Here is a 71263-nt window from a genome sequence, read left to right as displayed (position 1 = left end):
CAGATACCTTCAGCTGTGCAAAACATGGTTGGCTCCAGTCTGGAAACACGAGCCACTCTGAGAAGAGCTCTTACCCCACTAGCTGGGATCGGATAGAGCTGGTTAATCCTTTTGAAAGGGTGCTAGGCCAGCTGCCAGGCCTGCCTGTGGGGAATCCATCCAAACCTGACTCATCCCCAAGCAATTCAGATTGTTCCCTTTAGTACTTTGGAAAAGGTTATCAGTCTTCTTGCTTCAGGCCAAAGCTGGATTGATGGATGGGGGGAGAAGGCAACATGCACCACACTTGGCCTCCTTCAGAGGACTTTATCTGTGGAAGTCAGATAGAGTCGTGTGATTTGGGACTGGCTAGTCACTTGCCCTTCACAGAAATCCATTTCCCACATGTGAAATTAAGGGGTTTGCACTTCTACTGCCTCAGTAGATGACCTCAGGCTAGCCAAGCACTCAGACTCTACTCGACAGGGACCCCGTAAAAAGCAAAGCAAGTGCTGGGTCAAGCACTTGGTATGGTGCCCTTGCAGCAGCACGCTGCAGTAAATGCCCTGGCCAGAGCACAAAACCCAGTCAAAGAAACAGCTTGTCCAGTGCAAGCACAGCCTAAAACCAGGAACGTCTCCTTTCCACAGACATCCCCAAGATCATGGTGTTTTCTAGGCTCTGGAGAAATCTGTGTGATAATGCCACACATATCTTTGCTGAACCACCAAACCCAGGAGAGGAGATGATAAGCATCAAGAAACAGGTAGTCACTGTTTCCTTTCACCCTCTCATCCTCCCTTGGAGCAAGCAGGCTCCTCATCTGGACACTCTTGGATGGGTAGGATCTCCCTCACCAGTCATGCAGCCACATCAGTGTATCTTCTGCTAATGTCAGGGCTGGAGAATAACTATAGGGATATAGGGACCCTGTAGGAGGGAGAGGGGAAGAACAGCAGAGGTAGCTGGGAAGGACTGGGGTGAGCTAGTCCTGCAGCAGACCCAGCAACATGAGGGGCCAGACCTGGTTATCCCTCCAGACTGTATCCTGTTTGACTGAGCCCACATATGCCCTTGCAGACACCCTGAGGAAAGTTGTACCTCAATACCTCCTGCCTTTTGTCCCTGCTCCAGCAATCCAGCAGCTGCTCAGAGTCTGTGCATCCAGCATTTGGTCTTTCCAGCCTGGTTTCAGGTGAAGGTCTCCAGAGATTTTCCTTTCTCTGAGAAGCTTAAGCCTCACTCTGCCATGTGCCCATCCTCCTGCCCAGGGCTGGCAGAAGATGCCTCATAATTCCTATATGTCCTGTCCACCGCAGGCTGGCTGACTTTTCAGAAGAACAACAGAAATTGCACAACAAGAAGAAATTGCCCATGGTCTCTGCCCTTCAGGAGTGAAGGTGAGTTTAGATAGAGCCCACATGGATATGGTTCTACCTAGCAAGCTACCACATGCCTGTCCATCCACATCCCCACACACGTGCATACCTCTTGGATGGAATACTCATGTCTTCAGGTGGCTTTGTCTCCAGGAGCTGCCAAGGAGGCAGCTGCTTGAAGGGGATATGCTGGCTCACTTGCCAGATGCTAAACTATCACAAGCAGGGATCACAGGTGTAGTTATAGCACTTTTAAGACCAAGAATATCTTGGAAGGTGTTTTAGAAGTCCTTTTGACTGAGTAATAAACTAAAACTGAGAATAAAGGCGATCAGAACATCACTTGCAAATACAGACTCTTTCCAAATAATATGGTGTCAGAAGAGTCCTAATTAGATCAGAGAAGACATAAAAAGCAGGTCATAGCAAATATAATCTAAATGGGAGGGCATGCTTATGTCATTGTGTCCCACCCAAAGTGGTCAGAAGTAACTTTGGAAAACCTCAGAACCTGAGGCTATTTCCTATAACAGAAGAGAATGGCCACACAACCCACATTTGTTCATCAACACTTGATATGGCTTTGCCTCGGAGCTGTGCTGGCAGCCAAAGATAATTAGCAACACCACTTTCCTGCTAATCTGTGGCCCACACCGCCATTGGCTGCATGGAAGCAAAACAATATGTTGCTGAGATATACTTCTTTCCCCCATTTTTACATCCACTGTCCTTTGCCAAAAGATCCCAAAGCTATCAATAGGAACAAATCAATAACAGACCTGTAATCACTTCTGGGAATGAAATGTGTGCCTGTTTCTAGTAAATTCCTAAAGGAAAGACCTTGGCCTCATTGCTCAAGCACACAGAAAATTTTCGTAGAGTGCAAATTAACAAGCTATAAAATATACTAATGGATTAGCTATTCCTTAAACATTTTACTGCTTCCTTTTGTGTTAATACATCTTCTCAATGGGCTTGAGGCTGAAGCCAGTTTGATGGATACCACCAGCTATGTAAGTAGATGGAGGGAGCTTGGCACTTTCTCTTTAGCACCCATCTGCCAAGCTCACACAATACAGCCCCTCCAACAGGGTGGAACAACGGCACAGATGGTGATGTTAGAGGTCAAGTGCACATCAGAAAAGCATTTTCTGAGCTCAGAAGGGTAGTGACTTGTAAGACTGTGTCCTTACCAGCAGCTGAGTGTTGTGCTGTCCAGCCAACACTAAGTCCATGCTGTTGTAGCAAGGACCAGTCCTGCTTTACCCACCATGACATTCCTTAGCAGACATGAGCTCCCACGCTCCTTTTGTGCAAAAAGGCTGGTCGGGGAACTGGTCCAGCATGGGATTAAGAAATGTTTCATTTTTCCAAGACCCTTTAACATCACTTCTCTGAGTCAGTTCCCAGGAAGGGACTCCAGCATTTGCCCGGTGCAGATAAGGCAGGAGAAATGGGCAGCTGGGTGGGAGGGGAGGGTGCAATGACCACGGAGCTCTGAAGAAAACCAACAGTGCCTCATCCTCAAGCATGACTCCTGCTCACCCATGGACAACAGAGGCAATTTCAGAGGGTGGATGTTTGTCACCACTGTCTGCAAAGTGTTCCCACACAGCAGCCTCTCGTGGCAACCTGTGTCATCCATTTCAGTGCTAGGTCCTGCAGGTCAGCTCAAAAGCCAGTAAAAGTGGGTTCTGCCAGGTTTTCTCTGGAGGATGTGGCCTCCAGCCTGGAGAACAGTCATCTGAGAGTGGCAACGTTGGCACTACTACCAGATCCTTTTAACCTTTTCTGTTCATATCTTTCTTTGCCTCATGCCAGAGTGGACATGAAAAGAAAACTAAGAAACCTACATTTACATCCTCTTTTAGGTCCTTCACATCATCAGAGGAAACTGCATGATTCAGAATCAGAATCAAAAGTGAATTTGTCTCTAGGAACGTATCACTTGCACATAGTACATGGCATGTTAACGATTAGGCATATTCGTACAAGAGCTTGACAGACCATTTTAAATTGTAGTTCGGGGACAGCCCAGAAAGCTTCCTTTCTAAGGCAGATCACTGGCACCCCCTCATCTGCGTGTAGACAAGTCCACTCTGTAGATATGCATTAAAAGGAATGTGGCCAGCATGTCGAGGGAGGTTATCCTCCCCCTCTACTCTGCCCTAGTGAGGCCACATCTGGAGTGCTGCATCCAGTTCTGGGTCCTGCCATTTAAGAAGGACAGGGAACTTCTTGAGCAAGTCCAGCAGAGAGCTATGAAGATGATGAGGGGACTGGAACATCTCCCTGATGAGGAAAGGCTGAGAGACCTGGGTTTGTTTAGCCTGGAGAAGAGAAGGCTGAGGGGAGATCTCATCAATGCTTATAAATATCTGAAGGGCAGATGTCAGGACGATGGGACTGAACTCTTTTCAATAGTGCCCAACGACAGGCCAAGGGGTAATGGGCACAAGCTGGAACACAGGAAGTTCTACTTAAATATGAGAAAAAAACTTCTTTCCTGTGAGTGTGACAGAGCAGTGGAACAGGCTGCCCAGAGAGACTGTGGCTTCTCCTTCCCTGGAGACACTCAAACCCACCCGGATGCAGTCCTGTGCCCCCTGCTCTGGGTGTGCCTGCTCAAGCAGGAGGGTTGGACGAGATGATCTCCAGAGGCCCCTTCCAACACCTACCATTCTGTGATTCTGTGATTTGTGATATCCCTGCTCATGGGGGGAGGAGGATACGGCCATGAGCTACACAATGCTATGCAGAAGATCTATCAAAATAATCTGGGCTCCAGCTCAGGTATTGGTTGGTAGATTTTTTTCACAAATAGTTTTAGAAAACTGCTTTACCTAAAATTACTATCCTGAAGAAGCCAAGGAAAAGTTATTACATCTCATGTAAAGATACGTAAAGTCCTATGACAACTCCTGTATTCATATCACAGTATGTGATATATTGCCTTTATGTTGAAGGCCCTGCCTAGAAGCTGAAGGACCCAAAGGTAGAACTCCCACCGATTTCAACAGGAGTAGAATTACCCACAAAAGATTAACTCCTCTGACTGCATCATTAATGTTCAAATTGTTTACGTGTTACTCATCAACAAGATGAGATTGCCCAGGAGTCTACCTAATGCCAGCAGGCTGACTTTGGCCCAGCAAAGTCCTGCCTATTGCTCCTCTGGCTGAACTGCTTTACATAAAACAAGCAGTGTTATTTTCTTTACAAATTTCTCAGCTCATTCCAGCCACAAATCTTTGAGTTCACTACACCCTTAGAGCAAACTGGCCAAGGGACAGCAAGGACACACTTAATGAGAGCAGGGCAGGGCTTGAGTCAGTGAAGCTGGAAATTAGAGGGAATAGCAATTTCTCTCCACCTTTTTCTGCTCTGGGATAGATAAGTCCCTCTAATCTCAATGTTCATGTATTACCAAAGATGGTCAGCACTGATTACATGCCCACAGAGGAAAAGCATTTTACCTGTCAAACTCACATTAAGTAGACAAAATGTAAGTGCACAAATCACCAGCTTTGCACCAAACTGGCATTCCCATAGTACAGAGCTTATGCTAACTTTTGTCAAGGTTGGGAACAGCTCTGCACACCAGTCCAGCTGGTGTTGGCATTGCTGCTACGCTGTGGGGCACCCGTCCCATTGCAGTGCAAGGATGGGAGCAGGTGGTTCCCTCAAGAACCCAACCTCTTCCATCAAAGGTCAAACCATGGAAATTCCCAAGTACCAGATGATCTGCCTTTTGCAAATCAGGCAGTTAGTTATGTGTGCCCTGCTCTGACCAATTGAACTAGGACCTATATGGGTTGTCCTGTTGACTAATGGAAAGTTAAAGCTTAAGGGCTCTGAAGGTTGGGCCACTGAGCCTTAAAATCTCTGTGCTTTGCCAGTTTGTCTGAGGCGCTTTGGGCAGTACAGGACATTGTTGTTGGGTTTTTATTTATACTTTTAATCTTTATTTTAGCCAGAATGGAATAGCAAGACGATGGAAGAAATGTAGTAAGAGTATGTGAAAATGGGAATGGAATTTTACATGGGACAAAACTCCCAGAAATAGCTCCAAAAGAGACTGCTTTAAAAAAATTTAAAATAACATATTTTATTGGTGTTAGAAGGGTGTTTACTGTGGCAAGCCTAGAAGGGAGGGAACATGTATTCCTACAAAACAGAAAGCAGGAGATGTGCCATTACACAGCCAGACAGCACATGAGACCAAGCTTCTCCACCGTATATGCTGTTTAGATAGTGGCATTGCAGTCCTATATGTTCATACAGCAAAATGCTTTTGTAGACACAGATTAAAGACTCCTGGAGGTTTGCTCAGATCACAGGGTTATTGGTTTGAGGAGGGGAAGGGTAAAGGTGCGGGGCAGCTGCAATCTGTTTCTTCAGTTGGTCACTGAGAAAGGGGAAGAAAAATCCAGGTAACTGCTTCCACATGTTCATTTTGTAAGTAAACTCCTTGGATATATTTTTGCATCTCCCTGGGTCTGGTCCGATACCTAAATTTCTGCAGAAAAGGTAAGGAGGGAAAGGAAAAGCACCTAACAAACTGAGCTCAGCCCAAGTTCCCACCATCCTTACTCTGAAGCCCCTTTCACAAAGGTCTGTGAGCCGCAAAGCAAGGAGAATGCAGCCTCTGAATGCAACTTCAGCTCAGGCAAGAATGCACTGGGAGAAATAATAACCCCTGCCAGGGCCCCAAATGAACCATTCTGTCTTTATGAGCCATTGTTTCCTTTATTGATGGACCAGCTCTGATTCACAAAAATATGCTTTCACAAGACAAGAGGAAAAAACACAGTTGAAAACACAGAGAGGCTCTGCATGGTTAGAGCACCATGGGAGTGAGCTGTTATTTACCCTGGACAGCTGTACGGACAATGTTGAAACATCCTTGTGGACAAATCCACTCGCTGTCTGCTTAAGTCCCTTGCATTTGTAAACCTTGCTGTGAAGTCTTCCCTACGGGGCTAATGTTTGGGGCAGCATTGCAGCTAAAGGTCCACTCTAGCAGTTTCTCTTGCCTTTACCCCCACCACCACACACCCCACTGATCACACAGATAAGGCTTAAATGAAGTTGAAAGAGGCTGAAATGTGACCTGTTTCATCCCTCAGTTGATCAGTTGGCCAAGCGACAAGACCACTAGCCACCGGCTTGGGAGAGGGTGCTGGGGCTCAATTTGGTTGTGCGCTTGGTGGCACCTTGAGCCATTGGAGTTGTCCTTGGGCACCCAGTTACGGTCTCTGGGGAGCCCATGCAATTAAAGATTAGCAAGCAGAGGCCAGCACCTTTAAATGGCATCTGCATGTGGACAACAGACTCAAGACCTTCCTGGCTCGTGACTGATTCTCTGTCTAGACTAAGACTATCTAACTGTATTGACTAAATGTCCAGTGACTGGAGCAGGAATCTGGACATGCAGAGGACAGGGGAACACCGACATTTAGGGGTTTTCACATCAGACTGGATCCAACAGTCTGTGCTATGTCAGGGTCAGATGTCTAGTGATGTCTGAGATGCTTTAGTAAAACCTGCTCTCCTACCAGGTCTGGGACACAAGACACAGGTCCTACTGGAGACCTATGAGCTCAGTGGCTATGCTCCAGCATCTTAAATGGGACCAGACACCTTCATATAGACACCCTCAGTCCAGCCTCAAGCTTTTCTTCTTTGCTTCCTCCTCTAAGCCAAGCCATGCAGATCTGTGCCATGAAATGCACTTACGTGCAGAGCTCATGGTGACAGCCAGAGGTAGCTGCAAGCATGGAGCCAGGGGGACCAGCCATGGGGACATGACCACACGGTTCTATGTACCACAGCTGGCTTCAATGCTGTTGCCTCCCACAGTCCAGCCTGACTCCGCTTTTGCATCTTGGAGAGAGATGTCTTTTGCAAATGCTACTGTAGCAAAGAGCTCTCATCATGCACACAAGAAATGTGGGAGTGCTGTGTCCTCCAGTGCTGGGTGAGGGATTTTTCTGGGAGCATGAAATGCTGAATGCTTATTGGGATCCACTTCTGCATGTTCACTTTTGGAGAGTCCTCTGCTGTGTCCTCTGGAGTTATGCAGATTTGCCTGCCTGCAGAGGTGGTTTGGAAGGAGTTGTTGGAGCAGAGAGATCCCACTCTGCTCTCATCCTCCCCAAGATACCTTGGATGTTCGTGTCTTCAAAGTACAGAGCCATGCTTCTGCAGCTTCTAAGCACCAGCTTAGCTCCCAGCACTGGGAACTGTAGGGAATATTTTCTTCCACCCTAGAAAGATCCTCAAATATGTGCCAAGCTCGAATCTCCACTGTCCCAGCTGCTCTGTGCTCCTCTACACAGTGTGGGCCTGCCCTGGGAGAAGGGGGAAGTTGGGGAAAGGAGCATCTCGCTTGGAGCCATGAGCTGCTGAATACATCCTAACAGCAAGGAGCAGCCAAGTCTACCCTGAAGTGTCTGGAGACCTGCTGTTCAGCTTTGAAGAAGAAAATGCCCTGCAGGCTGCAGCCACCCAGCAGCGGACCTGTGGGACCCCATCCTCAGGCAGAGTTTGAGAGCCTACAGCTTCCCTACCTCCCACTTCAAGCACAGGTGTCTAAAACTGTCGTCCTAAACCTCTCCTGCACCAGCTACACTGGAGCCTGAAGTCACCAGTGTATCAAGGGCTTTTTTATCAATCTTTTTTTCACTGGAGCCTGAAGATACCTGCTCGAGCCTAGAGGCACCTAGGCTCACTTTTTTCAGATCTTGTCTCTTCACCAGACCCATCTCAGCATTGAGCCTCACTGAGATCAGTGGCAGTTCAGCCCAGGAGGCACCTCAGCACAACCAGCCCTACATAGGAACAACCAAAGGATGAAGACCTGCTTATGCAGATTTTTTTTATCCAATAGCTCAGAAACTCACTCAAAATAGGGATACAACTTTTTTTCTCACTGCGGATCTCACAGTTAAAGACCCTCCTGCATGCAGGGGCATTCAAATCCATATCATCTGACTCTAAGTTACAAAGTTAAAATATCCAGGGATGAGGGTACTCATTCCACTTTCCACTAGGACTCCCTGTACAGACAGGGCGCATTACTGTGCAACTACATAGCCAGTGTCATGGAAGAGATGCCATGGCAGTCCCCACTCTAACGAACATTAAGATATTTCAAAAAAATCTTACTCTGAATATACTCCTCTAGAGTTAACAGAGCAAGGACTGCAACACAGGTCTTCAGCAAGAGCTTCCTTTCTAGGAGGCATGATGGAGAAGAGACCCCAAATCTCTGCCATCCTTGGGGGTTATCAGCATCCACCCATCAAGGACTGCCAAGGCTTTTCATTCACATTGAGAGCTCTGAATACTTGGCTTTTAAGTTCCTTCAGCCAGGTGTCTGTGTAGTGGCTAGTAGACCTCATTCCCCAGATGTTCCTGAAAGCCCTAGCCAGGATATGCCACAATTCCTTTTCAATCGACTCCCTTCATGATTGTGGGGTCTCACTGAACAACCCTTCACACCCTCCAAAAGCTGTGAAAGACTGTAAAAATCCCTGCCAGGGAAATGAAGAGTTAATATTCCTTCTACCTGGGAGGTTATCACTAAAATGGGACTCCTGCCCAGGAATGATGTCTTATGGGCACAACTCCACTGTGACAGTTTCTTCAGAACTAGTTGGTCTGCCTTCTTCTGTTCAGGAGGTCCATTTGTAGTAAAAATCTATAAATAGTCTGATAGGTTGGGAGAATGAAAAAGGGCCACTGCTGGGTCATTTAATGTATAGACAAATACATGTTCACTTCATCTGCCATATAAACCTCAACTGTTCAAGTTTATCATTCACTGCCAAAAATGCTATTACAGCAGCTTGAGATTTCAAAGACAGTTTTATTCCTGTTTTTGACTGACCTTTGGATGGATTTTTCAACTCGGAAAAAGAAAAAAACTTTATGTGCTCTGAAATGGAGCTTAGAAGGTTTAACACATTTCTAAGTATAGGCATGGTGATTTACAAGGACCTCTTTTTCTGTTTTTTTGTAAGACTCTGTCTTTCTTCAGCCATGAACAATGTATTGGTTGTGACAAGGAGACCAGGAATCTTTGAGACTTTAGCATTATTTATGACAGAGGGTGTATGACCCAATGGCCAAGAAACTGGACTTTTGACTTGGCTTTGCCATGGACATGCTAAACAACCTAAGAGCTTTCCCTTCTTGTGTCTCTTCTTCTCTGTAGTGATGGTACACTGGGGTCAAAACCTATTTTCTCACTACTGTTTTTCAAATAAATCAGCACAGCCCAATTTGCTGGTGGTACCAGATGATGTTTCCTTGTCAATAATCCCTGCTCCCTGCAAGGCTTTATTACTACAGTTTCCAAGGGTTGACCAACCCAATTGCCTCGATAGCACCAGGTGGTTGGAGCTGTTTATGAGTGCTGGTTCCTGGATTCATACAGACTAATCTCAATGCTTGCTCCTAAGAGCTTACAATGAACTGAGAGTGACAGAGCAGGGGCACAGGCTGCCCAGGGAGGCTGTGGAGTCCCTTCACTGGCAACATTCAAACCCTGCCTGGACGCGGTCCTGTGCCCCCTGCTCTGGGTGTGCCTGCTCAAGCAGGGGGGGTTGGATGTGATGATCTCCAGAGGTCCCTTCCAACCCCTACCATTCTGTGATTCTGTGATTCTGTGAATGGTTTGCATTAGCGTATCATACAGATGGTCTGATAACAGATGACAGACCAGTTGCGTTAAGAGCTGGACAAATGCATCATAGAAAGGTGATCCATGACCCAGAGAAAGCACAAGTTTAATTGCTGTTGTACAACAGCACTGGGGCAAATTCCATATTCGCCGTTACGTGAGGCTCTAACATCTGAGTGTTCAAGTGTTTGCATCACGCTGCCTAAGTGAAAGAGTACTCATGAACCTAGTAGAAAACTGTCAGCATTTAGGGCATGAAAACCTTACGCTGGAATTCCTGGAAGTTGTTTAGCCATGCAAAAAAACCTGGCTTCACTCCCAACCAGAAAGAAGCCCTAAACATAGGTGTGATTAATCTGCTGTGGATAATTCAGCATTAATGAGCACAGTAGCAGGTTCCAGTTTCTGCTGGTGTTCTCCAAATCCCTCACAAGCACTAACCCTCTGCATGCCCCAAAAACATGTCCATGCACACATCCGCTGCCCAGTGGGTGCACAGAACTGGGGGATTAATGTACACATCACACAGCAAAAATCCCAGGATGAAATTAAAGCCTTAGCCTGACACAGCAGGGTCTCCACAGGAGACGAGTACTCTCCAACCGTACAAGGGTCCAGGGAGAGGTGAGTTATTCAGGTGCTTGAACCTGAATACTAAGTTCTACAATCTCTGTAAGCCTGTAAAAGGCTGAACCTTCTCTATATACAGGCATATTCAGGTGCACACTCATTTACAAGTGCACGGCCCATGGAACCCATGTCTTTAAGGCCTTTCTTTGTGATGGTGAATGAACACAAATTAGCATGTCCTGTTCCCTTAGAGACAGACGCTGGCCCTGGCCTGGGCACAGAGGCAGCACAACTGGGCAGCTGTGTCCATGTGGCATTGTGTAGGGCACTAGGCTTCCCTCAGGCCCTCAACGTTCCATCTCCCCTTGAACCAGCACCCAGGTGCAAACAACCACCAAATGTGGGGGAAGGCAGGGCTTGTGCTCCTGCCTGGGGCATTGGTGCAGGTGGGAAGGCAGCTCTCTGTGCAGATGTGAGGGTCAGGCCTCCAACATACCAATGTCCAGGTGATGATCTATAGCCAGGGTCAACGTGGGCTCCATAATCTCCCTTTCTTTCAGCATTATCCCCTAAAATCTCTCACTGCTGGCTGCCTACATCACAAAAACTCATCTCCAGCTCATCCTCACTCCTCTTCCTTTCCGACCCCTCCCCTTCACCCTGAAGACATCCTTTTACCAAAACGAGCTGTGGAGGCTAGAAAAGATACTGACGTCAATGTAAAAGTAAACCAAGGCGGTCTGGTTCCTGTATCATCACTGCGCCGGGCTGAGCGCTGGGGAGCGAGCGCTCGGTTGCTCACGGTTGCTCGGTCGAGGAATCTGGGAGCGAGCTCAGGGACCAGCAGCTGAGCTTTCTCATTCAGGCTGCGTAAGTACCGGCTGCAGCATGCTTCAAGCTGGGAGAGGCGGGCAGGCAGCGAGGGGGGAGAGGGAGGAAGCTGCACCAGCTGCAGCTCAGGAAGGCATCGTGCTCTGGTCCTGGCTGGGCTGAGAGTTTGGAGGCATGCAGGCAGGGATGGGAGTCCTTGCAAGCCGGGTCAAGAGCAAAGCACATGGGTTTGGATGCCTTTTGGCTCCACACAGGTGGGAACAGCACTGGAGAGTAGCGTCCCCTGTGCTGGGTGCTGCAAGGGTAGAGGAGGGTCGGGGAGTTTAGGGCTGATGCAACGGAAGAGAACACCTCATTGAGGGAAATGTGGGTGTTTCTAGATACTGAACTGGTCCCTTTGGGTGCCAAAGTATATTTGTGCTGGTCCATTATCTCAGTCAGTGACATGCATGTGGGGACACACGCATGTCTCTACGTATCAAGCAGACTGCAGGCAGAGCTATCTGAGGAATTCTGTATGAAAAATTGACTGTTTCTGGTATACCTCCACATACTGACAACCTCTGTCAAGTCCAAGTACATATACATGTACACATCCTGCAAGTGTCCCTGTATAGGGATGCAAGGCTAGATTCAAGGGTTTTAGACTCAGGCCATGAAAAAGTGGTCTGAGTGAGCTCAAAATGAACTGTATAATATAGGGTTAGGAAGCAGAAAACTTTCCCCAGGGAAATGGTATGGAAATGCCCTTACTTTGGGCACTGTGTGGATGAGGGAAGTGGCCGGCACAGAGCTGGGGTGGGTGAGAGGCATGAATGGCCCTGCTAGCTCTTTTGGCAAGTTGCTGCCAGCTGAGACATGTCCAGCCACAGTATATCATATAGAGTATCTCCTGTCGTTTACACAAACTATACTCAGTGGTAGAGTGTGATGAATTGGCAATGTGGATCTTCGGACTCGTTTCAGCTGTGTTTTGGTAACATGAGGCGCCTTTTCTTCTAACATTTCTCACACACCAGGGCCAATTTCTCTTCTTCAGCAAAAAGCCAGCCTGTTTCCTGAAATGGCATCTCCTTCAGCAAAGCTAAAACTCCCCCCATTGAGAAATAAAAGACAGTGGGCGTACAAGTTTACTCCCTATTATGTGAACGTGACAGTCCCAGTTGAAAACCAGTGGGGCAAATGCTTCTGTCACCCATGATTAGATGCAATGCTGCATCTCAGCTCACTCTGTGAATCCCTCCCTGAGTGGAGGAAAGCTGGGCAGCCATGGAAAAAAGGAGGCAGACTTACCTACCACCTCCATGATAACATCTAGCATCTACTGGCACAAGTGAGGACAGGATCCTGCCATCGATGGGAACCTCTTTACTAAGAAACTTTTCTATCATCTCCTTTGTGCACAGAAATCTCTGCCAACCCACAACTGGAAAGCAAATTTTCTTCTGCCACCCTCCTTTCTTACAAGGACACGTAGCAAGTTAGCAATGCAATTGAGCAGTTACTTTATTAATCAATTGATTTCAGCGCATTTTGCTTAACTCTGCTCAAGCCTCATTCCCCATCTCCCGAGTGTGTTGAGATAAAATACAGACAGGGAGCCATTTCTTCCCTTCCCACAGAGCATAAAGGCTCCAAAATCACCCTACAAGTCTTCTTTCCCCCTTGAAGAAGGAGGCAAAGGCCAAGGAAGGAATTGTACATGAAACATCTTTCACAGCACGTTCTCCTGAAGGCAGAGCAAGCAGAACGGGGGAGGCTGCTGAACAGAGCAATAAATCCCTCCATGCGCACGTACAACACCACCACAGCTCTGCTCCCCCTTACATGCATCATGCCCTAGGGATGACGTGGTTCCCAGGGATACAGGCTGTCCTGCCCTTATGTCCCCTTTCAGAGGGGAAGACCGAGTCCTGCACTCCACCTTGTCAGAAGTGCTGTGGGATTTTGGCTGTCTGCATTTTAACAGGTTAGAGACACATAAACAGGGATGTTTAGCAGGCAGGTGTTCAAAACGTTCAGGGAAACCTCACCCTTTAAGGAGATGCGAGTCCTGGCATCTAAAAACAGAGATATCCAAATTCCTGAGCCCTTTTTAAAGTGGGAGCCAGAAATCCCCCATGGGAGTAATGCTCTAACAAACACACAAAGCGCACATTGTTTGGACTTTCCTTTGCACCATGGACTGTTATAGCAGGTTTCTATAAATGCCCAGTTGCTATTTTTAGGGGGATGTGAGACAATTATTACTTAAATGTGCAAATTAGCAAACCTCCTGTGACATCTAAGGTAAAGTCTACAGCCCCTTCTGAGGATTTGCTGCTTCTTAGCAAGCCTTTCTGTAAATATTGTGCTTCTTGCTCTCTCTTTTACCTCTCCTCCAGTTTTCATATTTGCATTTTAATTTGTAGCTTTTAGCTGTAGATTTTTCTTCTGCTCAAAACAACTGATTAAGGGTAGCTGAGCAAATCCTACTGACAGCTTAGCAGAGAAACACTTGCCATCCAGTAAGTCCTAGAGAGGTACAGCACAGTCCAGCTAAGAATGACAAAGTCCAGAGACAGAAATGGTTGTGCTGAGGTGAAGGGTGAATGAGGATAATAGCAAAATTAAGCCCAGGGCCAAAGCAAAATGATCAATGAAGCTGTATGGGCCAGATGGGACTAGGCTGAGCTGGCTGTGACACCCAAAGAAATTATATCACCCATCAGGATGACACTAACCAGGGATGTTACTGTTCAGACTCAGCATGATATATTACTGGGATCAATACACCATTGGTGTATAGACACAGAGGAACTGAATTTTTTATTACCCCTTATGCACAATCCATAAAAGATATGCACCTCATCTACCACAGCCTCGAAAGCACCACTTAGGACCATTATCACACAACAGAAAGGATGACTTCTTCTACATTGGTGCAAAAAGATTTACTGACGATTGTCCCATCCTCTTCATGGCTTCAGCCACTTTCTCTACAAATATCCACAAAAAAGATGGGGCTCTGGGAAATGCTCCTGAGGCTAACAAACATGGTATATGGCTCCTGGTGTGGTGGTCCAGTAGACAGCTCCCCATCCTCGCATAAACTGAGGTTACCAGCCCTCTCTATGGGACACCTGGAGAGATGGATTTGGGTCTCTCTGGGGAGCCGCCCCATAGTGAAGCCATCACAAGTAGACTTTGGCCTCGGGGATGGGGTTGGGGATGCTGTGGGTGTTGGATGAAATTCTGTTTTATCCAGAGCTACAAGAGGCTGGAAAGACCTACATTAGAGTAAATTGATCGCTGCAGGTAGGCATTAGCAAGAGGAAATGGCACCGAGCTCTGAGCACGCAGACTCGCACAGAGACCACAGCAGGCTTTTGTAACCCACCAGCGTCCTCTCGGAATGACAAATCCAGGACATAGTAAAGTGGCTACCAAGAAGGATGTTGTAAAGTGGGTACCTGGGCACAGCAGGAGAGGACACCGAGACAGGCTCAGCAGGGTGACCAACTTCTTGCATGATGCAAAAAAAGATGTTTCTAGCATTCAGGTGCAGAGGACAGGAGATTGCTGGTGGATGGCTTACATGGCAGGGTGGTGGGCACAGGCCTCTACCACGCAAAACCAGTACTGTAAAACCAGCCCCTCCACCCCGTGGGGTGTAGGAGCACTGTCTTGCTGGTCTGGCTGCTCTCCAGGAGCTGGCCGACGGGCAGTGCAAACTGAACACGCAGAGCACGCCTTCCCCTATAACCAGCCCAGCCTGACTTGTCATTACCCATCTCACCAGGGAGGCCAAAGCATTAGCAGGCTTATTAACTGGGTGTAATGTCATCCTCAGCCCGAGGGTCCTCTTCTGGAAGGATGTAGAGAGAAAGCTGTGTTGTCATGTTCAGTCTCACCTTCTTGGCACTTGCAGAGTTGAAGTCCCCCAGCAGCCAGGCTGGCTCCTTTTCCCTTAGTTGAATATGCCAAACAATAGATCTTTGAGAAAACTCCAGGCTGCCAAGCTGTGTTACAATGTCTCCAGCTACTCATTATGCAGATAAATTGATTGTCATTAGAGTGATGAAGTAACTCAACAAATAAACTCTCAGGAACAAGGCAGCCCAATTTTTCATACACCAGCCTCAAGGCTTCCTGCTGCTTTGATCAAACACAGAGAAAATTGCCTCCAGGCTGCACTGGTGTTAGAGACACAAACTTGTGAGGGCTGGAGCAGGACAGTGAGGGACAGAGATCTATAATAAACCAACAATCCCACATTTGTGCACTGTTGTGCAAGGCAGGTTGAGCAGATACTTTCCAAACAGGTCCAGGGCTGAGTTGTGGAGCTGGATTGCACAGGGCAGGATTGCACAAGGGAAACATGCCCAGGGAAACATGCTGCCCCCAAGCTACCCCTTCTCCCACCACCCACAAAAGGGTTTCACAATGGTGGGAGTAGTGCATAGGCATTTCCTACCCCTGTCTCTGCCATGCAGATTCAGGTCAGCAGCACAAAGCTGTCACATCCCACTGCTGCATGAAGCCACCATAAAGTTCACTCCAACCAGCAGCTGCCTCAGAGGATACCCAGGACTGAAATAGCCAGGGGCAGACACCAGGAATCAGAGTCACTGGCAGGAGAGGGAAAGGAAGGGGAGTTTTGCTGCCTGGCCCCTGCCTAGATTAGGTCTGTCTCATACCAGGGCTGTTCATCTCCCACTCACAACAGTATTAATTTCACCCAGAGAATCAGAGCCTCTAAGACACTAGCAGTAATAAATCCCAGTGGTATGATTCCTCATGAGCAGCTTACCTAAGAAATTGCATGATTATTTTAAATGCGCTGATTTATTAATACACTCAGGATGGCTCAAGCCACTAGTTCTTGCCCAAGGGAGTTCAGCAGTGGAGCTCAGCATCTTGACTCACAGTGTTGGGACTGATATATGACTAGCTGTGATCAGATGGCATATCTAAAAATACAGAGCCTGTGGTTTATTTTTCTTGGAAAATGGAAAGACACCCAAAGAAGCAGAGCCCAGTTTAGCAATCCCAGCAGGCTGGATTTTTGCTTTAAAGAAGCCAGCAGAATTTGCCCAAAAGAAGGTGCCATTTAGGTTGTGTTACAGACATGGGATTAACCTGTGACTCTAGCACCATGGGGGGATCCTCCAGCTGCCCCAGCTGCTGCTGTGGCTCTAACTCTGTATTACAGAGAGCACGGATGCTGATTGTACATCCTTGCCCTAGGAGACACGAGCAATGGGATTCCTCTGACTCAAAGGAGGTCTCTACACTGGGACCACCGGGAAGTGGGCTGGTCATTAAGTACACACCAGAACTAATGCACTAAGCCCTGCAAGATGAACCCGCCTTGCACCATTCCCAGGGAAGCTGCCGCAGATATCTCTGGACCTGTTATCAGGTCTGTCTTCAGTCGTCTCCTCTCTAGACTAAACAAGCCCAGTTCTGCTGGTCTCTCCGGTGGGTCATGTTTGCTGGACCTCAGCTCATTCCCACTGCTTTGGTTTGGGCCTTTTCCAAGGCAGACACACATGCCCCTTTTATTAGCCCATTTAACACTATTTATTACATCTAATAGTGCTCTTGTAGGAAAAAATCCCTCCAGACAACACAAAGGGCATGTAAAATGGCACCTTGCAGCATCTCCTGACATAACAAAGACTGAAGCTATTGGTAATAAGATGAAGCCACGGAGAGGAATGATTCAGCAGTGGCAATTTGAGCTTTTGCTCCTGATGATAAATTTGCTTTGAGGCCATAAACACAAACTGGAATAGGGCCTTGGTCTTCCCTCCATCATGCCATCCATTGCCTATACCTCAATGTGTTCAAGGCCTCCTTGATAACCAATGGAGACAATCTGTTCCTGTCCATAACCTCACAGCAGGCAGAGAAAATATTCCCCAGGGTTTCTGAACTGTTGTGTTTCCACCTGACTCGGGTCCACAGCAGGTTCCCTCTGCCCCATGTGAAAGACAAAGGGGTCCACAATCCTATAGAAAAATCGAGCACCACCATCACAAACAGTGCCTGCTGGATTCTGCTGCCCACCCATTTGTCTTCAAGAGAAAGCTGATTATTCTGGCATTGCAATTTCCAGTAGAAAACCCTTTAAATCACACATGTGAATCCTTCCTTCCCTTCCTGAAAACTTCCCAGGGCATTTCTGCATCTTGTGCTTAGAGGGGTCATTTCAACAATAGGGAAACTGAGGCACATCCCCAGAAAGTGGTTTTTTTTGTCCCAGATGAGGCCCCTCACACAGAACTTGCCATGAGAGCAGGAACCGCCTGCAGGGACAGGAGCTGTAATTCCAAACAGCTGAAAACACAAAGGAAAACACCCCCTCCAAAATAACAGGCAAAAATTCTCAGCAAATGTGCCAGCCTCTTCCAGAGGCAGCAATTTTAGGAATCACTTGTAACCAGGCAGCAGCAGCAGCGTGGTTGTGAAGGGTTTTTTCTCCCCAAATGGGGCCCTTTCTTTTCTTCCTGTTCCTATAGGGTTTTTCATCATTGTGGCATTTCCTACGATAATCCATCAGATTTATGCTGCCCTGTTCCAGATCAGAGCATCGCCGAGCTCTGTGCATGTCTAACAAAAGACAGTCCTGCCCTGAGCCATTTGAAATCTCTACGAACTAGGCGAACAAAGGGGACGGGAGAGAAGGATTAGCATGTTTGCAGAGAAAAAGCAGGGAGAGGATGTCTTTTGCTAAAGCCGTTTGAGGAGCGTGGGTCCAAAGACCAGATTTTCTGAGCTGCAGGTGTTCTTCCTCCCAGGCTAGATTGCTCATACAGCAAAGGACCCCGGCCATTGACCAGACGGCCCTGGGAGCACCACACTGCCCCTTGCCAGGTTTGTGTTCACTGCTAAGTCAGATCAGGTGGAGGTACCAGACTGGTCCCCTAAGGTCCCCACCACTTCCTTGCCATGTGTTTGTGAATGTCCCTTCTGTCCTCTGCAGCCTCATAGGGCTCAGCACACCTTGCATTCAAGGTTTTCTGGCTCAGCCCTGCCACATTGTGCTTCCCACCTCCCCAGACGCAAGAGCAGAGGACTGAGAGCTGCCTGGGAGCTCTCTCGACCACCCCCAAGCCACATCCCAGTGCAGCCATGCCAAGAGTCCTGCCAGTTCCTGCTTTGCAGCCCTCGAGCCAGAACTGGGCAAGAGCACTTCAGGGCATGGTTTAGGAGACATGGTAGTGTTGGGTTGATGGTTGGAATTGATGATCCTAGAGGTCTTTTCCAACCTTAATGATTCTATGATTCTACGCCCTGCCTCGCTCTGACCTACCCGGGGCACGTGTGCCCAAGCGATGCCAAAGCCCTGGCTGCTTGCGTAGCTTTCCCCTCCAAGCACCAGTGTCCCTATGTGCCCAGTGACAAAAAAATCCAGCAGGAAATACTTTGCTGGGAATGGGGAGAGCTCTGCGGTGAGGTTGTGACATTGGACGTTTTGTTCTTGGCAATTAGCTCCTGAAACTTTGAAAAAATATCAAGAAAAGAACAAGAGGTGGCTGCTGGCCAGAGCGGGGTTGGGGGCCCAGAAAGGTCAGAGCAGGACCCTGCAAGGGATCCCAACATGGGTTGCATCACAAGGGGCAGCTGAGACACAACATGTCTTGTTGGGTGGCCAAAGGGTATCTGTGTCCCATTTTGTTTGTGCCTTGACTGAGGAACCTTGTCAGAAACCTCACTGTTGTGAGAGCTGTGGTAAAACAGGCAGACTGGGATGGAGAGAGGGATCCTGATGCACCCCCGCAGGGACAGGGCACATCCAACTTCACACCTCTCATCATGCAAGAACCAGAGACAGGCAGGACCAATGTACTCCAAACCAGTCACCCAGAAGAGACCTCAGGGTCGCCCAGAGGAGCAGCTTGCTCTTTGTGTCCTGCAGACATCTTCATTTTTCTTCCAGCTCAGCAGGTCCATCAGCAAAAATGCCATGGCCTGAGGAGAGAAATGGAGGGGGAGGCAATGGTCAGAAAAGTCAAATCCCAAATCCTGCCCTGCAAGGGCAGGAAACTGGCCCTTGCACACTTTCTCCCCTGTGCCTGACTCACCCAACAGGAGCCATGACCACCATTTGGGAACCACTTGTCTTTTCCTGTTCCTCATCAAATGGACAGATCACAGCTGGATCCCATCAGCATAGGCCCCCATATGGCAACTGCCTGATCTCCCTCCTTGTATAAACATGCAGATGTGGAGCCTTTTCAGAGGCAGGGCCACATGCTAATGGTAGCTTCTGCAGTCCTCTGAGGACAGTGAGTGACAGCCCACCAAGCGCTGGGAAGCACCTGTGATCTCGAGCAGTTGGCAGGGGATGCCGACAGCTCTCTGCTGAGCTTATGTCAGGTAGGTGCAGCTGCCTCTGGTCCCTGCTAACATGCCATCACAGAGGCAGCTGGACCATCTTTTATGGCTCACCACAGCTTCTGTTGCCCATGCTGAGAGTCAGGCAATCAGCCCTGGGGTTGTTGAACGTGAGCAGGGTCAGTGGGCCAAGCCCTCCTTCTCCAGGAAGGAGCAGCTCATGTTTCTTTGCCTCTTTGGTGTTTCTGCCCCCAGCACTGCAGGAGAGGGATGAAGATTCTGTCTAGGGTTCAGTGCAGAGGGCTCTGATCTTTCCCTACAGCCCCTCCAGCTACCACCCTAGGCGTAGCCATCATGAATGCTGCAGGGTTCAGATCCCAAAGGAGTCTCCGTTCTCCCAGATGTCCCAGCATGGCATACCTGGATAACCATGAGAACAGCAGAGAATGACCTCTCAATAGGCCAGCAGCTGAATCCCCTCCCAGCAGGGCTGAGTGAGGGACAAGGAACAACCCCCAGCCCTGATCCCCTGTGAACTCCATCTTCCCTGTAGACCATGTTGTGGCCACCCAAGCCTCTCTCTCTGCCACAGGCTTGCTGCACCCACCTGAATTCCAGCATCCCTGCAGGGACCAATTTTGACTCCACTTGAGTTAATGGAGGGTCAAATCCAGCCCTTGAGCTCCTTCCCATGCCTTGTGGACACAAGGCCTCCCACCCTTGTGCCTCACTGGCAAGGACATTGCCACCCACAGCACGAGCAAGACTCAAGCTGGATGCAGGACAAAGAGTTAGGGGTTTTCCCTGGTCCTTTTCAGCTCCACCAAATCAGAATAGCTACAAGTTGTTCCCACTAAATATCAGCTTCTTTCCCTTCTCACTGTTGGCAGGGGGCTGTAAATATTAGGGCAGGTGATTTCATTCATCAGGCAGCACCTGCCAGATCCCTGCTCGGCTCCATTACAGTCTGCAGCAGGGCTGGGACAGAAGCCAGTGTTTTGTTCCTCATCCTTTGACAATGTTCCCATACTGCTGCCCAAGGCTTTCCTTCCAGGGAATGGCAATGTTTGTCCCACCCATTAATGATAAGGAAGTGTGATGGGATTGAAGCACAAGCCCCTTTGCGAGGGAAATTCCTACACATCTGGGGAGACTCTCAGTGTCCAAAGATTTCCCCCTAAACCAAATGCCATGTGGTGCTTTCCTGGCAGTTGTCCTCTGTAAAAGGTGACTCCTAGAAGGTGGTCCACTGCAGCAACTTCTCCACCCTTGGACCACCTGTGACAACATACCCAGTTCCCTGGGTCAGTTCTGAATCTGATTCACAGCGTCCCACGATAGCCCTGGACACTGTAGAGAACCAAATATTTAGGCCTCATGGGCAGTGCGTATCATAGGGACATACATTAATGTTTTCCAGCATTTATTAGGGCCTGGGGATCTTCTAGGGCAGATTTACTAGAAGGAAGAGTGGTTGGGGAGGGTAAAATGGATGTGGACTCTCCTTCATGCTATTAACTTTATCTGCCATGGCAAAGGGTTTACTCACCTGGCAGGGAGCAGAGTCCATCTACTGTTGTTTCTCCATCAAGCCTGTATCTACACCAGCTGTGCAACCTGCAACCTCCAATGTTTGTTGGAGGGAAAATGGAGGAATGTTCAGTGGAGGTGGCCTATGGGCATGTGAGTTCACTTTCTCTGAAGTAGCTGATAAAAAAGGTTTCCCAGACAGCTCAGTGAAGATCCTATCCTTTGGTGTCCACCGTGCTGTCATGACCATGGGTGAACACTCCTCAACTTTCTGAGCTCTGATTCCTTTGGGTTTCGGTCCAATACCTTCTGAGTAGCAGCTCTCCTCTGCCACTGAAGAAGAGAATACATTTTTGAGAATCTGTTCTGAGTAACAGAGCCTAAATTCAACTTCCCTAACAAAAAAAAAAAAAAAAAGCAGGCACATTCAGACACCAGATTCACATTTGAGTCCTTACAGAGTTGGTCAACAGAGACATCTTCAAAGATGATCCAGCCATGTGCCTTAAGTCCACCTCAGCAGTGCAATAGTTTGTTACGCTGTGCCCAATCTCAATCTCTTCCCCTGCAGCAGGGGACGAACAGACAGTCAACAGACAGACAGACAATCCCTTTTTAGGGCCACAGAAATGATCAGAGGGCTGGAGCACCTCTCCTATGAAGAAAGGCTGAAAGAAAGAGTTGGGGTTGTTCAGCCTAGAGAAAAGAAGGGTCCGGGGACACATTATTGCAACCTTTCAGTACTTAAAGGGGGCTTACAAGAAAGGTGGGACAGACTATTTAGTAGGTCCTGTTGCCATAGGACAAGGGGTAATGGTTTTAAACTAATAGATTCAGACTAGGTCTAAGGAAGAAGTTTTTTATGATGAGGGTAATGACCAGGTTGCCCAGAGAGGTGGTAGCTGCCCCATTCCTGGAAACATTCAAGGTCAGGTTGGATGGGGATCTGAGCAACCTGGTCTAGGTGAAGATGTCCATTCTCATTGCAGGAAGGTTGGATTAGATGATCTTTAAAGGTCCTTTCCAACCCAAACTATTCTATGGTTCTATGATTTCTGAACAGGTCTAGGACAGTATACCCTTCTGACAAAAACTGAGAAGACATCTCCCCAGGGTGGTGCATGGCAGACTTCTGACAACCTCCTTCAGAGCTATCTGGCCTCCTGCTTTGCTACTCTATGCCACAGAAGACTTATAAATGGAGCCCTTTCCCACCCCTATTTTACATGGCACACTTAAGGGATTGCTAGGAAATATTATGGGCCAGTAGCAACTTTCCCTGCCGTAACTATTATTCCCTCTCCTACGTGCTAATTTGGCTGAGTCAATACCTTCTTCCACCTACAATCTGAAGACGTTCACTGCAATATTTAATACTGTTGCATATTCAGCGAACAAGCTTGAAAATTTTCCACTTACTAAAGCTTCGCTTCTTTTTCTTCCTTCCCCCCTCCCTCTGGGAGGGTGATAAATGACTGAAAATCAAGAGATGATAGAAGCTCTTCATTAATCAGCTATGGTTGCAACTCCTCCTGAAGTCGAGTGTGGGAACCGCGTCTGGGACAAAGCGTGGCCCTGAGCCCGGATGTGCCTTCTCCACCTTAACAGCAGCATCTGCTTCCCAATATGGCATGCTCTGCAATGTCTCAGGCACAACTTGAAACTTTGCAGCTGTTGCCACTCCAAGTCTAGCTTTAAATCCAGCAAGGAGGGAGAGGCTGGGATAGCGGGGGAGTGCAGGGCACTCATTATCTGTGCACAGGGATGGGAACAAAGCTCACATGCATCTTGCAGAAACACAAAACCAAGCCAGTCCTCACATAGGAAGGGCTGGGCAGTCCCAGAGCAGAGAATAGGTATCAATATCTCATCCTGGAGAAAATTCTCCTCTTCCTTTCAGTCCTGCATTTGTAACTCCAGAGAGCTATTTCCTGAGTACAAAAGTTTTGTTGACAGTCTGCGGAAACTTAAGCATTTGCCACCACAGGCAATAAGAATGATAGGGTCCAAGTTCATCCACCCTGCCCAACGTTGGACTATAGGTGGTGTCTTCTCTTTTGTTCTGCCCCCTGTTCAGCTTTCAAGATGGAAGGAAGTGAAGGCAAGATTATTACCCAGACAGGACTCATGGAGGCCTTCCAATCACACTTGCTTTCCAAGTCATAGGAAGTGAAAAGCAGATGAGAGCCCAGGCACGTGCCTGAGCTGGAGGTCAGTTGTGAAAGGCTGGATGCCTGGATCAGGGGACACATAAAGTCAAGGAGGATGTTCCTGAAACTGGGGGAAGAATCTGCCCCTCAATGTGAGGAAACTCAAAATAGAAAATCAATAAAATAACCAGACAAAAAAGATCAGCTCAGTCTTCCTGGGAAAGATCCAAAGCTGAAAAACTAATTCTAGAAAATGAGGTCAACCTTCTCTAATAACCATAGCTACTGTTTGTGCTCCAGTGAGACATGCATGTGTGGAGTTTACCTCTCCTCTATTTATGGATTTGGCCTCTTGACCTGGAATTCAATGCCTCTCAGCTGATCCTGTTGTGTTGTGACGGGCCATATCTGCATGTTTATTGCATTGGCACCAGTGTTGTCTTTATCTAAAGGGTGAGGGAAAAGAGCAGTCCGGAGCTGACAATAAAATCCAGCATCCATCCTCCCTGTCCTTCTAAACAATTACATTTGATGCAACTTCTCACTTCATTTTTTTTCTGCGTTTTTTCCCAGAAGGGACATAAAGCTACTGTAAGCCCTCCTGTGCAAGCCCCACAAAATATGGCATTTTTTCATACCCAGTTTTGAGCAGGAAGTATCCCTTCATGAGGTGGGACTTTGGGGGATTTAGGAGATTTGAGTGCTTACAGCACTGGTCAGCAGAAACATCTTGGAAGCTGATCTGGCCATGTGCTTTATACCCATCTCATCAGTTGGATAGTTCATTATGCTTTGCCCTATCTCAATATCTTCTCATGCAGCCAAAGGTGAAGGGATACTTAAATCCCCACTCTGAGAGGGACCTGATACCCACAACAACTCTACCACCAGTAGGGAAGGGCTGTGTGAGGATGGAGGAACATGTTGGGGGGGCTCCTTGGTGGAACCTCAGACTCTACTTCCACCCTCAACTCACCTACACTCAGTCACTTCAGCCCAGTCCTTGGACAGATCTTACAAACCCCTCTCATAAATGACTGCAGCCAGAGTGTCTCCAAAGCGTGCAGGGTCCGGACAGCTGGGTTGGTTCAAAGCATGTCACAGGCTTTGAGGCATTCGGTCCAGCACCTTCCTGTGACTGCCAGGCATGCTTCTCTCTAATCCCGGTTCATATCAGGAAGATGAAAAGAGAGGTATTTTCCTCTTGTGTCACACGGTGGTGGCTCGGTGGCATTGTGGTGGCCTTGAGCTGGTGAGTTCTCAGCAAGGAGAGTTTGTTCCCACAGAGACACAGGAAAATCGACCTGGGGAGGGGACAAAAGCGGGACAGCAACATCAGTTTTAGTTTACTAGAGATGTTCAGGCATTAGCACCATGAGGAAGGCTGGAGCCCTCTTTAGCATTTCCAGCACTTCATAAATTTCAGAGATTTAAGGCAAGGAGCCAGATGTTTGGGGAGAAATTCTGAACGCTAAAGACAAGTGGAAATTTTTTTTTTTTTGGTAGTGTGTATTTTTTCCCATTAGTTGCAAGGCTATATTTAGAAGAGAGGGGGAGAGAGAGAGAGAGAGCGAGAGAGAGATTAGGCATTTCTTCATATTCTGTAGTCACTCCAGTTGTTCTGCTTGTAAGAACAGATGTCTCTTTCCTGGGGTGATATCATTCAGGTCCACGAGGAAATTTTCTTACCGGCAGGTCCTCTAACATAGAAAGGAGATCGGGCTAGAGGTAAGTCAGTCCATTGTGGAGGAATATACTCCAGGCACCGCTGCAGTGAATGCTTTGGGATATTGCTTAGAGAGAAGTGGGGGGGTGGGGGCATGGGATTGGAAAGGTGACAGTGTGGGGGGCAGGAGGGAATTGCTGGAAACTGGACACCAAGTCCAGAGTGGAAAGCATGGCCATTGCAGCAGGGAGCCCTGGCAGGGATGGCAGTGGAGACGGTCCTGCACCGAACACATGGAAAAGCAGCTTGGGAAGCCCCTGGCTCTGCCCCTGCGGCAGGTGTGGAAGTTCATCAGGAGGTGCCCAACCTGGAGAGCCAGGCTGCACCAGTGACTGCGAGGGGCTGTGAGGGGCTTCCTCTGCCGTGTGCTTCTCTGCTTTCGGGTTCTGGAGCAGTGCTGTATTAACTGATTGCTTCCCAAGGACATGGGGGCTGGTGTGTGAAGGTACTGGCTTTCTCCCATTGAGAAGTATTACGCCAACTCTTGTGAGGAATGGGATGATGCCTTGTTTGTATCTGTATATTCCCAAGCATAATTAAATCTGGGGGGAAGTGCATTCAGGGAGGCTTTGGAAGCCAGGAGAGGAGATGGTTCACTGCCTGGCACAGGGTCGGCTGCAACTGTGCATGTTTTACTTCTGTTTGGCCATGAAGCAGGGTGTGAGCTCAGCTTTAGGAAAGATGCTGTTTTCTTTCTCTGAATCCTCTTGCTGCATCAGTCTAAGGAGAAACAGAACCTTTCCAAGGTCTTTAACCAGGTCCCTTCAGAAATGCTCCCTCCTTTCATAGCAACACATTCATCAACAGCTCAAAGTTTTTTGCAGGTTATCCTGGTTAATCCAAAATTTGCAAAACCCTGAAGGCACTGTAGGGCCTGTCTGCACAGCAGTGTGTCATATGTGCCTAGCAAAGGTAACCAGAGATACCAGTCTCCCAAAGGGTTAAGATCTGGTTATCCAGTAGGATGCCTCAGAAAATGCTCCCTGATCAGGTCTCCCATCTTTCTGCATTCCCCAGGCCAAGCCCAGGCATAGCTCTGTGCCTTAGTTTCTCCCCACACCCCAGAAAGCAGCACAAGTCTGCTGGGCTGCAGATCTGCATCCATGGTGGGCTGGTCTGCTGCTTATGGCACACCTGACGCCTCTCCCCGGTGCATTGCCCCTTGGTCCCTACCTGCATTTGTGTCAGCTCCGTTCCCCGTGCTCCCTGGGTTGTGAGCATTGTCTCTCCTGTCCTGCATCCCTGGGCCATGCAGGACCCCAGGTATCCAGGTATATACCAGGTATATATATAAACCACAAAGCTCTGTTCACAGAATCACAGAATCACAGAATGGTAGGGGTTAGAAGGGACCTCTGGAGATCATCTTGTCCAACCCCCTGCGTGAGCAGGCACACACAGTGCAGGGGGCACATGACCGTGTCCAGGTGGGTTATGAATGTCTCCAGGGAAAGGACCCCACAACCTCCCTGCGCAGCCTGTTCCACTGCTCTGGCACCCTCGAAGCACCCTTTTGCTGCTCTTCCCCCACTGTCCTTCTCAGGCTTCTTGCCAAGGGACAGAGCAAGCAGGCAGCTGAAGGCAGAAAGAGGGAAAAGTGCTTAAAGATTGCTAAATTTGCAATTAAAACATTTCCTTTTCAAAAGCAAGCAGCAATGGACAGGCCAGAATTTGCTCAGTTTAATCTCCCGCAATGATTTTGCACTTGCCTTTTAAGTTCCTGTATGTGCCTATATGGTAATTTTCACTGCAGGGTTCTCCTTGTACACAGCCACAACAGCTTTTGTTCCAAATTGGCATTTCTAGCACTTTGTCCCAGGCACCCTTGAAATGCTAGATGGATTAGTGTAATCCCAATAACATCAAACACATTTCTCTTGTACTGTTACAACCTCCCAAGGAGACAGGCACAAATCCATCTCTCCTGGCTGGATCTACAAAACTCCAAATCCACTTGTTTCTTTCCAGATTTAGCTTTTTTTAAAAAATGTAAACCTTCTTGGAAAAAAATTTCCCTCAAAATATGTGCTTTCCCCTCACATTTTACTGGTCTACAAAGGACAGAGAGGGATACATGCAGGAAGTCATGCCCTGATTTCTCTTACAGTATCAGAGCTAGAAAGACAGCATCCACTGCAGAGATGTCACTCCATGCTCCCTCATGACAGATGGCACTTGGCCTTCTAAATGCTAACAATGTGATTTACAGAACATTCACCAAGACAATATTTCTCTCCCTCCAAGGCCAAGATCTGGTAATGCAGAAAAGAGGGACATGAAAAATACAACAGTATCAAGAAGGCATTGTGGAAGTCTAAATGTTTCAGGAGGAACTTTTCAATACAGTGTGGTATAAACAAGCAAGTGGAGGTTTAAAGCTTTTATTAGCACTTCTAAGGTAACCAGTAGTAGCAAGCCTCATCCAAGATGTGCCGAAGGACCCATGGGTGCCCACCACTGCTGGGTGCACTTTTGCAGGTCTGGAGAGGCAATGTATCTACAATCCCACTTCTTTGCTTGTAGATATACATTTGGACCCCTTCTTCCAAAGGCTGAGGCATTACTGGTGCAAACGGGCATAGAGGAGGTATAAGGTCATAAGAAATCTGTCATTGCATGTATTTCTGGCTCTCTGTATCTTTGGGAGCTTCATTCCATATTATCCATGCACACTCAGGACAGGGCTGGGGCAGGACCATGCAGATCTTTCCAGGTTTTAAATAGGTTGTCTCCAGGGTGTTCAGGACCATACAGATCTTTCCAGGTTTTAAATAGGTTGTCTCCAGGGTGTTCAGGACTGGTGATCTGTCACCTGGTTTTAAGCAGCAGATTCAAGCCTAGATGCAAAGAGTGGCCACCTGGGCCAAGCCTAGTGGCCTCCCTCTCATCTGTGTCACTTTGCTCCATGAAGAAGAGGAACGTAGTTCAGACAGTTGTGCTCTCCCTCTTCTAACTGGCAGTGATCCCTCACAGCCCAGGATGACCTGTTGGATTGATCATTGCTTGGACATCCACAGGCTGTTGCTTGTTCCACACTGAACCAGGCGGCTAGGTCTCTCACACACATAGCCTCTGATTTTGGCCTTAGGCTTGCTGGGGAGCATGGGCTCCACCCATGTGCACACATAGCATTGAACACAGCGTGGTGGGTGGAGCTCAGATCACAACTCACAGCAGTACCCATCGCCAGTCCCCAGCAGGGTCTTGGAGAGGAAAGAGCATGTAGGCTAGCTGGGCACATCAGGCAGGAGGCAAATGACTCAACAGCCCATCAGCAACACAAGCCCAACAACCAACATTTCATTAGCTTCCACACATCCTTAGGCCGTGATTGCTTAAATGGCTTCAAGGAGACAGCCCCTGGCCATGCCTGGGACTGGACATCCACAAAGTCGGTAGGGAGCTGTGAATCCCTCTTGCTGTTGTGCAAAGTGAGTTCACACCTTTCCCCTTCCGCACAAAGGCTACAATTCAGCCCATGACCATTCAAACCATTGTACAAGGTAGGAGTTGCTGGCCATCGCGCTCTTTATAGCACCCAGGCAAACATGCTGTGTCCGAACAATGCGTACACCAGGTAATCAGCTATCATCTATCCTCAGGCTGGTTCTTCATGAGGAAGATATTGTTTAGTGTAAATGTGAAATTATTTCACTTCAGGCAATGCTGTCTCTTTGCAAAGAAGCTATCCAGCCCTGTTTGCAGTGTTTCAATGCCAAAGCAATTGTGAATTTGCAGGGAATAAGACCTAAATTAAAGGATATATAGTGGAAAGTGCTAGCAAACTCCTTGCAGTTTCATATTAGAGAAAACCAGGATTGTGCTCAGTGTCTATTTATGTGTTTGTCAGCTCTGATTTTCTCCATCCTCCTAAAGTTTTTCATTTTGTTGACTAAATTCAACCAAAATTTGGCAGAAGGGAAAGATCACCTCAATTTTCAGGAAATTAGGCAGCAAAGAGAGGAGAAAGTCAAACAAGTGTCGGAGCCAAGGGAAGAGCTGGAACGTGAGTGCTCATTAAGGCAGCCAAGTGTCCACATGGGAAAAAGTTATAATAAGCATCTCAACCAGGGCAAAGCATTTATCCAGCCCTGCGAGCCACAGCAAGGCATGAAACTGTAAGAAAGCAGGTGTCATTTAATCTGACACTCACAGAACTATGTGTTTTGTGTCTCCAAAACACCTTTTATTTCCACAGCATTGGAGGGGAAAGAATAACGCAGCTCTGGACTGGGTTTGACCATTTCCAACAGTAACTCCCCAGCAGCTGAGTGTTTCACACACTCTGTCCAGCCGTCCTCAGACCTGGAGGCTTCTAGGAGACATCAATGCCTAGGAATCAAGTGAGAGCAGAGATCTGATGCCCGCAGTTATGGTATCTTCCCCACCCTGGGAATAGCCCCATTTCTGCTTCAGGGTGGGATCTTTCTCCTCCAGACATTAGTTCTTTCTCACAGCCTGAGGGTTGGATGGGCACCATCTTTTCCATTTCAGCATCTGGATTCATTCCCTTTCTCTCCCTTTCTCCCTCATTTCCCACTGTCAGCAAACCCAACCTCCTCAGGCTGAACATGAGGCATACAGAACGAGCTCTACCATGTGTAGGGCAAGGACCTCGACATGCACAAAAACACCATATTTGGCCAGTTTGAGCCAGAGTTGAGTGAGAGCTTGCCAGAAGGAGAATCATACAATTTAAACTGAAAGAGAGTGAGTTTAACCCTTCATTTATAAATACAATGATAAATCACCCAGGAAACTTTAAACACAGAAAGGCTGCAAAACTAAACACATGCCACTGCCATCCCAGGCAGCAGAGTAATACTAGCAGGCAGGACAGGGTAAGGGAGATGGGGGGATGATAGAGGAGCCAGGTTGCCATATCAGATGTTCTGATTCAGGACATGGAGATGAGAAAAGCTGAAATTGTTTATATTCAATAACACTCACTCTTCACTTGTTAATGTCCTTTTCATCTTTCTGATCCTAGAGCAGGGCTTTCTTACTCTCTGTCACTGGGCTTGCAGGCAGAGATCCTATCTGCACACACCAATAAATAACCCTTTTGGAGAGTGGTTAGAACAAAGCTCACTTGCCTGACCCACCTTTTCTTTTGTATCCTTTTACTTGAATTGTTGAGCCAGATCCAAAATTCCCCCAGGTCAAGGAAGCAAACCCCATTGACTTCAGCAAGTGGAGGGTGAGGCTTAAGGCTGACACGGACCTAAAAGTTGGATGGAAAGAAACACAGGATGGTCAAGGATATCCTCCTGGAGCAGACGTAGCACTGAGCTGCCCATGCTAAAAGAACAAGTGTGATGGCAAGCAGCAAGCGAGAGAGGGAAGAGGCTGCAGGACCTGGTTTCAGCACGGTGACCATCTGTTTCCTATTTGGCCCAAGAATGATGGAATCAGTTGTGTCACACAACAATAAGAAGGTATTTCAGAGCAAGTCCCCCTCTCCCAGTACTGAGCAGGGACATTTATCAGAACAAAGGAAATCAGGTCAACCTCCAGTCTCTGTCCTTCCCCTTATCCCATTTCTACCCAGGTGCCTGCTGTACTTTTAAGGAAATGCTACCCACAGTCTCACAGCCAGACAGACAAAAATCCAGCCTGAGAGGTATAATATAACAGCATAGGCAAACTGGCGCAGTCAGGCAGTGCTCAGAAGGATGCATGTTTACCCATCTTGGGCTTTGCAGACTGCCAGCTCCAGGAAAGAGGGATTGCATGGAAATCTAGTGGGCTGAGAGATTAATTAGGCATGAGGAAGGCTAAGCTCCAAACTCTGAAGATTTTAGTAAAGGGGCTAGCACAGGGGCTAAGCAAAGGTGATCGTGGTTCCTGTAGCTCTGCATGAGATCACGCCATAGCTGCAAGCAATAAATAGTGCAAAACATAGCAAAATAAAGGTCTGCAGAGGCTGCAAAGCTTCTCATGTATTTAACCATGACCCCCACTGACTGCTATATGCTACCACTCCATGGTGATGAGTAGCTGAACTGACTCACTTTAACACCTACATGAGTATTTCTGATGGCAGAGAGACCTGGTTGGTGTTATTTTTTGACTGGGGGAGGGTAGAATTGGAAATCTTTGGAAATATTTGCTTTTCCTCAGATGCGAGGTCATGCTGCCTTTCTGTGCCTTGTTCAGCCTGCTGCAAAATGGGGCAACGTACCTTTGTCAAGTGCTTGGAGACCCACAATGGAAAAATACTTAGTAGCTGTTAACCAGGGGTTTGGTCCAACTCCTTACCATTAAAAGCACTCAGAGGAATGCTATTTCTTTGCCAGTCCAGCTCCCCATCCCTTCTGCTTTTGATCCATGAGATGAGGGCTGTCCCACAAAGAAAGGAAAAGGCCACTCACCCCAAAATCCATCAGTAACAATTTGATTAGAGGAAGACTTTTCCCACTGCAGCCCAAGAGGCAGCTTTTCCACAGCCTGTCAGTGAGGAAATCTTCAGAAGTACTTAAATTTATTTCATGTAGATGCTTGTATTTTGAGTTCAGACAGGGCAGCGATGGAGTGGGAAGAGTCAGAAGCTCTAATTTCGCTCCTCTGATGTATGTTCAATCTGGCAAACAAAATGCTGCTTGTTTTTTAGCTGTTTACTATATCTGGAATTTATTTCACTGCCCATGGGGTTCAGTGGAAGAGATGACTATGTAAGCCATCACACCATATATGCTGATGATTTCAATTTCTGTGTATGGACAGTACTCACGGGGGTTCCTTTTCTGTTAGTTTGTAAAGTGCCCTACATACCTCAGTAGCATTGTGAGGATGAGGAACACTTGAATGCATTTTGAGTTACTGATTTCACTTTCCACAGTGTTCCTCTTGACAGCATCTGCAAAGAGAAATCTGGGAGCAGATCCAGGCATCTGCTCATTTCAGTTTGTTTTAGTAATTAAAGTGAAACAAACAGAGCAGATCAGATGGTGAGAATCATTAGAAAATGGGTCAGCATTCTGCATCCTCCCCATGCAACTTTCTCAGGTGCCAGACTTTGCAACTTCACTCCCTTCAGCCAGTCTTGGGTCCAGTTTTTCCTGTTATTCGCTGACAGCATGCTTGGCACAAAATGTAAAGAGACAAGACCCTCCCCCAGGAGTCTGCAGGCTCAATCAGACCCAGACAAAATAATGTGAACATGTTGCTACTTTGGCTGCCACCAGAGTTCAGTGCAGGGTGAGGTAATCTGGTCATTCCTATAACAGAAGATGTTCCAACATCCGGTTGCTGCTGGAGATGGCCTAAGTGCAGAAGTGGACAGAAGTTAGGATTGTTCCTCTTTGCCCGGCAGTTCTGTGGGACATTACAGGTGGTCTGACCCCAGGCTTCAGGATTTCAGTCCTGCAGCATCATCTGATAATGGGTTTGATTTCAGGAGGGCTTTATGGTTGAGTGCCAGCCATTCCAATGGACAACCCAACTACTTGGCTACCTAAACAGAAAAAAATGCCATTTGATTATAAACATCCTTCCAAGTTCAAGGATATTGAAACACATTTTCTTCTTTCACACCACTTCCATAGACTAGATGAGAGGCAAGAAGAAACTAGAGCAATCACCAGACTGTGGGTCAACAGACCTAAGCTCCATCATGATGACAAAGTCATGGAAATTCTCAAGAATTTCCAGAGGGAACTTCACACCAAGTCTTCTAAATTCTCAGTCAAGTTGCACATGAGCCAGCAATGCACCCTTGTGAGAAAGAAGGTCAACAGCCTCCTGCGTTGCCTTAGGAGGAGCACTGTCAGCAGGCCGAAGGAGGTGATCCTTCCCCTCTGCTCAGCACTAGTGAGACACATCAGGAGTGCTGTGCCCAGCAAATGCACAGAAACTTGGGAATCTTTTCTCCTAAATCTCAGTTCTCCAGCTCTTTATCCCCAGGAGCTGGAAGCTTTCTGTTTTTGTCAGGAGGTGTGCAGGTAGCTTGAGAGTTACGGCTAGCAGGGATTTGTAGGTCATTAGCCCAACAAGCAAGCTTTTAGTGGCTGGGTAGGAAAAGGTTTTGGCACTTACTAGGCAGGCTTAGAAGTGCTGTGGTGCTCTCTAGACCCAGTTAGGACTGTCCCTGCAAAACATTTGCTTTTGGCCAGCAGGAACATTCCTGAGGATCCACTTTTCACTGGAAGGCTTCTGACCTAGGTAGCTTCCTCCTCTGCCATCTACATGGCCACCAACAGCTTGGAGCATCTCACTTCAGTCCATCCTTCCAATCCTCATAAGCAGGAAAAAGGATTAGTGCAGGGGAAAATCCAGCTGCCAGAAGATGGGGTGTGCTTGGGGGAGTAGATATGCAGACCCCCTTAACTATTCAAGCCTCCCTCATTGAGACACACAACCCAGGTACACTGTAGTTCCTGTGAGCACCAGAAGATGTGTTTGCAGCTCCTTGTCTCCTAGCCCTTCCTCACTTGGCTCTTTGGTAGCACGGATTTCAAATCCTCATAACTCAAGTCTTTCAGCATCATTCTCTGCTGATTCAAGCTGATTTTTTTAACCTCAAAGTCCTGCTCAGCCACTTTGAGATATTCCAGACATTTTTCAACCATTTATTTTTATTGAAACCAGCCAAGACTCTGTATATACTGGGCTTTTTTTTTATCTTTTTAATATACAAATCAGTTTAAAATAGTGTGTAAGTCAGGAATGATTTGCAAATTAAACTGTCAAACCCTGGCAGGAGTAGCGGCTGACACCCTTGGTTTGAAATCTCCCGGCTGCTGTTGCTGTGAGTGCAGATCTCTAGAAGATGCCACACACAATCTGCTTGTGCTTTCCTGGAAAATTCAGCCATCCTTTGATTTTAGGGAAATCTTACAGTTCCTGAAAATGCTGCTACATGTAATTCTCTAATGGGATCACCTGGTCAAGGGAAGGGATGTGATATTTTAGGAAGCAGATGCTAAGGCTATGGTTGTGCCAATAGGTTGGGCAAACATCATCTGGCTGCCAGCACTATCCTGCTCCCATGGCAGGGCAGGAAGACCCTCCAGTCAGGAGGAAGCTGCTCCAGTGGAGGAAGGGCTTAAAAAATGAGCACCATATTCAGGAAACAAGACTTGGTAGGTGCTTCATATTGTCCCAACCCTCCTTGTCACAGGAAAAAATGGCCTGTGCCCTCCATGAGCATCAATGCACCCTGCCTAGACTCAGAAACCCTATCTATTTCTCTGGGCCATTTGCCATGTGGCTGGCTCAAACATGACCATGAGTAAGTCGCCCGACTTTGCCTTCTTCTTTGGTCCCCTTGGCATAGTTCACTTCTCTGTTCTTGCTCAGGCCTTAAAACCACTTTTGCACAGAGCAGAGGAAGAGAAATTTGAAGCGGAGATTGTGTGTCTTCTCCAAAACATGCATCTGTAACCACTGGAAGAGAGTAATTATAAACCCAGGTATTTTTCTAGCAATCATTGGTAATCCCATACTGACAGATGAGACACTCTGAGAGTACAGCAATATATATAACTACTGATGTACAAATATGTTGGTTAAAATGTTTTTAGGTGACAAAATTTTTAGCCGTAAGGAACACTGACGTACCCATTGATATAATTCTGTTTCTTTTCTTCCAGATAGCTGGAAAGTCAGTGACCATGCCGACCTCCTCCACACAACTCCCAGCCCTTGACTCTATCAACTCCACCCAGCAACCCAACGCCAGCACCTACTTGTTCTCCAAGTTCATCCACCCCGACAAAGAACTGTACACAGATTTTTACAGCCTGTGGATTGCCCTGCTGGTAGTCAATGCCATCATTTTCCTAGTGGGTGTTGTGCTGAACAGCTTGGCACTGTACGTCTTCTGCTTCCGTACCAAGACAAAAACCACCTCTGTTATTTACACCATTAACTTGATTGTTACTGATCTCTTGGTGGGCTTTTCCTTGCCTGTCCGGATCATCATGTTCTATAGTGCAGGGGACTGTCTGAATTGTTCCTTGGTTCATATCTTTGGCTACTTTGTCAACATGTACTGCAGCATCCTCTTCTTGACATGCATCTGTGTTGACCGCTATCTGGCAATCGTACAGGTGGAGGCCTCACGTAAATGGAGGAACCCCACCTGTGCCAAGGGGATCTGTGTCTTCATTTGGATCTTTGCCACTGTGGTGACTTTTTCCATCCTGACCATGGCAATACAGTTTGCTGCATGTTGTCTCTCCAAGATTCTGGTCCTGATGGTCTGCGAGTACTTCTTCCCCCTCATCATAATTATCTTCTTCACCACCAGGATTATGTGTGCTCTGTCCAAGCCCAGCCTCATGCACCAGAGCCGGGAGAGGAGAATGAGGGCTGTGCAACTCCTTATCACCGTCCTCATCATCTTCATGATCTGCTTCACTCCTTTTCACGTGCGACAGGTAGCAATCTCCATCAACCCAGACATGCCCCATGGTGTCAGCCTCCTTGTCTACCATGTGACAGTGACTCTGAGTAGCCTCAACAGCTGCATGGACCCCATTGTCTACTGCTTTGTCACCAATAATTTTCAGTCAACCATGAAAAGTATCTTCAGGAAAACCGAGACAGAGCAAACCAGTGTGGACATCCTGGGTATGAACAAGAACTCCAAGGGCTCCAATGCAATCATTGCCTTCTCAAACACAATAGGAAGCCCTGTGAGCTTGCCGTCACCAACCAGTGTTCAGATATAACCCACACCTGATGGGACACGCTGCAGTAAGCCAGTGTAATGATGTTGGGATATTGCTAACATGCACAGTACTATTGTCTTTGACCTCTTTGATTTTTAGGCTGAGGTTCAGAATGACAGTAGTGGAATTTATTCCTTAAAAATATGTGGTCTTTTTGGAAAAATGGAACTTGCAGTGCTGTTATTACCAATACAAAAGAGAGTCTATCAATTACTGTTCCCAACAGGGAAGTTTTCTTTGTATTTTAATACAGACATTTTGCTAGCAACAAATTCTTTACTGTGGTTTTCTTTTCACATTTGACATCATAATGCACACTCCTAGGATAACTTAGAAAGCAGGAAATCTCTATTTTCTATGAAAGCTTTTGGGCCTTGGGCATGTACTTAGGAGTGAGGGAAAAAAGGGATGTTTCCAGAGCTATCCCCTACAAAGATTTTAGATGCCAATGGAGTCGAAAGAAAGTATTCCAGCCCACCTGTTGCTAGTAACTACTCATTTGTTTCTGAAAAAGTCTTAAACTTCTCAGGGAAGAGAAGTCGAGCAGTAAAGTCTCCTCTCACTATATCAGCTATAATAAAAAGATACATGGGGGTGTATATGTTTTCATACATATTTCCTGGGCTTGGGGAGAGGTTAAGGACATGTTCCACCTTCATTTGGATCACTAAATCCCCTAAACTGCACGAGCATACAAAAAAGCTGTGAAAAAGATCATGCTTTCCGGCAAACTCTGCTGTTCTGCTCTCTATCCCTGAAGAACAGCCAAGATGAAAAGCAGAAACAGACTATGATGCTATACTACTCTCGTTTGATTTTTCTTCCTGGCATATTGTGAAATCAGGGTTTGCTGTCCTAATTCCCACTATCAGTCCATCCACTCAATCACTTAAATGCTGATGCTTCCAAGGTCAGAAAAAGAATCCATCTCAGGCATCCAAGTTAAAATTCACCCCAGTATGAAGTCACTAGGATGATTTAAGACCCATGTTTAAAAGGTATGAGAGGCTAAGAATGAAAGAAAATTCTCTCCACAATGGTGGGTATATGTTTTATATTACACTGTACCAATTAAGCAATGCAAGTACAAAAAAGTATCCTAGGAAAACAGCAAAACCTGCAGCATGAACAGCAATAACTGTTGTTACTACTCCACGTCTCCTCACTCATATGCCTATTGCCCCTCCAGCTGGAAGGCTACTATGACTTCATCAAGTCAAGTGAACAGCTTTTCCTGGTGTTACCGTTCAGAAAGGCAGGATTTGTCATTGGTCCAGACTAGGGCAACCTAGTGTACTCTTCCCTGGGGTCTGACCACAGGACAGTCATCTCCATTTCACAGGAATACAACATAACCAATGCTTCAAGCCACCTCTTGCTCTGAGTTTGCAAGAGTTTGCCTCTTGCAACACATACATGTTTCCTCTCACCTGTTTCCCTGACCAATCCAATGGTAACAAAAATTGAACAGTCAACAACACTGCAATACAGGGATCTGTCCAGAGATGAGTGTAGTTGTCCCTAGGAGCACTGGGTGTCCTAGTTTCTGTTCTGGGCAGTGGAGTCCATGGAGAGCTGTTCAGCTCATGGAAGCAGAGACCTCCCAGCTGAGTGACCCTGGCCTCCATGTTGCTTGGATCTCCAGGAATATAACAAGTCCCTAAACACCACCTGCATATGGAGATGCTTTAATGCATGCACCTTAATCCAGCACCAAACTCCCCCAAGGGAAAGACTCAGTTGCCAATAAGCCACTGCCTAACGCCATGGTAGGCATGATGGGTTGTCACCGCACCTCTAGTTCCTGCTGCACAAGACTGTGGTTGTCCTGCGAGTCCTGCACCACCCTGATGGCCCTACCGTCAGGCATCCCATAGCATTCACTTCTGCTTGGGCAGCTGAGTCCTGTGCCTGAAATAAAATTTTGTATCTGGAATCTACAAATGGGAAGTGTTCCTTCAGCTGGTGCAGGGACTTGCGGGTCTCCCCCAGACCACCAGCACAACACAACTGCAGTTGGTCCATTAACTCAGGCTCTTCATCATCTTGGGGCACAGCAGTTGCCACTGCTGGGTATGTGACCTCTCTGAGGCTTTCCCAAGCAATACAGCTGACTTAGTTCCCTTTTGCTGGGAGCTCTATTCCTTTGAAGCAGATTTTCCTTCCAAGATGTTGTGATGAGGGCCACCAACACTGTGGCACTATCCCAAGGGATGTAAGACTGTTGTCCTGGTCATTATTTCCCATTCTAGACATGGCCATGAACATATGAGCCTTCCCAGGGCCCAATTGTACTGTGTTTTCCTTCTGTCTCATCTATTTCCTTATTCATCTGCAAAACACTGACATAGGCATCTAACAGCCAATGCCACCTTCTTGGCAGCTCTTTGTTAAATGACGCATCAGCACACATGGATTAGGCTCTGACTTCTTGGCCAGGCTAGCCACTTCAACTTTCTGCCACCATTTTCCACCAACATCTCATTTGGAGAAAACATTTTATGCCTCAAAGGTCTGCACTTCCCTACAAACCCCAAAAACTCATGCCCCTCAATCCACAACATGCTGTCAGTCCCTCCCATGCCACCTAAGCTGTTTGTAATGAGAACGTGTCTCATATACAGAGCTGTTAACAGTACTGCCTTTTGCCAAGACTATTTCAGAGAAACAGGAGGAAAAATGCAGGCTCAGTGCATAGCTTATTTTAGTTTCTTTGTTCCAACAAGCTACAGCTTCACACCTCCCTTTCTTTTCCTATTGGCAGTATTTTTGCCATATACAGAAATGTCTTAACATCCTTCTCAGTGTTGTTGCTCATTTGAGGTCGGTATAAAAACTCTAAGATTCTTCACTTAGATTTTTAAGTTACTAAACAGGGTCTCAGTTGAAGCTCCCTCTTTCTGCCGTAAACTGACCTTGTAGTAATCTGAATTCTCTTTACTGTCACTATTATTCAGTCCTCATAAAAGCCACCTGAGATTGGATAAGTCTCTTTGTTTGGTAATGTCTATTGCCTTATCCAGAGCTTTCAGTGGTCCTTCTTCATTTTATACCATCTCCAAAGCAGGGTCTGGTCCCTTGTCATGGACATAGTCTCCAAAAATTGAAAAGAGGATAAATCATCCACAAACTTATCTTTTCAGTGCTTTTTTGTGCTCTTTGTTTAACCCATATTGTTTATACCTCTTACTTTTCCTCGTAGTGCAGCACTTACTAAACTTCTGTTCTATTTAAAGTCACCCATTTCTGCTCAGGGCACAATGTTAAAAATCAGTACCAAAAACTCAGCTTTCATCAGAAATACTCTTCCAAATGGCACAGTTTTGGTGGGCACCATCCATCTGCCAGTTCTCATTGCTGCTGAAGCCTCCCTCAGTTCTCTCTGTTTCTGGGGCCAGGTCTCTCACCCCTTGACCTGCACCATGCCTCTGCTCAGGGTATCTCCTTGGGTTTCTTCTTAGTGATCACCAACAGGGATTGCAATAGTCCTATTCCTACCCCAGCCTGCCTTTTCTCTGATGAGAACAGCCACACACAGCATAATAGGGAATCATCCAAGGGCAATGTGAGTAACTCGATGTATCATTAAATACACACAGAGACTGCTAAGGTAAAGCACATACAAGTCAGCTTTTGCAGGGCAGTCTTTTATGCAGACTATTTAAATATTTAGATGCCAAATTCCCAATGTTTTCAAGCAAAATTGGGCACTTAACAGCCTTTGAGGATCTGGATCATTTCAGAGGCTGAAATAGTAATATTACAGCCCAGAAAACTGTAGCGTGGCAGAGGTGTAGAATAGCCACCCCTCAGTCATACTGCAAACATATCTGGGCCCAGAAAAGATGAAAATCTCCCATTCTACATCAGAAAAGGAGCCCCTGACTCCATACGTGGGGTTATCTGCCAGACTAGCTTCCTCCTGGGCTCTGAGCAAGCTCTGCCTTCCCTCCGCAATCATCTTGATAACTGCCAGGAGGAAACAGCACAGCTAGGCACAAAGGCAATTTCTTCCTTCCTTGTCCCTCTGGGGTTTGCTGCCCCTCCGGTGTGTGCACAAGAGTCTCATTAGTCAGCCTAATCAGCATTAATAAGTACTGTTAGCAGGTGTAGGCTTCACCTGCGGAAAGGCTGAGGAAAGTGGAATTGCCACATTAGGTCTATCAGCACGGGCCACCTGCATTAGCACTGAAACACAGACCTGCCACCCTGCCTCCTTCCAGGTGTAAGGGCAGTAGGGGGTCTGGGGAAGGATTTGGGAGGAGAAGGCAGGTCTGATCCCCACAGCTCCTCCGGAGCAGAGGAAGATGAGGAAGTCATTGCAGAGGAACCAGAGCCCCAGATAAATAACAGAGGAAGGAAAGGAGAAGGAGCCAATGGGTTAAAAAACAAGCGAAGCTCCATGGAGGGGAGGGCTGCTGAGGACAAGAACAAGGAAACTAATAGAGGGGAAAGTGGTCAGGGAACACAGGGACCTGGTGTCCAGCAAAGGATGATACAAGAAAACAAGTGGGGGCTTAGCCTGCTTTTCCCCTTCTGGGAATCATTAGTCCCAAAACAGAAGCTGTGGGGAGGATTCCAGTGATTGGATCAGAGCTGGAAGACTCCCATTTTAGGAAGAAAAAGCCTAAAAGCAAAGCACTTTATCCCCTTCCCATGGTGAGGCCCAGGAAAGGGGCAAGAGTGATCTCCCCATATCCATCTGAGCTTTTGTGGTCTTGCAGTAGAAGACAGGAAGGTTCCCTGTGTACTGGGAAAGAAGAAGAGGACCTTCATCTCTCCACCTTGGGAAGAGGGTGCAGGGGGGGATCTGGTGTGGTGTGTGTGCTCATGGGCTAGTAGCAGCATCCATTGTGTATGTTGGCTATGTGATGAGCAGGATTGTCATGGGAAGTGCTGGGTGATGCTTACGCTAGATGTTGCCACCTGAAATGTCACATCACAGCACACACCCCACGCTCTGCAGGGCATCCCAAACAGAGGTAGACTGCAAGACTGCAGCATGTCCCCAAGCACAAGAAATGGTTTATTACTTTGAAAATGAGCCAAGACTGTGCTTTGGCAGCCAAGAGGGCCAAACATGTCCTGGGGTGCATCGAGCACTGTATTACTAGCTGGTTGAGGGAGGTGATTTTCCCTCTCTACTCTGTGCTGGGGCGGCCTCACCTTGAGTACTGTGTGCAGTTTTGGGCGCCACAGTACATTGAGGATATAAAGCTACTAGAGAGTGTCCAGAGGAGATCCACGAAGTTGGTGAAGGGTTTAGAGGAGAAACCGTATGAGGAGCAGCTAAAGTCACTTGGTTTGTTCAGCCTGGAGAAGAGGAGACTGAGGGCAGACCTCATCACGGTCTACAGCTTCCTCACCAGGGCAGGAGGAGGAGCAGGCACTGATCTCTCTGGTGGCCAATGACAGGACCTGAGGGAATGGCAGGAAGATGTGTCGGGGGTGGTTAGGCTGGATATTAGGAAAAGGTTCTTCACCCAGAGGGCGGTGGAGCCCTGGAACAGGCTCCCCAATGAGGCAGTCATGGCGCCAAGCCTGATGATATTCAGGAAGCACTTGGACAATGCCCTCAGAGACATGGTGTGAATTTTGGGGTTGTCCTGTGCAGGGACAAGAGTAGGACTTGATGATCCTTGTGGGTCCCTTCCAACTTAGGACATACTGTGATTCATTCTATGATTCTACTTCACTGCATTATTTCAGTGCGTTGTGGTGGGTACTGTTTGGCTTTTGGGACCTAATAGGGATGCCGGGGGGAATATCCACTGCAATACTCACCCACTTCCTATCTCTCTGATCCCTTCTTATCCACATGCAATTCCTTTTCCTCATGTCCCCAGTCTGCTCCTTCCCTGTTCCCTTTCCTGCAAGACCCCGTCCCTGTATGTTCCCAGGTCTCCAGACCTTATCTGAAGAGAAGTCCCAAGTCATGTCATCCTGGTTTTTTGCCATCACAGGGTGTGAAGCCACAATTCAGTTGCTCTCTGAGGTTTGCAGGCTGTCTTCTTCTGCTGACCGCTGGCTGTCTATATAATCATCTACGTAACAGTCCCATACCAAGCTGAGAAGAGGACATTGGACCAGCAGAGCCCTTCACCCTGGGAAAAGAACTAACTTCACTTAGACCTGACTCCATGCCTTCTATAGACTCACCAGATGCTGCAAAAAGCACCAAAACTTCCCTGCAGAAATGTGAGATTCTCTAAGTGGTTTTATAATCTGCCAATGATGACAGTATATCAAGGTCTTAATTCATTAAACTATCCTTCAGTATCCATGACTATAGTGTCTGAGATCCTATTCATTTAGGCATGGGTTTGAGTTCTAACAAAAGTGATTTTACTTTTCCTTCATAGCTGTATGTAGAGCTAACAGCCTGACTCAGGACTAAGGCTCTTCTTTCTAGTTGCCCATGTAACAAGAAAGAGCCTGTCAGATGAAATAAAGCTGAGTTTATGTGTGGGAGAAAGTCCTTGCTCACCTCATGGCAATCTCAGTGAAAGCTTGCAGAGAGGAGCTTCTGCCATCTCAACAAGAAGGTAAGTAGCTCTCTCCCAGCTTCAGTCCCCTTCTTGTATTTGCCTTAATAAACCCAAGTCTTCATATTGGGGAAGGGAAGACTGCTGTCCATCACCTGTCAACACCGGGCCACAGAAAAGCAAAGGGAAATATTTACTACAGATGTTTAGTTTAGGCTCCATTAAAAGCAGGAAATTAAACAACTGGCAGCCCTTGCTGGTCTGCTTTCTTCATTGACTTGATAATATATGGCCACCTTGGCAAGAGCCCACCAAAAAACCAAAACATGCTTAGGACCACAAGGAGAGAAGGAATAAAGGGATAATGTGGACAAGAATGTCCCCCATCACTCTTGATGTTATATTCTTTTGACTCAGTCTGAGCTGGACAAAGAAATCTCTTTACCTGCCTCCTCCCTGCCCTATCACCTGCTCAGTTCAGTGCTCTCACGTAATGCATCTGACTTGCAGCTGCTGTAAAGGACTGAATGGGATGTGAAGAGCTGATTTTCCTTGAGCACTCTGCTCTCGACTACAAGATGTTACTGAGTAGGTGTGGTACAGCATGTAAACCTATTGTAAGGAGGGAAAGTGGTCACGTCAGGAAAGCTTTCTGGAGACCTGACTTGAAGCTGCTTATTGAAAGATAAATGTGGCTAGAGGTCAGAATGGGCTGCAGTGTCATGCCTCAGTGGGCAAATGTGATCCAGAGTTTGGTTCTCATATAGGTCATGAAGGGAAATAGATCTGAGCACCAGCTGGCTCTCAGACAGCCATGTAGAGAAGAACAATGCTCCATGAATGTACAGAACTGCCAGAATAGGTTTTATTTTGTCAAAATATCAGTCAAGAGCTCTGATCCAAACCTATCTCCTCCAGCCATGTCACCTTTGCTCTTCCGAGTGGGAACAGCCAAAGAGCAAGTACTAGTCTGAGCTCTGGCCCCAGAAGAGGTATTCTTGGGCATGCATGCCCTGAAGGCCTTGCCTCTCTCCCTTGTAGAAGACCCCTTGGCTTCTCTTTCATCCACCAGTGGACCCTAACAGGGCTTTCCTGACATGACCTTAAAGCAACCAAACAAAATTCCCTCTAGACAGTTCAAGCACCCAGGAGCAAAATAACAGCCAAGATTTTACTCAGAGCAGCTTTACTTCCATCTCCTCCAAAAGAGGCCTCTAAAATAGGGCTAGAAGTGCTTGTTTGTCTCTACAGACGGGTAAAAGTGGAGATTGCTCCAGGTCAGTTAAACAGATTCCCCCAAGAGACTTGCCCAGGGGAAGTCCATATTGGAGTAGGGCATAGCATGAAAGCCTTGGGCCAGAGGCCAGCCATTGGCTCATCCTTCCTTTGATCTCAGGCAGCATCTCTCCAGCTGGAGAAGGACCCCTATAAATTCATTTGTGAAGCTCATTAGACAGGAGCCTAGACCAAAGCCCAGTATCCAACCCCTTGACGTTTTGGATAGCTCAGAGAATGCCCAAATACTGGCTTCCCAGAGCAGGCCTCTCTTGATTGATATTATTTAGTGTTGGGAATGCCATCCTGCCAGCATCGCTTGGAGAACACGGCGGTGCTCAAGACGCCAGATCAGACGGACTTCTCTGCACAGCTGCCCATTCACAGTGCATGTGGTGGGGAATCTGTTGATAGGTTCTTGACAGAAGTTATGGCTTGTTTATCTGGTAGCTTTACTTTGTGCCTCCTACCCAACCCGGAAACCCTTCGTCTTCTAACCTCTTGGCCTGCTATTATATACAGACTAGTCGACACGGTAATTTTGGTAACCATGCTTCATCTTATGACAAACACTGCATAAAGCAAACAGATTGGTATTGTCATAATTAAAGCAAACTATTGGACGGTTTATCTATACAATCCTAACAGTTCTGCCACTGCTAACACTTTACCTGGCCTGTGGAGGTTTCAGCAAGCTGCTGTAGGGTATATTAACCCATGCAATATCAAACCAGGCACAACAACCTTGCTGCCTCCCAAGGCTGTAAGGACTTGGAAGCTGGCAGGACTTCTTTCTAAGGTTACTGCATGCCTAACAGAGATGAGAAAGCCTCACCCAGTCATCCCAGCACCAACCCATTTAAACTGGAGCCCCTTTTTCAGAAAAGCCTGCGGTTTTGCTCTAATATCTCTTTGAAGTTTAGAGAAAATAAAGCACCTTCTTTGTCTTTGCAGTGTTACGTTCCAAGGCACGGATATTTGCTCTGTCTTTGTCTAACAGATTACTACATCCCCAGATGCCAGACTTTTTTTCTCCCAGCAAAGGTATTTGTAAACAACACTCCATTCCTGCACTCTGAAAAAATTAAATTACTCTGTCTCTTCTTACGAGGCATGTCTCCAGGGTCAGACTTTCTGGTGGTTATTCGCTGACATTGATGTTTCAGCTGCCTTTTTCAGGTAGGGGCATCAGAGAAAGATGGGGATGGGAATCAGAGGGGTGTTAGTTCATCAATTTATTTAATGTAGGTTAAACCACTTCTTTACACTGGGGCACATGGTGGGGTGATACAGATGGCCTGAAGGACACAGCTGATCCTCGAGGACCATGGCAGCATGGTGCTTCTCCACCCACCACCCAGAGCTCCAGGTCTGCCAGCGCCAACGTGTATTCTTAACATTTTTAGCTTCCTTTCAGCCCCTACACTATCTGGCCAGAACTGCTTAGCAAAGCCCACATTCTCTGCATTTGGCATCCATGTGCGTAGCTCTTCCAAGCCCACGAGGATTGGAGGAGGCGGGGGGTGTTCTCTGCACATTGTCTCTACAGCTGCCATGTTTAATACCAGCAGCAGCAGCTGCCAGTACAGGGGATGCGGATGTGCTATTTGCAACTTAACATTCACGATCAATAGAGCAGCTGTTTGTCCTGCAAGCTCCTGGGGGGCGGAGGGGAGCAAGAAAAATCAATTGGTTCTGCCAAGAGTATCCTGGAGGGTAATTTGTCAGCAATGCTGAACGAGGGAGCAGAAGAGTCCAAAGGGATTGCTGCACGGAACAGAAAAAGACACCTGCACAGAGACATAGGTGTGCAGAGCCACACAGAGCAAGTACGGGTGGCAACGCAGAGTGTACGTTTGCAGTTACAACTGTGTGATGGAAAAACAGGGCAAGCAGCCTGGCAAAGACAGCTGCAGGCAAGGAAGTCCCCTCATCTGTGGCAGGCAGCAGGAGCCTGTGGGCTGTTTAATACGCGGGCAAATTCCTAGTATATGATGCGAATCAGAGTTCACCCAAATCCTGATCCAGCACCTGCTGGCAGCCAGGAAGGATTTCAGTGGAGGGTATCAAGTCTGTCCTGGGCTATTCCTGAAAGTCCTTCTCACCTACAGCTCCAGCAGTGTGCTACAGTTGGTGACTTTGCAAGAAAGAGCGCTCTTGATTCCCTGTCCTGGTGTCTGAGAGAGCTGAGTACCTGGATGAACACCTGAGAACACAAACGTCCTAAGAAGCAGGGAAAACAAATAAATCCAAAGGGAAAAGTCTATGCAATGGGTAGAAGTGGATTAGCATGTCCAAACCTTTGTTTGGGCAAGTGAAGGGCTTGTGTCACAGGCTGGAAGCCCCCGCTGTGCTGCTCTGTGGTGGCGGTGGTGTTGCTGGGGCCATACTTCTTAAGAGAAGTCTTGTAGCCCTTTTCCACCCACCCCACTGGCCTCTCGAGCCCTGGCTTTGCACTGGGTGAGGTTGGAGGAGGCCTGGGAGAAGAAAGGAAGAGGAGGCATCTCAGGCTGGGATGCAGGAGAAATTTATTGACGGAAAAAAGAGAGTGAAAATGCAGAAGCGCCAAGTGGAAGGGAACTGGTCTGAGGTACAAGTAGAGCAACCATCAGCTGAAGTCCCTTGTGTGAGATAGAGCATTCCAGAGCACCAAGATCTTCCTGCCCCACAGTGGGAGCGGCATGCTGGAGGTCCCCGGTGGTCTTCAGCTTGTGAGAAAGTGATCACAGCAGAGACTACTGGGCATAGCAGAAGGGGGTTGCAAAGAAGGAAGTGGGAGAAGAGGAGGAGGTACACAGGCCATATTTCCAAGAAGACCAGGCTGGCCCTTTCCCTGGTTCCTTGCCTGATGCCTTGAGAGGAGGAGCTGTTGGAGGGCAGGTCCATGTGGAAGCAACAGCCCAGATGTGTGTCCTCAGTCCATGCCGTGACTTCCAGAGTGTGTGTGGTCAGTGTCAGGGGTAGTGGCAAGGGCCCTTAGCAGGGGTAGCAGTCTCTTGCGGCACTGAAGCAGCCCAGGCCTCCAAAGCAATAGCCATAGCCAAAGCGGCCAGAGGAAACGGGCACTCCCTGGGAGCCAAGGATGTTGCCCACGGCAGCCGATGAGGAGGAGCCGACGGCAGTGTTCTGTGGGAAGGAGCTGAGGATGGGTCCTGGCAGGGTGACCTGCACGGTGGAGGGCTGGATGACGACGTGGGAGTCCTCGCACTGCCTGACACAGGGCTCATTGCAGCTGTTAGCCAGCGGGGTGGGTCCGCAGGGGCGGCAGAGGTTGTAGCAGGCCATGTGTGTGGGCTGGATGGTCCCTGGAAGAGAGGGTGTTGAGAAAGCGTAGGGGCGTGCGGGTGCGAGGGGTGGTGTTGCAGGAGGGCGAGTGAGCATGGAAGCGCGGTGTGGGGCTGTGGGGAGCGTGGCGGTGGGGAGGCATTAGGGCTGCTGAGGCTGGGGGCAGAGCGTGCTGGAAAATCCAGGCAAGGTGGGGCAGGAAAAGGAGGGGAAGGAGGTTCAGGCTTACCTTGTTGAAGGTGGAGAAGGCGTCAGAAGTGTGTGAGGGAGAGAGGTGCCGGACTGGCTTTTATGCTGGTCGCCGAGGGGCGGGACAGCCTTTGCGCATGACAGCATTTTGCAGCAAGTGGCTCTTGCATGCCACAGCCTGGCAAGTAATGAGGTGGGGTGTGTTTTCCTTCCCACGACGCTGCCTTTTCCTGTCTTCCTCTTGAGGATGTGTCCGTTTGGCCATGGCGGCAGCTTTTAAGTGAGAGTATTAGAGGCCAAAGCCTTTGTGTTGATGGCACGTGTCAGGGTGGGCAGAAGACGCAACCAAAGCGTACAAGAGGTGGGGTGTCATCAGTGAGGTCATCCCATGGCACTCATGTGGTGTGGTTTGTGGGCACGTTGTGAAGAGGGGGCCCCATTTCCTCACAGGCCTGGAAGGCTGGTCTGTTATTTGACACGTGCTGGGCACGAGGCACTGCCCCTTCCATCACATTCAGTCCCTCCCAGCCTTACTGCCAGGTTGTTTAGCCTGTCTTTAGGCCTGGCCTTTCCTGTTGGGTGTGCTCTGTGGGTGTCTTGGTGTCCCCCTTGCTTGTAAGGTTGTAGCTGTGTGGGTTGGATTTACATTGCAAGGTTTTGGTAGTGGTCTGGAGGTTACAAGGTGACTTCTGTGAGAAGCTGCTAGAAGCTTCCCCTATGTCCAATAAAGCCAATGCCAGATGGCTCCAAGATGGACCCGCTGCTGGCCAAGGCCAAGCCCATCAGCAACAGTGGTAGTGCCTCTATGATAACATATTTCAAAAGGGGAAAAAAACTGCTGTGCAAGAGCAGCCAGAGGAGAGGGACAATATGTGAAAGAAACAACTACACAGACCTGAAAGTTAGTGAAGAAGGAGGGTGAGGAGGGGCTCAAGTTCCTGTAGCAGAGATTCCCCTGCAGCCCATGGTGAAGACCATGGTGAGGCAGGCTGTCCACCTGCAGATCATGGAGGTTAACGGTGGAGCAGATATCCACCTGCAGCCCATGGACGACCCCACACCAGACCAGTTGGATGTGCCTGAAGGAGGCTGTGACTCTGGAGAGCCTGCGCTGGAGCAGGCTCCTGGCAGGACCTGTGGACCCATGGAGAGCCTGCGCTGGAGCAGGTTTGCTGGCAGGACTTGTGACCCCATGGGGGACCCGCACTGGAGCAGTTCATGAAGAACTGTAGCTTATGGGAAAGACACATGTTGGAGAAGTTAATAGAGGACTGTCTCCCGTGCGAGGGACCCCATGCTGGAGCCAGGGAAGAGTGTGAGGAGTCCCCCCCACCGAGGAGGACAGAGCAGCAGAGACAACATGTGATGAACTGACCATGACCTCCTATTCCCCATCCCCCTGCGCCACTCAGGGGGAGGAAGCAGAGAAAATCGGGAGTAAAGTTAAGCCTGGAAGAAGGGAGGGGTGGAGGGAAGGTGTGTTAGGATTTGTTTTTATTTCTCATTATTCTACTCTGACTTTTGATTAGCAATAAACTAAATTAATTTCCATGAGTCAAGTCTGATTTGCCTAAGACAGTAATTGCTGAGTAGTCTCTCCCTGACCTTATCTTGACTGAGGAGCCTTTCATCATATTCTTCTCCCCCTGTCCAGGTGAGGAAAAGGAGTGATGTAGCATCTTGGTGGGCAGCTGGTGTCCAGCCAAGGCCAACCCTCCACTGAGGCCCATCTTTAGAGCAGAGCAGGGTCATGGGCTTGATCCCACCCCTGGTGCCCAGTGCCCCATGCTGTGCCTCAGGGACCCCACAATGAGAAGGATGGTGACTGCAGCACGGAGGGGTGGTGACTTGGGGTGCCCTGTACAGGTGGTCCCAGGGACTCTGCAGCAGGGAGGATGGTGGTCCAGAGCCCCTCTGCATGGATCACTGTGGGACCCTGCAGTGAAGAGGGTATGGTGGCCTTGGGTTCCCCCGCAAAGGATCAGCTGGGGACCCCATAGCAAGGTGAGGACATGGGCTGGGGACTCCCACATAGGTGGAATGGGGACCATGCAGCCAGGCAGAAAATGGAATGAGGCCCCAGCCTTGGGTCAGCTGAGGACCCATACAGCAAGGGGGGTGGTGACCTGGGCATGCTGCGTGGGTTGCCCAGGGTCCTGGCACCAAGGGGGGATGGGGACAGGGTACCCTGAGAGGGTGGCCCTGGGACCCCTTTGTGAGGGAAGATGATGTCCCTGGGACTGACAGGCCATTGGGCTGGGGACAACAGCAAGGGGGGACCATGACAGAGAACACCACCTGGGTGTCCCTGGCACCCTGCAGCATGGGCAAGAAGTGCAGGGTCTGTTGATGTATTTATTGATCCCAGATTTTCTGGGGGGTTGTTATTTAATCAGGGCATTTTCCCTCCATGTGACCCCTCTGAGTCCCATAACTGCTTTTGCGTGAGGCCTTTGGTTTGTTTTTTGGCAGCATTTCTACTCATTCAGCCCCTCATACACCCCACACCTCTCCCAGCAGATGCTTTGGAGACAGTTCATGAAGATTATCTATTTTTTGTACCAGAGGTGTTGATTTTGGGGTCCTGACAGGTAGGGGTTGGAAGGGACCTCTGGAGATCATCTTGACCAACCCCCCTGCTTGAGCAGGCACACCCAGAGCAGGGGCACAGGACAGTGTCCAGGCAGGGTTTGAATGTCTCCAGGGAAGGAGACTCCACAACCTCCCTGGGCAGCCTGTTTCACTGCTCTGTCACCCTCACAGGAAAGAAGTTTTTTTCTCATGTTTAGCTGGAACTTCCTGTGTTCCAATTTGTGCCCATTGACCCTTGTACTGTTGTTGGGCACTATTGAAAAGAGCCTAGTCCAATCCTCTTGACACACACCCTTCAGATATTTATAGGTATTGATGAGATCCCCCCTCAGTCTCCTCTTCTCCAGGCTAAACAAACCCAGGTCTCTCAGCCTTTCCTCATAAGGAGATGCTCCAGTCCCCTGATCATCTTGGTAGCTCTCCGCTGGACTTACTAAAGCAGTTCCCTGTCCTTCTTGAACTGGGGAGCGCAGAACTGGACACAGCACTCCAGATGTTGTCTTAGTAGGGCAGAGTAGAGGGGGAGGATAACCTTCCTCGACCTGCTGGCCACAGTCCTTTTTATGCACCACCAGATGACATGAGCAGAATACAAGACAACTTTTGGGGGGTTAACTTTTTAATGCAAGCTCAAAGGGGAAAGGGATCCCTTCATTATCTCTCCAGTCCCCTCAAGGACAAAATTTGCTACCCATACAGGGCAAGGTGCAATTCTTTTTCCCCCACCACCAGCAAAAATCATTCACAGATTAAATATGTTTTAATGGCTCACCAGGGAGGCCTCTTTGCCCAGTTAGCAGTGCATAAAAACACAGGAAACAGCCTGCCTGAGGTCTTTCCAGCAACTGGAGAAAAGATAAAGCTGCTGGACGCAGGCTCTTTTTAGACTTGGGCCCCATCCTGGGAAGTGGCTCATCCCTTTTGCCTGCAGCAGGAACAGAGGGCACCCAGCACCAGGCAGGATTGGCGTTAAACCTGGTTTCAGTGTTACACTAGAACAGGCCTCCCATTTGCCCTGGGCCCCTCCATCTTTCCAGGCTGTCACAGCTCTGCCTAGCTGGAACATATATGATATGTAACATACTAATTATAATTAACATCTACAGCTAATTTTTCCTGAGCCACTCATCAGCCCTGATCCCTCTCTCTAAAGATCGATCCTGCCAGCAGAAGTGCAGGAGCAAGGAAATGCTCAAACAGTTGCTGTTTTCTGGCTTGTTCCTGTGAGCCAAAGTGAGACTGTCACTTGTGCCATCAGGACATAGCCCCTCTGTGCCCTAAGAGCAGCCCTGTCGCGTTGTGCCTTGTCCCAGGGCAGTCAGCGCTGAATGTGAAGTAGGATTTTGATCCAGGTTTCACATTTAAAAAACCCGTATAACTGTGTGGGGAAGGGCACAGGGCCGTGGCAGGCACATGGTGAGATGAACGGCCCAAGCTGGGCAGGCAGGTCGTGGCTAAGTGCTTGATTTTATTTTTGAACTTCTCCACTCCCAGTCCTCCCAGCCTGTCCAGTTCCTCACAAGCTTTGCTCTGTCTTTATACTTGCGTTACAGTCATTGCCCCCTCTCCTCTCATTCACCCTTACTCACACCAGTGCACCCAGTGGCAGTCACCCAACTGGAATCCAACTCTTCCTGCACTGAGGTGGGATCCTAAAGCTGGGCTACGCCAGTAACCCCAAGGCTGCTCCACACTGACATATTCGATGTCATGTTGGACGTCATCAGTCCCATACAGAGCAACTGGCCGGGAATCCCCAGCCTTGGCCTCCTTCCCACAGCAGCATCTGGCATGCCAGCAGCCACAGCGGGACTGTCACAGGAGTTGTCCCCCAGCATTCCTTTCCCAGGCTTTCTGGAGCAGCTCAGAGCATCTCCACGCCAATCTTGATATGTTTAAGTAACTTTCCCAAGGCCACCTAGGACACACTGCTTGGTCCAGGTGGCTGGTATCCTTGTGTTGCAGGAATTTTTCCATTTTTCTGTGTCTCTTCCCTTCCCACGGGAACAGCGTGCCCAGATTATGGTATTCTTCACTCACATCAGCAGTACTGGTTCCATTTACTGTTCAGGGAAATTTTATAAACATATATAGCAGGTTTAAGGGTTTTGTTTTTTTTCATTTCAGTTGAACACTTGTGGCTAACAAAATGCCAAACTTCTTGAAAACCAGCAGTAAATCAGCAGATTTAATACAGGTCAAGGAATCATAATTTTTTTCCTCGGAAACTATTTTTCAGTTTTCTAAACTGGCACAGGGTAGGAAGAGGGAGTTTTGCAGAATTTCCCCAAGAGACTTTGCTGACCCCACTATTACCTCTTCATTGCACAGCTGCAACACAGTAGTGACCAAACCAACCACTGCCCTCTGCTGAACACAGCCCAAAATCCCCACGGAGCTCCCAAGGGCCCAGAAAATTATGGTTGAAATCCTGTTTTGCTGAGAGGATGGGGAAAACTCGAACTCCTCCCTATCTTAGATCATGAATCCCTCCTTCAGGTCAGCTGCCAAAGTCCTGCATTTTGCAGCTTCCACGTCACATCCCTGCTACACCATTGTACCCCTACTGTACACTTAAATATGTATTGCTACACAAGGCTGCTATTTTGTGCTAACCAACAAGCACGCTTTGTATTTACATCTGGCTAGTCCACCAGCCACCTTGGTTAAGGATTTTTGGCAAATGTGTGAGAAAGAGAGAACAGTTTCTCATGAGAATTATCACAGGAGTACATCCAAATAGGCACACATGGGGACTGTATTACATTTGGAGGGAATCACCCACATAAACCGATTTCTAAGTAATTTTGTGGAGTCTCCATCACAAGAAAACAACCCTGGGTGCCCTCCTCAGAGGCACACCAACATCCAGCCATGGGCAAGAGGTGAAGTCTCTAGCCCCTGCTTGGGTAAAGGCCAGAGCAGGTAATTACATACCCACTTCAACTTCAGAGTATTAATTGCGCTCTTGACTAATGCAGTTTGGGTCAGTTTCCCTCACTGGGAGAGCTCAAGGAGCCTTGAGAGTTACCTCATGCACACCTTGGTTTGCTGGACACCACAGAAATCCTTGGTGGGGGTTTCCTGGCCCTGAGCTCCAAGCCACCGCTGGGAATGGACAGTGTAGTTTGTGCACAGCCCAGGGCAGTAAGGATTTCTTGACCCCCTCAGAGCTTGTTGTACACCTGTTCCCAACTCTGAGGGTCAGTCACCAGTGCCCCCAGGGCAGCTGCTGCTGCAAGCTCTCTGGCCTGGGGTTTCACCCATTCCCCTCAACAGGTGTAGACCATCTTGACAGTTCCTGGTGCTACTTTAAGCTGTGGATGAGGAAAAAAAATACGTCAGAGCTCATAACAAAGCGTCTTCAGGGCATCACCTGGGGAGGGAATTAATGTTCACCCATGCCTGGGAGGAGGGCCGTTGCAGATAGCTGCATGTCCTCCCCTGAGGCTCCTCAGCACCCCCGTCAGGGCCCCAGACAGGGCTGGACTGTTCTCCTTCCTCATTCTCCTCAGCCTCTGACCGAGCTGCCAGCTGAGATCTGATTGCTGGCTCCGCCGCCACGCCTCGCCTGGGCGAAGGTGTAAGGCCGCAGGCTGAGGGCAGGGGCGGCGCCGCCCGCCATGGCCGCCCCCGCTCGCTGCCGCTAGATGGCACTCCGGGAAAGGCCGAGGGATGCCGTGGCGCGGCCGGGGGCGGCGGTGGCGGGGGGCGAGCTCAGCGTCCCCTCAGTGCCGGGTCCCTCGGCCCCTCGGTGGCGGGGCTCAGACCTCATCCCCTCTAGAGCCCGGACCCCGGTCCGTACCCTCCACGGCGGGACCCGGGCTGTTGGAGCTTTTCGGGCACCACTTCAGCTGCCTGTGGCCGGGAGCGAGGCCCAGGCAAGGCATTAACTGCCCTGGGCCAGAGGAAGACTGCTGGTACCAATGCCATAGTAAGGGACCCAGACTCAACTATGGAGGGAGCCCAAAGATTGCACCAGGCAACCCCTGCTTCCCTTAGTCCATGAGACAAGGAAAGGGGTCATGCTCCTCTCTTTTGCCCACCCCAGCATGTAATGTAGTGAGGTTTGGCACCACTTGCTCAGATGCTCTGGGCGTTGGACAGTCAAAATGCTCCCAAAGCCAGGGGAAGCTGGACATGTGACAAGGTCACAGCTGGAAATTGTCTTCGGATGATGCTGTGCAGGAGCAGCTAAACATGTGGCTACATCTGGAGTACTGTGTCCAGTTTTGAGTGCCCCAGTTCAAGAAGGACAGGGAACTGTGTTAGTAAGTCCAGCGGAGAGCTACTAAGATGATCTGCATCTTCCTTATGAGGAAAGGCTGAGAGACCTGGGTTTGTTTAGCCTGGAGAAGAGGAGACTGAGGGGGGATCTCATCAATACCTATAAATACCTGAAAAATGGGTGTCAAGAGGACGGGGCCAGACTTTTTTTAGAAGCTCCCAACAACAGTACAAGGGTCAATGGGCACAAATTTGAACACAGGAAGTTCCACCTCAATATGAGAAAAAACTTCTTTCCTGTGAGGGTGCCAGAGCAGTGGAACAGGCTGCCCAGGGAGGTTGTGGAGTCTCCTTCCCTGGAGACACTCAAAACCCGCCTGGATGCGGTCCTGTGCCCCTGCTCTGGGTGTGCCTGCTCAAGCAGGGGGGTTGGATGAGATGATCTCCAGAGGTCCAGTTCTGTGATTCTGTGTGGAAGGGATGTCAACCTGCTACAGACCCTGCTTGTCTTTGGGTGGTGCTGGCATCTTTAAAGGAAGGGTTCCCTTGTTCTTGCCTTGGCATACTGTTGTATAGATGACCCTGGGATAACCTTTCCCACTACAAGTCCTTCCTCGCTACACTGCAGCCCTGATTCAGTGTTAAATGACTCCCTTCATCCTGTAAATACATGGGGGGGCATGTCACTATCTTGTCTTGTCTTGTTTGCCATGCCGAATTCAGTGTCCTAGACACGCTTGGATACAGCTGCTATAATGGTCTACAGCTCATCCACCCCAGGGACTACTGGTCCAAGTCCAGGTCTCCAAATGAACTGCAGTCAGTATCTGACCTGGGTGCGCTGCTGGATCCAGGACTTGGGAACACTCTGGGTCAGTCATATCACAGACAGCATGTATGGGAACGCTTCAGCTCCAGTACAAACCCGCGCAGTTACACACTGCATTAGGTTCTAACAGTTTCCTGTCTGAAACTGTGTTTTATATGTCATCTTCTGGGATTGCTAGTAAATCAGAGGGGAAAAAAAGCTATGACTTATCCCTTCCATTCTCAGACACAAAGTGCTCCTGGTTAGGCAATGCCTGCATCAGGAATTTCCTTTGGGTTACCAATTCACTACGGAAGGAAAAGGTCCTGATGGAAATAAGTCACCACACATCAATCCTGTGAACCACTTACTTTGTAGTGCAGGACTCCAGACCAAACTACCATGGTCACCTTATGCATTTTCCCCAGGCATTAGCTGCATGTCTGAAAGAGCTCCCAGGAAGACCTGCTCAGAGCCTTGCTCAACCACCGCCCTCGATATGTATCACAAAACACAACAGAGCATCCCAAGCAGTTTGCAGTCAAGGAGAGGCTTGAAACACAAAGTACTTAAAAGCCTCCAAGGACAATGTGCCTTTACAAAAGGGCAGGAGACAGCAAGAGTGTTGCCAAGGTCATGGGTCCATGTCAAATGATGTCACCCACCCTCTGCATTACAGAGAAGGAAGGACCCAGCCCAGTTCCTCTCTGACATGATGTCTGACCCTGGGATAAATTCTGGATGTGTAGATGAGATGGGCACTCAAAACATTTCTTTCTCCTTCTAAAAGCACAGGTGGAGTTCTTGTCCCCCCTCCCCGCTCTAAGCCGTTTTTTATTTGGGCCAGTCCAGTGCTAAAAGGGAGGTAGAGAAAAAAGTCCCCAGAACAAATCAAACCCAAAGCCAAGTTCTGAATCAAGGAGGAAAGGTTTCCTTCCTCCTGGCAGAAACCCTGAAACATGGGAATAATTCAACGCAGTCAAAGCTGCATGTAACAGACTCAGAAAGAGCAATGATCATCCCCTTCCAACGCCCTCTTGCGGATATCAACGAAACCCACACCCTCATCCAGGCATTCTTTACCTACGGGATGGCACCTCTCCACTGCAGTCCTTTCCTCAGCTTTACCTGTTGCACACTGACACAGGTTTGATGTCTTTCTTTGGAAAGGTTTCCTAAAACGTCTCTGAGCCTTAGAAATATTATTCTCTTTCCCAAGCCAAAGGTGCCCATGTTCAATTGATTCCCATTTGATCCTCCATTAGTACTATCTTTGAACATAAATACCTCTTTTGCCCCCAAACTTCTTTTGCTTTTCTTACAAAGAGCATCCTTCAGCTTTGGTTGACTAAGTGATCCATATGCCCTTCTCACAAAATACATCCCCCTTTCCCAATCATCCAAAGGACAGTCTGAACTCCATGAGACTGTGTGCAACACTGGGGACCAGCTTGTAACACCCAATGCTTAATTCCTGCTTGGTTTCACTTAGGCAGAGAAATTTCCATGGATCAAAATGCAATGAGGGAGCCAATATTTCTATTATTTCCCTTCTATCCCTGATTGCACATACCTCTCTCCATGACACATAGCCTGCTGCAAGGCCATGAGGCATCCGTATGCTGGGAACATTTTTTGACGTTCCTTTCCTAATCCATTTGAACCCTAACAATTTGACAGGTCAGGCAGACCTAACAGGTTTTGCTACCATCTGGCAGAGCAGAACAGAATAGCTCATCCCCCTTTAAGTAGGAGCTAGAGGACTAGGAAGCCATTGCAGCCTCCAGCCCTGTGAAATGCACAATTTGGTGGGCTGCTCAGGGAGACAATCGCCAGTAATCCTGGAGCCTTCCCTCTAATTCATACTCACATGGACAGGGCATGTAACCTGCCTGTGACTCATCTCGTTCTCGGGCAAACTGCCACAAAGGAAGAACATTCAAAATGGCCCATGGTGACTCTCCACTGCTTCGCTCCAAATAAAACAGGAGAAGGAGCGGCAGCTGCGGAGCCTGTTTCAAAACACAGAGCCACAATGAAATGGTGACACAGCAATTCACACAAGGCCAAAACAGAGCAAGACTCTGACATAAGCAGCCTCTTTTACAACCCAACCTACGGAGGCAGGGAGCTCTCCTGGCTGGTGATTTGATCTGTTTCTGAGTGACAGGCCAATGCAGAAAAACGTGGTAATGCATCACAGTCAGAGGCAGTTGTGCACAGCGGCCAGGCAACCCCAGAAACTGCCCGCTTTCCCCTTTTCCCTTTTAGCAAGGCAGTGTTGTATCCCAGGGGTCCTTGCTGTTTCAGAGTCAGGGCAGTCCCCAGCCTTGCCAATGAAGTGTAGACTCCATGGAGGAAGTGCAGTGAGTGGCTACACCTGGCTAAATATCCTTGTGGAGAAATTATACTAATTTTACACTGTTGTCCGTCAGGGCTCTGAGGCCCCTTATACCCTCTACCCTAAAACATTACCCTACCCTTGTAGATCTTACGGTTTTCTCAGTCTACTGACACATTCTTGTTTAGACCACATTAAAACTCTGTGTTGACATTGAGAGAATTAAAGTAATTTTATTTCTACATAGCTTCATTCACTTTGACCTGGTTTAATGAGCACACTTTAAATCCACCCCTTTGGGTAGTCCAGTTTAACTTGCAAAGATCAGCTCAGACAACAACAGCATAGGACGTCCTAGCTCAGACTTCATTTGAAACTCTTAGTTCGCCATTTGTACACACAGAAATGGGGTGGGAGGGGGTCCTCCTTTGCTCCCAGAGGCGGCAACACCCAAGTCAACCTCATCAGCAGAGTATGACCCCAGCCAAAGACAAGGAAGAGGGAAAGGCACTAGTGGCTTTTGAGAAGAGGCCCAGCTGCATCCCAAATAATCTTGCTTGCTGACAGTACAGGAGCCAGCAAAGCTTGGCTGTGTTGCATGTAGATCATTACCAAAACAGAGAACACGGTGGGTGTCTCCAGGAGGACTATCAAGCAATGAAGGGAAGCTCCAGTAAGATGGAAGGCGATACTGTATTTTTTAAGTGTAAGTTATGCCTCTGCTCATACATATAGATCAGATTTCCCATGGATCTCCATAAAAGCCTAGTCTTCATTAAACCAAGTAAGTGCTTCATCATTTGAAGGAAGCCTTTGTGCACTCAAGACACTAACTTCTCAAAAATCCCCCTAGCTGGGGCTAGTTGCTTGGAGAGTTCACCCTTCTGCTGCAGTACAGGCAGCCACTGTGTTTCAGCTGACATTCTGGTTCTGGGAGAAGGTTCAAGTCTGCCCAAGGTTATAACCAATAAATGAAATTAGCAGTGGCTTCATCTCAGTTAACCTCAAATTGCCTATGTCTACACAGACGTGCCTTGAAGCAATTGAACTCAAGCTTTTCCTTGGCACTGGATCAAGCGCCACGAATTTGCATTTGAGTTTTTGCTCATACTGCACATAAAATTTACCCAGACAATAGGCATATATGAGCATTTACGATCAGCTTCCCTTCCTTCTTCCTATTACCACAGCAAATTGCTGTGGAGTGTTTCTGAGAGCCTTTTAAAGCACAAATAGTAAAAATATATAGGTATGGTATTTATAGACTACTATGGCTACAGGAATAAAAATAAGAGTCTGCCACTTTGCTGCAAAGCTCAGATTCAGTCTACATTAAACCATGCTGTTTGCAAGCCCCTCCACGCACAGCACAAGACCTTATCATGCACAGAGACTATATTTGTATGTGGCACGTGGTCAGTATAGGTTAGAGTTACAATACTTGCAAATTATCCCCTTCACCCTCAACATTCCCAGCATTTTGAGGCACAGAGGTTACCAGGACTGTGTTCCTGGATGTAGCTTCAGCCACTGAGTCCCATTGCCCTCCCCACTGGGAGAAACAGGCAGACGGGGCCAAAAAATGGTCAGAGGGCTGGAGCACCTCTCCTATGAGGGCAGGCTGAGAGAGTTGGGGTTGTTCAGCCTGGAGAAGAGAAGGCTGCGGGGAGACCTTATTGCGGCCTTCCAGTACTTAAAGGGGGCCTATAGGAAAGATGGGGGCAACCTCTTTAGCAAGGCCTGTTGTGACAGGACAAGGGGTGATGGTTTTAAACTAAAGGAGGGTAGATTTAGACTGGATATAAGGAAAAACTTTTTACAATGAGGGTGGTGAAACAGTGGAACTGGTTGCCCAGAGAGGTTGTGGAGGCCCCATCCCTAGAAGCATTCCAGGTCAGTTTGGACGGGGCTCTGAGCAACCTGATCTAGTTGAAGATGTCCCTGCTTACTGCAGGGGGGTTGGACTGGATGACCACCAAAGGTCCTTTCCAACCCAAACAATTCTATGATTCTATGATTCTATGATCATGAGCCATACATCAGCTTGATCCAGCAACACAAAAACTGGCCTGATGGTGTTGCTGGCACTGGATGCACTGGGGAGGGCAGATCATGCAAAGAAATTAATTAATGGTTAATGTTTGGGGGGGTTGTGTAAATAGCAATGTCAACAACTCTTTATTCTTGCAAAACATAGTTATGGGTGTATCATGGCCAAATCTCCTCCACAGTGCCCTAAAACTGGCAGCAATATTTTGCTGAGACGTGCAGATGTGCACATGTAAGAAAACACACAGAGAAAATCACAGCCGTAATACAGCCAGAGACAGACACGTGCCCTGTGCCTTCCCACATCTCCAGGACTTTGCTTTGTCATTCTACACAACACACTGTGCTTCACCCCATGAAGCTCTGCAGAAGGACAGCCTTGCTGTCACTAGTGATGTATTACAAGAATTCAAAAAGCGACAAGGCTTCTTGGGATCTCCTAGAGGAACGCAGAGACAGGCCAAAAGTGGAAGATCACTTACATGGGGAACAAGTTCTGCTGAGAGATACTAGACTTCATTCTCTTATTTTTGGGAAAACACCCACTGTGCAAATTTGAGCAGTCCATAAAAGTAATGCAAATTGAATGATGGCTGGAGGAGGTGGCAGAAATCTGGCTCGGAGAAGAGCACAGGCTGAGCTGTAGCAGATGTCTGTTCAGACACCAGCCAGACAAAATCCTCTTTTGTCTCTCCCCTTACAAAACAGCAGTCAAATCGACCTCAAGATGTTGTGATGTTTATGAAATACTGTGGGGTCTTGGCAAAAGACATCACGGTGTGATGCCTGGGATTTGCTTACCTGGTGCATGCATATGGGAGTTGAACCGCATTTCTCACGTCAAAAGGAGAGGCTATGAGTTTTTCCCCAAGTGCACAAAGCCTGAAATTCCCAGTTCCCTTCATAATTCCTGTTTCTTTAGCACTTTGGAAAAATCCTCCTCTTTTGATTCTGAATGCTGATTCTCATTTCCATCTGAAAGTCTTGACTCTTGGATCCAGGTGCTGTGCTGTGAATCAGGTACTGTCAAGGAATAACCTGTCCCGTTAAAATGACAATGGGTCCACTGCTTTTAAAACAAGACTCATTGCTATTGATACATTTGACAATAATGACATTACTGCCTGCTGGCCCCATCCCCCTTTCCCACTGTCCTTCTGGACACACAGACCCTTGAAGATTGTAACGCTGCTTTCCCATCTTCTGATAAATCCTCCCCAGACAGTTAGCTACCCAGATACATCATTACAAGGTATGTTTTCTGCCTTTTTCTTTTCAAACCATTACAACCTGGAACAATTTATACATCTATCGCTGCTGCTAAATTTCAGTCCATCTTCCTTAGCTGTCTCCAGAGACCAGAGACTGCCACCAGCCCAGGCCCGCCCCCTTAGCCTGCTGCATGGCCCCAAGCCGGTGGCAGCCCCTGTTGTTTCAAAGATAATTTCACAGCAGAGACAAAACAGGAGGACAGAAGAAAAAGACACGCTCGCAGAAACTTCCAGAGACTCCTTTCTCTAACACCTTCCCAGACCACAGCCCTTATGTCCAGCGTAAAAGTCAGGCAGAGGCATCTGGAAGACATCTGTGTCTCCAAGCCCTTCAGAAGTTCTCTGCAAGATCTCCACCTGGCCGAGCTCTCCTGTCTCACCGTGGGCCATGAGGGGCTGAGTTGATGTACTGGCTCTCTAGCAGAATTAAAGCACATGTTGCTGAACACTAGATCTTTTTCCCTTGGCCTGTTTATAAAAAAGGATGTCAGTGTCAGGCGGTCCTCACTCACTTGGACGGGCTCCTCAGCACGGGAACATGCCAGGTTTGGGCCATTAGTCATATAGGCTGATTGTTTTATGCCTGCAAAACCAACACGGTCGTATCAGTTTTAATAATATCTGTAGGGTTTAAAACCCTAGTGCTACACCTCATGGAGACTTTGGGCCAGAGTCTAAGCTGCTACAAATGGGTATAGAACCACCAAAGTTGTTTAAGTTGCTGTAAATCAGGAAGGGTCTGGATCCTTCGCCTCCGGCGCATCCCTGCATGTGTTGTGACTTAATAAGCAACAGCTAAGAATAACATTTAGTGTCCCAGCCTGAGTGCTGTGCAGAATATAAAAATATTTCACCAGGAGTGCAATAACAGGACTTTCTCTGTCCTTCACAATCATAAAAATGTCCTCACCTTCCATATCCAGGGAAACAGTGAAGTCACTTATCCCCTAAACTTTACTGAAGTCAACAGAAGCAGCAGAGTCCTTGTTTTACCTGACATTCCACTTGAAAAGGAGCAACCTGAGAGCCTCTGTCATGGCAACTGCTCGTCCCTAACAGACGAGCTGTCTCCAGGCCTCTCCGATTACATCTTTGCCGTTATAATTCACATCCTGCACTTATTAGCGATAAGGTCAATGGGAGCAAATACAATGGGAGCTGCTGAAAACTCTGTTATTGCACATGCTCCCAATGACACTCACTGTGCTACAGAAACCAAAAATAACTTCCTGGTCTCCCAGAGCGGCGTGGAAAATATTTCCCTGGATTTTCTGGGTTATGGATAACTTCCCTTCTTTAGGTTTATGGTGGCTATTTCTCCAGGAGAATTGAACACAGATATCCCTTGGGGGCATGGGCCGTTTTCCTCTGCACTCTGCAGGAGTGCTCTCACTCTGGAGATCTCCATGCCCTCTTTACAAGGGCAGAAAATTACTCTTCCTCACTTTCTCTGACTCCTATTTATGCATACACAGCTTTAACTCAATATTTCTGCCTTTGTTTGGTTTTTCCTACATCCTCAGCCTTTCTTCTTACTATAGGGCTGCTAATGCTTGTATGAGAGTGTGAGCTCTCAGTGTGTGCCCATAGCAGAGCAGTAACATTGCTTGTGTCCTCTGTTGTTCCTCTAAATTAAACACACACAACCCCTGATAGTCTCAGAGGGTCTTTCCTACTTGTTTTTAGGGCAAGAAGAGAAAGTGCTCCAGGAGCTCCATTTTTTCCCTAAAAGCAACCGTATCTGCAACTGCTAGACAGCATGATCACAATGGACCGGGAAAATTACTTCTGCTCAAGCGATCTATATTTTTCTACTTCTTCCGACCACTTTTCCCATTTCTTCCCAAGCTGTCTGTCACTGCCTTCACCTGGCTCTGGCCCCAAGGGGTGAATGCGGAGACTGTCACTCTGCACTGGCAGGATCTGCTCTGCTTAAAAGCTCATGAATTGTCTTTGATGGTCTGCAAACACTATTTATTTTTGACATACAGTTGTAAACTCCAGAACCACAGTGTCAGAGGAGATAGGAATGGAATATGAGAATCCAGCCAGGTTGAGAGTGAGCAAGAAGTGTATCCAGGGACCTTTGTGAAGGTCAAGTCCTGCAGATAAGCCACTATATCATAAAAGCCATTAGCACAAATTGTTTTTCTAATGAGAATCCCAGTCCCTTTCCCCCCATGTATTTGAAAATACAGCTCACACACACAAGGGCTGAACCTTGAACCGCTGTCGCAGCGACACCTGCAGACCTCAGAAACCAGCAAGGCCCCGTTGTGCTGTCATATGGAGGCACATGGTAAGTCCCTGACCTCAAGTAGGGTAAACAGGCAGGGCAGAGGGAGCAGAACAGGGACAGGCAAAGTGTTGTCCTGTTGGGCAGGGGAAGAAGGGATTCAAAGCCTCTTCATTATAAATTTATTATTGCATTGGCCACAGAAAGGGATTCCTTTCCTGGGACTGATCGGTCTGGCTGACCCAGACACCCAGAAAAGCACATGAACTTCTGTGTTTTTAAGTATGCTAAAGGCTTTGACTTTCCCTGATCCAGCTGCAAAAACCACCAGCTTTCTTGACAGCTACAACTGTGGTAATGACTCATTGTCAGAGCAAACAAACATCTGTGTCTCATCTAACATATGGCGCAGCACAAAAAGGGACCAAGTTATTCTGTAAAGAAACCAACAATGACCTGCTGATCAGGCCAAGAGGAGGAAGGCTTCAAGCTGGTTTGCACTGCTCTGCAGTCTCTAGAGTACTATTAAAATGAACAAGGATATGCAAGACCTGGAACAGGGATCACATGCCCTTTTGTGACCTCATATGCTGCATCCAAGTTAGAGACATTAAGCACCACAACTTGTGAGCAGCCAGCTGCTTGGGAAGCAAGCCTGGATTCAGTAGGAAGGATTGAATCTTGCAGGGCAGGAGTAGGATCTACTCTGAAAGGTAAAAGACCCAACAATCACTGTACTGAGACTGCAAGGAGGCCAGGAAGATGTGCACACCTAATTCTGCCAGCAAGAAGGGCTTCTACTTTCAACCAACCACTAGAAATAGCAGCAACACATGTTGGAAGTGTGCAGAGTGATGTCTTTGCTCTCTCAGACAGCTAAAGCAGGATGAGCAGGCAGAGTTACTGTATCCCAATGAGAACCTGCTCCATGTCCTTAGAGATGAGTGATGCCATGGGTCACACTGGGAAGGGCTGTCCTCAAAAAGCTACCAGTGGTAGTGGGGACTTCATCTACCCTGGGACATGGTTTGAACAATTGCACCCTGGGGCACACTTCAGAAGGACCCTGTACACAATCTAGCTGTCCATGCTAGCCATGAATCCCCAGCCTCCAATATGGCTCCAGTCACACCAGCTTTGTTAAGCCTGAAAACTGGACTCAGTTATGGCCCAGCTAACTGCCAAATGCCATGCTGGTGGACAGTTGAGCCACTTTGGAGTCTGGGAGCCTGAAGATCATGCTAAATATGGTTCTTTAGCCTCTGGGTACCTCTGGTCAGGGCCTTGGCTTTGCAGCAGGCCAGGAGGCCACCTGGCTTCAGGTCACTGGTGTCACCAGAGTCAATGACTGGCATCTGTTGGGAAATCTAAGCCCAGAAGTATCCTGCTGCATTGTCACCAGTATGTCACCTCCAAGGTCATGTCTAGCCCAACCTCCTACTCAAAGCAAGATCTGCTACAGGAGTCAGACCAGGTTCTTCAGGGCTTTACACAGCCTGGTCTTGAAAACATCAGAGGATGGAGACTGCACAACCTTGCCCTGTTCTGTCCATCCAGGCAGAGAGCTGGTCTGGGGGTCCCACTGAGCAAAACCCCACCGCCCTGCCCCCATCAGCCCAGGTAATGAAGCTGTGGGTAGCTCTACTCTGTTGAACACGGGGCCCACACCTCCATTGGACCTGAGCCTGTAACACCTCCAGGACCAAGGAAGGCTTACACATCTTTGTGTAGATGGGGAAAAGCTCTAGAAACATCAAACCTGCACTGTCCTAGAAGTCCAGTGTTGAACTTGCTAAAAGAGTCCAGAGTTGTATTTGCTTCCTCTGCTTATTGCCATCCTGTACCCTGCCTTTCCAAGAGCTCTAATACCCTGCCTGGCTCCCTGCTTTTACTAGCAGACGATCTACCTGCTCTTTGAGTCAGCCAGAGCCTCAACACTGCAGATGAAACGAGAACTGCCATCCCAAAGGTTGTCATCTCTTGGAGTCTTGGCCTCATGATCCAGGCCCTGAGGGAAGCGTAATGCAGGAGCAGAAACTCCTGCTTCAAAAGGTGCCTCCGCTCTGGCAGCAGAAGGATCTTGGTGGCAGCGAATTGCCACAGCTTTCAAAGGGACCTGGAAGGCTGTCTCAGATAGTGCTGCTGGGAAAAGACAGCTTGGACTAAAGCGGAAACCATTTTCTCACTGCAGTGTTGGAGTCTGTGTGGGTCTGGACACTTCTGCTTTTACACATAGGTGTCACATGGTGGCCTGTGTCCTTCACTTGCAGGTCAATGTGGATGCACACAGGCAAAACATAGCCAAGGGATCCCTCAGGCAGTTTGATGGACACTGAGGGGGACAGGAACATCTTTCCGGTGAGCCACATGATGTTCGCTTCTCCAGCAATAGCAAGGCCCAATTTATGTGGGGTCCTTCAAGTGAGGAAAGCAGAACACTCCCCAGGCTGCTGGAGGTTGGGTTGGGTTTGGTACTAAGACTCATGGTCCCAGGGAACCTAAGGACTTCCAAAAACCCAGCAGAGCATCTGAGCCTTGACTCCCAGCTGCTGCTGCTGAAAACCTTGCTTTTGGAGTCTTCAGCCTGGCATGTCCAAACACCTGGCCACATGTACTGACAGATTATACTTAAAAGTGAGAAAATGACCCAAACAGATATCACTACAAAATCCCTCATTCAGTTTCAGATCCATTGAGGAGGGGAACAGATCAGAAGAGTTATTCCTTCATCTAAATCAAATTTAGGTGCTCAGATGCTCCCCCGACATCAAAACCGAGGTAAAAGAGCTTGAACAAAAATAAGGGACATTGAGAAATCTCCTTCCCTTTCTCCCAGCCAGCCAGACAACCACCTCCCAAAGTCTCAGGCAATCTTCTTGGACCTTGCACCACTGTCTCTCCCAACACACACCCTCTCACATGCATCACCACAGACTTATACCCTTTGCCTCCTTAAGTCAACCCCATTTGCTGCCCGGACCAGATCCATAACAGGGCACCTGGTCTACAGCCACTTCTCACCTCCATGTGTTGCCTACCAATACCAAGGTGCAGCTAGCTTCACACCAAACTCCTCCTGTGGTCTTGTCCTCCATTCCAATCCAGAGCCCCTCCAAGCCTATGGCCTCCTACCTTCTTCTTTTCCCTGCTCACCTCCAATCAAGACCCCAACCCTTAGCCTCTGCTCTCTGCCTCCTTGACCCTGTTCTTCCTGATTCCCTGTCCTCCTCAAGAGGAGCCTTCCCTACATCCATCCCATAAACCTCACCAGCCTCCCTTTTCTCTTCCACGCCTTCTACATCCTCCATGTCCCAAACTATGGGTATTTTAGAGCCAGCCCACCCCAGTGTAGGCAACCATTTGGTTTACTCCTTCTCTCTTATGGGATCAGATGTGACAGCAATGAACACAACAGAAAAGCTTTCACTAGAGGCAATATACAGAGACTGGGCTTCAGATCTAATGACTGGGAACCATTTCAAGTGTTAATCATTCTTCTTTGTTGTTCTTTACCCAAGTTGAAGCTAAATCTTAATCTCCTTAATCCCACTATTTCCATGTGAAAGGTCTGCGGGCAATGTGGGAGATAAACTCATTTATTTCTTTTAGAAGTTATGTCAAGGAGCACAACAGGAAGATCCGCATAGGCAGGAATTTTTAGCTACAGTCCCCCAGGGTGCGAGAGCCGTGTTCTTTTTTCAAACCTGATTAATTCTGCATCAGTTGGGCACATTACAGACACCATTTTCCTGAAGTCTGTAGTGTATTCCCTGGGCCTCAGCTGCTGCTTCTGCCACTACTTGCTATTTGTGGAGTGATTGCGTCTGACAAATAGCAGTGGGAGAGATTTCAGGAATGACTCAGAGGCAAAGGCAATTTCACATCCAATTTTATATCCAAGGACAGCTTTTCACTCGTTACAGAAATATGAACAAATGAGGCTTATTCCTGCCCCAGCACCCTCTTGGGATCTTGTTGAATGTCACATCTTAAGCCACAGGCAGTCCGTTGCCCTTCAGCTTTTCTCTGCTCCAGACACAAGGGACAATGACTATCAAGTCCTCAGCCCATTTCTTGGGTTTCTCCCAGGTTGGTGACAGTGTGCTGGGTTTGAATGTACCCTTTTTTTGGCCTGGAGGAGCTACCAATAATGGGTCTCTCCATCCTGTCCTACCTTTGTGAGTCACCAGGATTTACTCACAGGCTTTTGTCTCCCAGTCTGGGTGGCCTGAGACAGTGCATGTAGATGTGCTGGGATCTTGCTGATTTGCTCACCTAGGGGCCATTTACACCTGCCATTTTTGCAGCCCTTCTGCTCTTTGTCCCTTCTAGTGCTTCTGCACCAACCTTCATCCAATCTCCATTTTTGCTAGTCTCAACATTTCCATTATCACTCCCAACACATGCAAAATCCCTTATCCCACTGACAGCACAACAAGATCTTCATGATGGGGGAAGTTGTTGCCACACAGGAAGCTGCACACACAGACTGCAGCTGAACCAACCTGGTCTGAACCTTGGCCCTTGTCCTTGCAGACCTACAAAGAGCAAATCTGGGACTAACACACATTCCTGTGTGTCTCACCAAACACAGAAGAATGGCATTGCCCAGAAGCGGTGCTATGCAGCTATCTGGACAGGGGAAGATTTGCTGACTGCTTGATGATAGTTTAGAAAGCCATGTCCATATATGCTCAGCAGCAAAGTACATCTGAGACATTTCAAACACAGTCTCAAGCACCTGTAGGAAATATTGCAGGGTCAGCAAATTCAGGCTATTGCACTTCAAATCCCTTAGCTAGAAACAGCTGTAAAGTTTTAGCCGCTATGGTATAATCAGCCAAGCAACATACCCTGAGCCAGAGTTATATGTTCACACCAAGCTGTCCCTAGGGGACCATTTCTCTTTGCTGGCAGCGCATTGGTGTGAATTTATCTCAGGGAGGGCTAGGACAACAGCAACCCTCCCATCCTCCCCTCCAGCACCATTCAGCAGAGCACAAGTCTGCCCCATCCTGGGGAGGTCTGTAAATGCTGTCTCTTCCTGTCAGCCCTGTGGCATGTGCATGGTAGTACCATGCAGCCCTGGCATGGTACTACCTCTTCCACTCCTCAAAAGCCCAACTAGCCTGTGCTCCCTTTGGAAACATATTTCTGCATTTCATCACCAGAGGTAGATGTTGGCCTCCTGTGTGCTACCTTGGAGGAGACAGCACGTCCACCAGTTTCACAGCATTAGGCAGCGCTGGTGCGACCTGCCAAGATGAGCATGTGCAACAGGGGCATGGTAAGAGTATCCTCAGCCTGGAGTGATGAATTAGCAACAGCAAGCAGCCAACCTGGCAATAATGAGTGCTCAAGCACCATCAGGGTAATCAGAATCGAGACTGTTCCCCTTCACGTCTAGTCCTTCCTGCAGCGCTAGCTAAAGCCCATTCAGGAAATAAAGTGGCAAGTGGCAGGTGTCAGTAGAGTAGCTTGCAAGCTGCAATGCTGCCGAGTTCCTGATTCAATCCCAGAGCTGGCATAATCCCCAGACAATTAAAAATGGATCTTGAGTGCTCAGTTTCCCAAGGGCCCATGATACTGGTGACAGAACATGAAGCAGGGTGGTATATAGCCACAGTAGTGGCTTCCCTGCACCTGCAGGACCCACCTGCTAACGGAGCCCTAGAGACCACTTGTCCTCCACTCTGGGTAAAGTTGCCCCTGTTACCACATTCCTGCTAGCTCTCCGCCTCTGCCTCTGCTTCTGCAAATCAAGCAACATCAGTCATACTGCATACCATGGAACACAGAGACCAGACTGTGCCTGCCATCTCAGAAAACCACGTGGACAGGAGCTGCTGTTGCTCCCAGGTTTTCATTTTCAGAACCTGGCTTTGCTCTACATCGCAACAATATTCCAAAAATTTTTGAGTTTGGGTTTTTTCCCACAGAAGAAAATTACATGACAGGTGATATAGAGGAGGATGGCAGGGGAAATTCTTTTTTCTAATTGGGGTTCAGTTTTAAAGTGCTAACTTTGTCTTAAAATACCATTACTTCACAAGTCGGAAACAGTCTTCTCAAAACACAGATTCAAAAAACGTCTTTCAGAAATACTAAAATTCAACGTTTCTCTATCATTAGAAAGTGGGGGAAATCCCCGCAGCCCCAGGAACTCCCCACTTCATCGTTGAGGTGCATCGACCTCCCAGGGGAACATCCTCCCACCTGTACATCAATCGCTACGTGGTCAGGATGATCTGTGGCTACAGGCAGCAATACACACAAAGCTGTCATCCAAACACAGGGTTGGAAATTCAGCTGGGAAACCTTCAGGGTGAACACACCAAATATCACCCTTGTGGTTCTGAGCAGCATCCCTCTGATGTATTGCCAGAAGCCAACCCTTGACTACAAGCTCCTCTGCACTCCAAATACTCCTTATATTCCTGCTGTAATTCCCAACTCTGGAAATTACACATTTGTGCATCGCTTCTACTTCTAGAATTTGCACATTCTGTGATTTTTTTTCTTTCACCTCTCAGGAATACCCTTGAGCACCTTTGCAGGCAGATGTGCAGCAGGTCACTCCTACTTCTTTTTCTATGGCCTGACTCAGGCTGAGCCTTTTCTTTCTGGCCTTTTGAAAGTAACGTGTCTCACAATGCCGAATCACGGCCCTCCAATTTCAGGAGAACTAATAGCAGAGATGATAATTAATATGATGGAGGAGTAACAGTAATTAACAGTAGATATTGATGCCTATTTTTACTGCCATTGTTATTAATATTAATAATAGCAATTGTTACTCCTCTTAGAAGAGTAATAGTGTTATTGCTGTTATTATATGCTGTTGTCATTGACCTGTAACCCTGAAGCACCTCAGAGTGCTGGTCATGGGTGAGGACACCCCTGTTCTAGGCTTACTATGAGCCATGCCAGCCATGGTGGCCCAAGCCTCAAAACACAAGCCAAGAGGCAGCTTGGGGAATTGCTAAAATGGAGATGAGGAGGTGGGGCCAGTACTCTGGCACAAGTGAATGGGTGCTAGCGTGCAGGTTGGGGAGTCAGGAGATCCAGAGGCATTCCCCATCTCCACCACAGCCTTCCCACATGACCTCCAAGCAGGCATTTGGAAAGGCATCAGGGACAGGAGGCAGCTGCAGGTTACAATGCTTAATTGTAGGTGTCTCCATGGGCGTTTGGTGCCTGATCTCACATTACAGCCACCAAGGAGCTAATCAGCACTGTCAGTGGAGACAAATAAGCAATTTAGCTTACTGGATGTACAGCTAAACATAAGCACCACTCATTATTTGAGATGCTTGGACATACCTTTGACTGAAACTCACTGAGTCTTTTCATGGCGCAGTTCCCCATCAGTTATATGGAGATGTTATGGCTCACTCCTCTACGACTGCGTGTTTCAACATGCCATCCCCCATGAAAAGAGGAGTCCAGAACTCTGCACTTTACTGACAGGCATCAGTTATATCATTAACAACATACGAGGTTTGGTTTGTGGTAAAGCCAAGATGCTCAGCACCTGATTTAACTCACAGTCCTGGGCTTCTACACGAATCTCATGTCTGGATGTAAGATCTCAAGATGAACCAAACTCTACATGTATATTTTGCATATATTTACACACTTCAACCCATCCTGGATGCCTACAACATCTGTGGATGAGAAGACACTCCAGCTCCATATGCTGACCACATCTCTAAAGTAATTCACCACCTACCAGTCAGGAGCTTTGCAGAAACCAGCATTGGTCCTGAAGGCCACCCTCTGCTCTGCAGGAGTGACACATGAGAAAAGGGATTCCTTGTCCTCCCCCCAGGTATGCAGCAGGTTGTTCTGGAGGCCTCCCAGGATCCACTCCTGCCTGAATTATCCTGTGATCACAGCCTCCAGCAGCAAAGCACGGATGCCCCCATATGCACATCGTGCCCAGCAGTATGGCCTCATGTCAGGAAGGGCACTTTAAGGGGCAGATTTTGTTGATTCCAGAATAACAGCATTTGTGCCTCACATCTCCTCTGTGCCAGGAGGCCTGGGGGGCTCTGCCCTGACAGCAAAGCCCAGGTTGGCTTGGGCAGACCTAGCCGTGGAAAGCCTGCCAAGGCAGGGTGGCTAGGGCACACCACCACCTCAATCCAACAGCACAGAAGGGCCAGAGCATTATCTTTGGCCCCTCTCCAGCAGGTGACTGACCTTCCTGCTTCTGAACAGGGCTTTTGCCAACAGAACACATGATCAGTATTTATTTACAAGCCAGGCAGATAAAAACAGTTAACCCACTGTTATTACAGTCACCTTCCCTTATGTGCTTTGTGAGATGACAACGTTGAGCCATGGTCTAAGGCTACACAACCAGCCTGGCTCCCCACCCCAGGATGCTTTTTCTTTTTCTGCATGCAGGTCTTCCATTCACCGTACCTCATAAGACAACCTCCCTCTGCCCAGCTGGTCTGTCCACACCACGGACAGATACATCTTTCCACAGGATCATGAGTGGTGTAGGAGAGCTATAAAAACCAAAGCTCCTCCCTGTTAACATTGGTGATGCTTGTTACGTGGAGTCCATGATTTCTTCCTCTTGACCTAGGGCCACAGGAAGGACTCTTTGTTACTCAGTGCTCTGTTTAATCATTTACGC

The 71263-nt window shown here is 48.1% G+C and overlaps 2 protein-coding genes across 4 annotated transcripts; one reads left to right on the top strand and one right to left on the bottom strand.

Moving 5' to 3' along the window:
- The first annotated feature begins 11372 nt into the window (after positions 1 to 11372).
- Positions 11373 to 36159, top strand: GPR20 (G protein-coupled receptor 20). 3 transcript variants are annotated; one of them, XM_075086197.1, is made up of 2 exons: positions 11373 to 11487; positions 34773 to 36141. In XM_075086197.1, the coding sequence occupies exon 2, from the start codon at positions 34794 to 34796 to the stop codon at positions 35853 to 35855; it is 1062 nt and encodes a 353-aa protein (XP_074942298.1). In that variant the 5' UTR covers positions 11373 to 11487; positions 34773 to 34793; the 3' UTR covers positions 35856 to 36141. The 3 variants fall into 3 exon arrangements, with proteins under 3 accessions (XP_074942298.1, XP_074942300.1, XP_074942299.1); XM_075086199.1 differs by having other exon boundaries at positions 11382 to 11487; positions 34777 to 36141; XM_075086198.1 differs by lacking the exon at positions 11373 to 11487 and adding an exon at positions 24682 to 25181 and having other exon boundaries at positions 34773 to 36159.
- A 10432-nt stretch (positions 36160 to 46591) lies between these two features.
- Positions 46592 to 47354, bottom strand: LOC142053754 (feather keratin 1-like). Its single transcript, XM_075085815.1, has 2 exons — positions 47306 to 47354; positions 46592 to 46920 (listed from the first exon to the last, which is right to left on the bottom strand). Exons 1-2 carry the CDS (start codon positions 47352 to 47354, stop codon positions 46592 to 46594), a joined length of 378 nt encoding a protein of 125 aa, XP_074941916.1.
- Between the last annotated feature and the right edge of the window lie 23909 nt (positions 47355 to 71263).

The sequence above is a fragment of the Phalacrocorax aristotelis genome, chromosome 2, assembly GCF_949628215.1.
Source record: "Phalacrocorax aristotelis chromosome 2, bGulAri2.1, whole genome shotgun sequence".
Taxonomy (NCBI): domain Eukaryota; kingdom Metazoa; phylum Chordata; class Aves; order Suliformes; family Phalacrocoracidae; genus Phalacrocorax; species Phalacrocorax aristotelis.
Note: the sequence above shows the minus strand (reverse complement) of the source record. Positions and strands in the feature narration are given on the sequence as shown.

What these genes read in the sequence shown, in the direction of transcription:
- GPR20 (XM_075086198.1), top strand. Translation starts at nt 34,794, where the DNA reads ATGCCGACCTCCTCCACACAACTCCCAGCCCTTGACTCTATCAACTCC.
- LOC142053754 (XM_075085815.1), bottom strand. Translation starts at nt 47,354, where the DNA reads ATGGCCAAACGGACACATCCTCAAGAGGAAGACAGGAAAAGGCAGCGT. An exon ending in AGACAGGAAAAGGCAGCGTC is followed by an intron (nt 46,921 to 47,305) that starts GTGGGAAGGAAA and finishes CCTCTCTTCCAG; the next exon opens with GGACCATCCAGCCCACACAC.